This window comes from Piliocolobus tephrosceles, chromosome 2, assembly GCF_002776525.5.
Source record: "Piliocolobus tephrosceles isolate RC106 chromosome 2, ASM277652v3, whole genome shotgun sequence".
Classification (NCBI taxonomy): domain Eukaryota; kingdom Metazoa; phylum Chordata; class Mammalia; order Primates; family Cercopithecidae; genus Piliocolobus; species Piliocolobus tephrosceles.
The window spans coordinates 33,351,857-33,423,945 of record NC_045435.1 but is presented as its reverse complement, the minus strand read 5'-3'; positions in this window follow the sequence as shown (position 1 = coordinate 33,423,945).

Here is a 72,089-nt window from a genome sequence, read left to right as displayed (position 1 = left end):
GGGAGGAGAGGGGAATTAAAACTTAAGAGGACAACTTAGTAATGCTTATGGAGAACATTGAAAAATCATACTCTCTTAATCTTTGAACGGATGAGGACATATCCCAGAAATAATGGGGAGACATCTGGAGACAGGAGACTAAAAACAGGAAAAGACTGCACATTTTTAGTGTGATGTGACACCCAAAAGACTAATGTTATTTTTGAATGCAGTCTATTTAGAGCATTTCGTCAAGGAATAGAGGGTGACAGTTCCACTCTCAATGACATTCATGAGACCTATTGTAGAATGCCCTTTTCCGTTTGGTTTGTCTGACTACCAAAAATAAGTAGACAGATTGGAAGGAGTCCAAAGAAGAGTTTCACAATTGATTAGGGAAAAGAAGCTGACTTATGGGAAAAGTTTGAAAGAATTATGTCTGTACAGGAGGGTATGTGTATATATGTTACAAAGCCATAAATGCCTATTGGAGGAAGAAATAATTTACTGACATTAAAAGGCTACAGGTTGAACTGTACAGTGAAATGGGTTTTGAAAAGAGAATTTGGATTACGTATTGGATGGAAATTACTTGGTGGTTAACGGCATCTAGATGGCATTTATTTGGAAATAGTGCGTGCCCTGATGTGAAATGCTGAAACATGTCTTCCACGCACATTCAAGAGAGGAATGGAGGCAAAACAGGAGGTGAAGGGATTTGATGTCATTTTAGACACTTTCCATCTCAAATCCATCACATTGCACATTGTAGCTGTGTGTAGTGTATGCATGTATTACATTTACTTCAAATGTAAGCCGTTTTAATCCTGTATGTATTAAGATACTTAATCCTTTCCCCCTCTTTTGAATACCCTTTATGGGAAGCTAAGGTGATTGTAAAACAGTGTTTACCACACTATCTAGAAATACTCCCCATTCTTAAAATGGTTGTGAAAATAACTCAAATATCTAACAAATTAAAAATAATATTAGCTAAGAAGTTATTAAGACATTATGATTGCATTTATGGTAAATGTGTGTACAGAGTGTTGTATAGATACTTTACAAAGAGCCGTTGCATGTATTTCTCCATGAACTTGAAGCACCTCATTCCTTTTGTTAGATTGTCCTCTCCATTTGCTTATAATAGGCCACCACCTCACAATATTGAGACTTTTAAGAAAAGTAATTTTAAATTTAGCAAGGGAGGTAGATGGCCTAAAGGTTAAGGAAAAAGAAAAAAGAAAAAATGAGCACAAATAGTAATATGATACGAGAGTCAGGGTTTAGTAATGAAGTTCACAATCAATTTTACAAGTTAAGGACAGTAATGCTCTTATTTACCTTTACACACTCATCATTGACACTTATAGACCACACAGACATAATAGCTTGTATTCTAAGAAAGTTCTTTTGTATCTTTTTACACTATCCAGTTTAAAAAACTCTTAATCTTATCAGAGAATTAACAATTGAAATAAAAATGTTCCGTTGCTTTGTTTCCTCTTCTGGGCATATAATCAAAATGCCATCTTTTCCCACCCTTTTCATTGCCCTTTGCTGAACTATTCTTTCTGTGTATATTAAAATTATTAACCCCCACATAAAAATAAAAAAGCCAAAAAGGAATAGGGTTCCTCCAGCAAAGCCATATAGTGCTCATACTGATTGAAAACGAGGCATGGAGGTTGAGTTTTCTGTTTTGCTATAGATCCCTATGGAAATTTCAATGGTTTAGGAAAAAGCCCAAAAGGTGGCTCAGAGTTTAACAGCTGCAATCTTAATTTGAATTTCTGGCAAAGATACAACTATGTATGATATATTACAGTTTTAGTAATCTTGAAGGAATTCGGGGCAAACATTTGTTTTGCCAATTTCTGTTCAGTTATCATCTATTCAATCAGTTTATATGTTTCCTTTGTGTACTAGCACTGAATCAAGTTTTGTGGGGATACCATGAGGTAGACTTGTTCTCTATCCTTCACTAATCGCAATATGTTTGGAGAAAAGAAACTAGAACAATTAAAGTAATTCAAGGGTAATATATTGCAGCAGAAATTGCTAATGGAAGATGCAGTATTAAGGAAAAATGGACACATTCAAGTTTCTTACAGAAAGTCCCCAAGGAAAAATGGTGAACTACCGTGATTTAAGGTGGGAAAGTAGCCATAGGAGTAAAAACATGATGGTGAAAACACATGGGGGAATATGGAAGAGACCATGATGGCCAGTGAGAAGGGTCATCTTGAGGAGCGATAGCATAGGTTCTAAGTACATAGAAGAACCCCATTATTATGTATTCTTTACTAAATCGTCCTTGTCTCTTTGTTGACAACAAATATTGTCATCCACTCCTGTTTCTTTTTTCCCACTTTGAAGCAGCTTGTCCCTGGGCATATGTGAAACTGCCTCATAGCTTTAATACTGTAATAGTATAACAAATATTTCATTCTTTTTTGGAAAGGGTTCTCATTATAATAAAAGCCAATCTGTACCCCATAAAGCTCAAAATCTTCCAAAGAGTAGATGTTAAAAGCACCCAGTGGATGAGAGAGTACTATAATCTTACTTTGACTTTTACCCACACCCCCAAAGATAGAGCCTCCCTCTCAAAGCCAATAGCACTAAACTCCTTTCAACATTGAGTAGGTACCTACTTGTTTTGGTTTGCCATTTAATTGATCTTTGAGTTTTTCTTCTCAATTGGATATAAAGTTTTGAAGACTGGAATAGGTTTTACACAAGTTAAATACACAGCAGATATCATAAAACATATATTTAATTAATAGATTTATGAGACTGTGTTTTGTTTCCTTTTTTGTGGATGAGGCAGGCATAATTGTCACCTCTAGAGGCAATATGGATGGGCAAACTTCATCCCATTTCACACAAATGCACAGGAATCAACCATATATTGACTTACTTCACTTAAATATTTCCTATGATGACTTTGACTTTGTCCTGACAACCCTACTAAAGCTAGTCTGTGAAAGCCGGGAAAAAGGTGTCTTATTTCCTTTGTAGAGAGTGATAAATGGTGTTCACTAGCACACTGCTTTGCATATAAGAAGTGTTCAAGAAATGGCAAGCATGATGATGATCTTTTCCTATCTCAGGGAAAAAAATCAAAGGAAGTAAATCTTTTGGTTGATTATGCTATCTTTAATGCTTTTATAGATTTTATTTCTTTCAATCCCTCTGTCATCTTCTGATGCATGGTTTAGATACACTCTTTGAAGCAGCTCGTTCATGGGCATATGTGAAATTACCTTGTGCCTTCAATATTGTTATGATAAATATTTCACTTTTCTCTAGCTTTGAGTTCCTTTTTGCATATAGATTTTTCCTTTTCCTGAGTCATAATATTGTTATAGAGTCAACAAACATTTGTACACACTCTTCTTCATTTCTTCACATATGTGTAATAAAGCGCGGTTTTAATCTCAGCTACGAGAAGCCCGAGTGACCCTGAATCAGCTTCATACAATATAAAGTTCATCAGGTTTAAAATGGAAGCTTTTCCTCTTTCCTTTACTACAAACATTCCTTCTGTCACATCACCCAGAGATAGTTAAAAAGTTGTTGCACTTGCTCACTGCATGTGATACAAACTGTCATCTTTAACTGCAGTACTTTTCTTTTGAATTAGGAAAGAGCTTGTCAATGAATCATGGAAGATTTGGATATTTATTGTGACCTGGGAGTAACTAGGAAAATGTACAATTATATCCCTAGGAAGGTATCTATATAAGAAAATAATTTAAGAAAAATAAAATATTTATGTTCTTGGAGCAAAGGAATATAATTTCAGTGACATTGTTGCTATTTCACTGTTCACCTCATACCTTGACTGACAGATGAAACAGTCTCATGTCAATTTGAAGTGGCTCCTCATCTTGAAAATTTCCCTTTGCAGTGAAATCTCTGGCAGGTTTCTTCAGTTGCCTTGGTGGGAAGGAAGCAAGCAAGATTATAGAGAGACAGAAATACCTCCCATTCCTTCAGCTCTTCACTTGAGTTATTTTTCTTGTATTTTCTGTTTTTCTCTTTGGTAGAATTGATACTGTATTTTTTTCTTACTACTAAGTGATACTCAGTTTCTGAAAAGCAGTTAAAATGAGCCCACTACACATTCATACGTTATATAAAGAGAAGAAGGTTGTAAAGAGGGTTAGACACTGAAGAAATCTTTTTCTTTAGCATAAATAACACCTTTGTAGCAAGTAAAATTTATTTCATGTATTTGTCTTCATTTGTGTGACCATAAAATTCTCTATGATTTTATCACCACAAAATGTATTCCTGGAGCAGGAGGTTCTGAACAGAATTTTAACTTGTCATTCCTAATGTTACTTAACCAAATGGTGTCTCACAAATTTCTACATAAGAGGCATTTGTGAGTGGCAGTCTCATTAGGAGAAGGGAGTGGAATGCTAAGACACTGGCCTTGAAGCTGAAATGTGCATGGGGTACAAACCCTTTTCACTTAGATTCTGTGTTTCAGAGAAATGGGATGGATGTGGCCATGATAGAGAAGCAAAATAAAGTCACTGGGAGGAGTTTAAAAATACCTTATTTCTTCCAGCAAATAAGGCTACATGTGTTTCAAAAGATCCACAGGGACAGGGCAACACCCACCTCTTAAAGTAGGGACCTTAAGCTTAAGTATCATTTAGGGCAAGTTAATTACTTTTCAATTAAGAATTTGGCTTAGATTATGGAATCAGTAGCAGCTACATAGTTTATTATAAGGACTTAGTTGGAAATAAATGAGAAAAAAAATCTAATTATCTTAAACATATCCAAGAGGAACTGTATATTGCTTAATACATCCCCAAAACAGATTTTTGTAGCCTAGCTACATTGCTCTTGATGGATAGTTTTCTGACTGTAGCAGTGGCTTCAAAAATATAGTCATTAAAATGGTTCAAACACTTTTTCTAGCCAGGAAAATGTTACAAAAAGTGTGTCTTTTCTAGAATGTCATTAACAGATACTGACAAATAGTGGAATGCCAGTACAAACTGTACCTGGTGAGCTCAATTCGATACTGGGAGACTGAATGCACTTTTTAAATTCCTCTATCACCACTGCAATACGCACAGCTCATATTTTTCTCCAGAGGACTGCTTGCCAGGCTCATTTGCTTGTACTGCTATACTGCTTTTTTGATCTCTAACATAAGAATTACTTAATGTACTTATAAAACTATAAGATCTTCCCGACTTTATCTCATTAATCTTTTTAACTAAACAAAACCAATTTGCTTTCTTGATTCACCTTTATCCCTCAATCAAGAGCTTGTTTTCTTACCTTCAGCTCTTTTCCCTTAGTTCAACCTTAGTAGACTCGACTGTCACTCCTCATTCCCCTATGCTGTCTTTGTGCCACTGCCGCCAGTAGCATAGTTGAGAACAGAGTTCTTACATGTTTACTGACACACAAAAGGCCAGATCTTTTTGTTTTTAATTTAGCAGATGTTGAGATTAGATTAGATGATTAGATGTTGAGATTTGCCATGCTACTTTTTTTTTTTTTTAAACGGAGTCACCCTCTGTTGCCCAGGCTGGAGTGCAGTGGCGTGATCTCGGCTCACTGCAAGCTGCGCCTCCCGAGTTCACGCCATTCTCCTGCCTCAGCCTCCCGAGTAGCTGGGACTGCAGGCGCCCGCCACCACGCCCGGCTAATTTTTTTTTTTTTCCTTGTTTTTCTTTCAGTAGAGACGGGGTTTCACCATGTTAGCCAGGATGGTCTCCATCTCCTGACTTCATGATCCGCCTGCCTCAACCTCCCAAAGTGCTGGGATTGCCATGCTACATTATTGTTATTAGTCTTTGTTTTAAAATACCAGTATTCCTTGATTCTGCTCTCACAAGGGGAATGTTACCGTATAGGACTCACCAGTTCTCCTTATGAGCCTTCCTTGCCTCCAGGTAATATCCAATCATGGAAACAAAAACATAAAATTATAAAAGAGCCAGAAGTCTTGGCGGCAGATTTCCCAGAGAAAACCTGAGAGTGAATAAAGGTAGTCCTCGTTTCAATTCTTTCCAATAGAAAAGCACAGCCCTACGACTTTTCATGATAATCGCTTGTGCTCTCTGCTCACATTTGTTTTCAGGGGGAAACGTGGAAATCCGGCCCAGTTGCTGAAGCCCTCATTTTATGTACTCCGTATTTTCTTACCTGTACTTTTTCCTAGCCAACTGTGCTGTTTTAACCTAAAAAGATCACTAACACAGGAATGAAGACGTCCTTAGAGAAATCACAATCATTATCTTCTCGATTCATTTTCTTCTCCCTGTGATGGGCTACTTTGGTCAGAGTTCGGGGGTTGGAAGTGCCATTTACCCTGGAAAATGGAGAAATGCAAAATCCATGTTGAAGAAGAAGCAATATCCCATAAAGGTACAAATGAAATTTTGTTGAGAGAGCTTATAAACCCAAGCTCTGTGTGAAAAATAAAGAGAAGTGCGAAGAAAACTTGTGCAGGTCTACTCAGCAAGAATATGTAAGGATTTATCGGAGCTCATATGGATTCTTTCTGCAATTCAATAATACTGTCCACTTCCATTCTGAGCACATCTGAACTCTTGGGTGCAATGAAAACAGGGGAATCATTCTTACCCTTCGTTGATAGAATTTTCATGTACTCTCAGTCTGCCTACTAACGTGAATATTCCATTTACGATATTTATCCCTTTTTCTCTGTCTCTAAATTCTTCACTGCATACACAAAAGTAACTTAAGGATTTTATTTTTATTACTAATTAGGTGTAAATCACTGACTATCGTAACTTAGGTAAAACTTCTCTTCAGAGTCTCTTCCGCCAGTTAGTAATATATCTGCCATATTTTGTCTCTTTAATCATAGTGAAACGAATTTGAATTTTTCTCATGAATTATTTATTTGTTTTCCTTAGTAGAATGTAAGCTTCATAAAGACATGACATTTGCTCACGGCTCTGCTTTGGACTCCCACTCTTTGCCAAAACAGTGCTGGCACCTAATAGGCACTTCATGATGGAATGACAAGGGATGCATCCATTAATCAATTAATTAGGTACTGTTAGATCTTCCTAGTCAAAGGAAAATCATACTTTACATAATTTTCTGAAATTTTCAGTGTACTAGTTCTGCAACTTTTAATTTATTTTGTTTTTATGCCTTTAAGTATGTTTCCAATTAAGACCTAATTGAATTTGGGTGTATCTAGTTTATTCACTTAATTTCAAATAAAGTCTTATCCCTATTTGTCCAATTCCTGTAATTAATCTTGACTTTCTCCTCTGCTATAATTGTGTACAAGTAATTTATTTACATCTTACCGCTTGAAATGACAACATTGTTGATTATAACTCAGAACCCAGTGGCTTGAGTCCCTTCTGTCTTGATGCTTGAGTAAGTTTCACTCAAGCTCATAAAAGGTTTATCTCATTACATTGTATTTCACTGGAAAACAGTATTTGAAGGATGCTACATAGAAATGAATTAAATTTAAACCTTTGATTGAAATGCTCCATGACTGTGTTCACATAATTTCCCTATCTACAGTACTATAAAGAGATTCATTTGACATAGCATTTCCTTTGCTTTCAATTTAATAAAAAATTCTCTAAACTTTGCATATATTAAAAAATTAAGGCTGTTTAAGATTCCAAATGTTATTTTGATGTGTGTTGGCTTTCAAACAGTAAATAATTACTTTTAAAGTGAAGCCTAGTGGTCTATGTATTTTTTGACCAAACCAATTCACTTCAATATAGTAATGTCTTCGAAGTATGCAAATATCTAATTCCTGATTACACTATCCTGACCTTAACTAATCATGTTTTGTATTTGTATCCACTATTGATAATGGCTATAGGTATCCACCTCCTTTTCTCAACCCAGTAGGAAGGACTAATATAAAATGTTTCATTTCTCTTTAAATCAATTTTATTTTTATATTGCAATAGTGAACAGAGATAATTTGGTAAGTGTAATTTACAGAAAGTGAAATGTAAGCATCATATTGGTAATGGCTACTGTTCTTTTCAAACAAATTTTTTTATCAGAATAAAGAGATTTTATTCTGAGTTTTGTTTTCTTTTAGTGCTCCTGTCCAAATATATGAAGACTGAAATACATAGTAAAATATGTTTGATTGAAAAATTAGAGGAATAAACTACAAAATCAAGTGGTTAAGATAATACATTAAAACCAGCCACTTCATAATCGAAAGTTTCAAACCTTTAAATAAGATAATAATCATAAACATAAATCAATGAAAAGGCTATAAATTATATACAATGCAAAGTTTGGACCTTGATGGATGTTTTGAAACTGTCTGCAAGGAACGTATCCTTTAAAGTAGACGCACTGATAAGGTCAAACCACTGCCAGATAAGAAGTGTTGCATTTAATCCGAGGATGCCAGCTACTGAAAGAGAACTTCCTACCCTCTCTATTTAAAAGTATTGTTGACCTCTGCCACTGTCACACCCTATTATATGTGCAGCATATGAAATACACGCTGGAATAAAAGGGCCATCCTCAACCTTCAAACAGTTCAAAAGAATTTGGAATAACTTGTTCTTAGGTCTTTAATAAATTGCTTTTCCTTTTTGCATATAACTCTCCTCAAATATGAAAAAAGGGTAGACCACATGGCCTCTAAGTTTCTTTTCTTTTCTTGATTTCTAAGTTAGAAGCAAAATGAGATCATGAAGGAATAACTTGAATGCAGTATTGCCAGGAAGTTTGCTTAGGTCATCATTTTACCCCCATATTTCTAAAAATGGTTGTGAATCAAATAAGGCAAATCCAGGCTTACTTAGCATTCTATTAACTGGACATTTCTATTAACTAGCATAGAAGACAAAAATCTCTTAGTTTCGTGTTTTAACTCCATGTTTAAAAAACAGGAGTGGAATAAATATACTAATATTAGAAAATATTAAAAGCAACATCCAACCTTTGACAAAAAACAGATTCAACTTGACTTGTTATTCCTTCTACTGAGATAATATTGAGATATTACCGAGGGATAGAAGGCATTGTATGTCACATAAACTTAAAATATATTGAGTTTGCTTGTTGTAGTAAGCATATTAAATTCTGAGTTATTGAAAAACTTACAAGTAGAATATATGAAATATTATAGCTACTAATCTAACTCTGGATAATCAGCCCCTACCAGGGAAAACTTTATTTTTATTTTGGGTTTTAAGATGCAGAACTAGAAGCAGTAGGCAAGGGGGTGGTACTCCAAAATCTGGAATTCTCTTCACAGGCACCAGACCAGGTTTTCATTCCTGACTCTCTTGTTTAAATAATTGTTATAAATGTGATTTGTTGGCAAATATTATGGCTTTATCTCTAAGCAGCAGCCCGCCCATCAATAAAATGAGGGTAAATGTACTTGCTTTACAGGGAATTCATGATGACTAAATGTAAAAATTGATGTAAAAAATTATGTAAATGAGTAAACTACTTAAGTGTCATTGAAAATGTAAGGCGGCATTATTTCTAAATGGCTCATAATATTTGAGCCCTAATTACTGAAGTCATGTGTTTGCAGTTCTTTTCTTTGAAAGTGTAATTAAGTTGCTTCTTCATCAAAACATATAAAATGAATTTATGTATCAAATCTTCATCCCATATTTGTGGAGAGGAAGCTTTCTATTTAAAGCTTTGTGAATTGTGAGTAAAGATAACTTTATTGAAAAAACGAGTGCTTTTTTTTTTTTTTTAAGTCAAAGATGTGTTTCTAATAGATGGTAGGATTTCGGTAGGAATATTCTCCTTTTTTGTGTGTGCCTAAAGCTCTGAACACAGTGCAGATACTCAAGAAGTGATTGTTGATATGGAATTTGCCGGGTGAGTCAGAAGGAAAGGCAATTGACAACTGAGCCCAATCAGTACAATTCTATGTTTTATTCTCTGACATAACTGGTGAACAAGTCAAATTATCTTCCTGTTATGTTGCTTGAAAAGTCTATTCTTAATAGTCATATGTGTGTTTTTATGTATTTCCTCTTTTTAAGTCTCTTAACTATTCAGACTTGAATCCACTGTTTCTTATGCACTAGAATTTCTGTTCTTCCTCCACGTGTAGAGTTGATAAATTTGTTTTATTTAAAAGTACTTAGGTCAAACTTACCACGGATAAAGTAAAATCATATGTTTCCAGTCATTATACTTTTTTGAAATGAAGATGCATTCAGGATTTAAAAGCCTTAAAAATTTACTGAGATTGGCGTGATCATTCTCAGATCAAAACAAAAACAAAAATAAAAACACTAACTATTGAATAAATGACAACTCTTATTCTGTGTCAAGCCCTATGGAAAGCAATTTATGCATATAGTATTTTACCATAATTCCTAAAGTAAGTAGTATTGTCCACAGAGAGAGGTTGAGCAACATGCCAAATGTCACAAAGGTAGGAAGGGATGACTGCAGGCTTTAAACTCAGGTCAGGCCCCAGAGCCCATGTTCTTAACCTCTGCACGATTTACTGCCATCATCCCCAAAAGACTGCTCACGTGGCATGAGCATGGACCCTGGAATAGGTTCCCACAGCCCTTAAGAGTCCATCATCTTTAGTGAAAGCCTGAATGTTCGTCTTAGGAAGATTTTCATTTCACTTAAATTTTTTATCCCATATTAAATATTGATGATCCCAACTTGAAGGAAATTTTACCTCCATGAAGATATGTGATCCTTATGTCCAATTGCATTTAGTTTTTGTGAAATAAACTTATATGTAAATTTTATCTTGCTAACTAATTATCTGGTCTTTTACCTACTATTCAATGGGAATATTACATGAAAAACATTGTAGATATACTGACAAGAATAAGGTAAGAACCTTATTCCAAGAAACTTTAAATTAGTTACATTGATTCACATACAATGACAAACAACAATACAATGAAGAATGGAAAAGTGCTGCAACCCAGATGTAAGTCATCGTGTTCTTAAGAGGCATGCAAAGAGCGTTTAATTCCAGCTGTTGGCATGAGGAAGGCTTCAAAGATAGAAGAGTGATGGAGGGATGCTTTGGCTATTTGATGGAAGAAGAAGGGAATTCCTAAATGAAGGATTGACACCATCACGGCAGAGTATTTTCAATGTGCATTTTGGAGAATGGTAAATGACTCAGTGTATTTAAAACATGGCAGTCATGGAGAGCTGTTGGGAAAGGCATGCTAAAGGGAAACCAGTCATTGGAGTCTTGACTGCAATAGTGAAGTAATTTGCACTTGTTTCCATAAACAGAGTGGAGGCATTGAGGTATTTGATGGTGGCTGTAGCTATCTAACCTTCATTTTAGGACAATAACAAAGGTAACATTGTGGAAGAAGATTTGAGGACTGGAAAAGTGAGATGATTTTGCCCCAATTCAAAAAGGACAGCAAGGCCTGGCACAGTGGCTTACACCTATAATCCCAGCTCCTCGGGAGGCTGAAGCAAGAAGACCACTTAAGCCTTGGAGGTCAAGGCTGCAGTGAGCTATGATCATGCCACTACATTCTAGCCAAGGCAATAGAGCAAGACACAGCCTGTTTTGTTTTGTTTAAAGAAGGACAGGGAAAAAAAAAAAAAAAGGCCGGGCGCGGTGGCTCAAGCCTGTAATCCCAGCACTTTGGGAGGCCGAGACGGGCGGATCACGAGGTCAGGAGATCGAGACCATCCTGGCTAACACGGTGAAACCCCAGCTCTACTGAAAAATACAAAAATCTCGCTGGGCGAGGTGGCGGGCACCTGTAGTCCCAGCTACTGGGGAGGCTAAGGCAGGAGAATGGCGTGAACCTGGAAGGCAGAGTTTGCAGTGAGCCGAGATCCTGCCACTGCACTCCAGCCTGCTGGGTGACAGAGCGAGACTCTGTCTAAAAAAAAAAAAAAAAAAATGCAATGACAGAGGGAATAAAATAGAAGAGACAGAAGGGAACTTGCAGAAATAAAACGGAATGAAGGTAGTATGATCATTGTGCCTTCAGAAGCTTGTTCATAATCACAAGGTGGAGTGGATACATGTAGTGTTTCTATGTCTTTCCACTATTTCTCTCCCACCCCAGCACTATCACTGTAACTTCCCCAAAATAGACATTAAGCAGTGGGGCTTTAAATTTACCGGAAGAAACGTTTTCTTAGCATCATAACAGCATTTAATTGTAATTAGAATAAATGGCCCTACCAAGGAAAGTGTTTACGAATTTCACTAAGAGTGATCTGGATAGGGTGGGACTCTATTGATTTTTAGCTTGGATTTTCCTCCCTTTTTCCCTTAGGTCACACAATATGTGTACCCCTAGTTCAGCATGTTCTTTCATCAAGCCAAAGACAAAAGAGAAAAGAAGATGCTACTGTCTCTGGACTCCTCACCAAATCTGTTTGCTCTCCTTGGCTCTTGATAAATAGAATGGTGAAGACCCCAAGGGAAATCCCCTTGTCTGCAGTTTCTGCATTGCACAACTTCGGGGGCACAGTTCACAGAACAATATGATAGAATACAATGTAAGAGCTTCTCCTGCACTCTCCCAATCTTGTTCTTGAGCTTTCACCCTCCCAGGCTTACTCACTATTTCTGCTCTTCTCCCTCAAGTTTTCATCTTGCAGTGTTTACTGTTTCACAACGCAAACCCTAGTAAATCATAAAATCACTCACAGGCCAAAAACAGTAGCTATTTTTGATTAAGCACTGGGCAAGGTATGATCTGCTTTAGAAGGCCTGCTTCTGTCTGCCTCCCAATCTTTTGTTTGTATGTTTCAATCAAGACATCTGCTGTCTAGTGTTATTTCAGATAATAATCTTAATATTAAGAAATGATTCAGAGTAGCCAGCTATACCAAAGCAAAAAGGCAGCATACAATCTCTTAAGAGAAGACATAATTAAGTTAAAGGAAACAGTTGCCATTTTTTAAGAGTGAATATGTGTGTCCATATTACTTCAATTATCATAACCACATCTTTCCAGAACAGTTGGCTGATATCATGGCCTTCCTCATTAGGATTCAACCTCACAGTTGTTAATAACAACTACAAAGAGAAAACAAAAACAAAGAAAACTGAAGGAGAATCCTATATTTTATTGTTAATCAAGTGTAACCTTCTTTACTTTTTTTCTTCTTTGTCCCTCCCTTCAATATTCCAAGACTAGGAAGATAAATAACAGCAGGTTTAATACTATTGACAGAAGCCTTTCTGCTATGTAAACCTGATTTTTCTACAAATGCATTATGGCCATTGGGGACAGTGAGAGCAAGATTGAAGATTCATTAATATATCCCCATAAGCAAAGAGCAAATGAATCTCAGGCTGTTTCTCAGAATGTTTGGAATGACTCACTCAACCAGCTGTCTAGATCCCTTCTGGCTGGAAATATCAGAACTAGAATTGAATAATCTCATATTAAAAATGAAGAAAAAAAGTACAAATTTACTCTGTGTTTATATTGTAAATTGGCATTATATCTAATTGCAAATATACTGCAAATACTTACCTTATTTTGATTATTATATAATTAAGTATTGATTCTGTGTGGGAATACTTTATTTTGTTTTTGGACTGAATTTTGTGGTTATGAAAGTTATAGAAGGTTTTGATACGAGATGACATTTCTATTGGGTCTTTATTTCCAAATGCAATAGTGGTACAAGATGGCAGCCTCAGAAATTGACTTATTTATTTTTTCCCCAGCCACTTGCAATTAAACTAAACCCAGACACGTTTTTGTGCTTCATCTCTATTTTGGAGAGGAAAATGGTACATATGACAGGACATAAGAACTGCCATCTGGTCCCAGTAATTCTTCCACGTCTTGTTTATCTGTTAGGTATAGAACATCTTGTACAATAACCACGATTTGATCTAATAGTTCTCATCTGTTTCTCTTGTCTGTTTCCAAAGACATTTAGCAAATGAGAATCTACTTAACATTTTCTTTAAAAGTGGGCAAACAAAAATCATTTAATATCTCAGCCTGCTATCTTCCCCCATAATGACCAAACAAGAATTTATGTTCTTCCGCTCTCTCTTTTGACTCTGCAGCATACCTTCTGTCTCACGTTTGTCACCTGGGTCCACAGTCCTATCTGCTTGTTCCTTCCATTTTTTTCCTGCCTCATGTTGCCAGTGAAGAATTAACAAATATTTTTGTGGCTAAGAAATTGCATTTTAGTAAATGCAAAAAAACTAAATAGACGATAGAGGGATTGAATTGTAGATGTTATTCTTTTTATTTCTAAATTTTTAAAATTATCATGTATTATTTTTGTACCTATGGTAAGTGTTGTGAAGGATAAAATGTTATGCAAAGTGAGTGTAACAGTGTACTGAGAGGAGCAAGAACTAACTTAAAGCAAAGTGGTCTTTTTTTGGAGTGAATATATATATATTAAGAACTCTTATATTGCTATAAACAAATTTTTCTGCAACTATTAGTTAATATAATGAGTCTTTCCCATCACGAATCTTTCCCATCAGGATTCAATTTAAAATTAGAAATAAGAGCTATAAAGGACAAATTTAAAAAGACTCCTGTTTTAGTTTGGTTGATTTGGGCTTTCTTTTTTTTTTTTACATTTTGTTGCCAAACGACATAAGGTATATAACAGGACAGCCATACTAATCTGGAAAATCTGGGAGGACTTATTTGAAAAAGTGGCTTCTGGTCTTAGGTCAGAAGGCTGAGTGGGAGAGAATGTTCCAGCATAGGGAACAGCAGTTTGAAAGTTTTGGGGCAGAAAGAATTGCATTTCTGAAAACTAAAAGCCAGTTGAAACACAGTGAACAAGTGGTGCAAAGTGAGCCTGCAACAAGAGGTCAGAGCCAGGTCATGGTGGGCCTTGCAGGCCATGGTAAGTATCTTGGTGCATATCTTAAGAGTGACGTGGTGCCACTAAAGAGTTTTAAGCTGCTAGCTGCAGTGTGAACAAGGACACCAAACCTGCTGGAACAGCATTTTTAAGGTTAAAGTTTAACCCCAAGTTTAACTAATGGAGACAATATCATGAGCAGGTGCATTTGTATTCTAGAACAGCCAACAGAGATTTAGCTAGGCCAGATACCAGACTTCAGGAGAAGCCCCTACCTTTGATCTGCGGGGCTTGGAAGCTGCATGATTAGGGGAGCAGTGTGTAAGCAGGAGCAGGAAAACAACAGTAATATTATGAGGCAGAAACTGGGCCTCAGTCCTAGTCAGTATTTTGTGGTGATAGGTAGGATCAACCTCTCCTGTCATTTGGCACTGAGGTTCACAAATATATGATGTCTCAAGTAAGTAGTAGTAGAATTCTCCACTTTAAAACATTCATGTCTGGGGAAGCACAGGCCCCTCTTTTGGAAGGACAAGGGCCTGAAAATCAAGCCTTGTGATGGTAGTTGGTCAGGAAGGAGTACCTTAACTTTAGGCCTTTAAACTCAAGGCCTTAGCCCACTTTCAGGGAGCTTTTCAGAAGACCCTGGGGAATCTATTTTGGATACATTAACTCTTACCTCTCAGCAACAGCACGCTTGATGTTGTGTATCAAAAAAAATTAGCCGGGCATGGTGTTTCATGCCTGTAATCCCAGCGCTTTGGGAAGCCGAGGTGAGACGACTGCTTGAGTCAAGATGTTTGAGAGCAGCGTGGGCAACATAGCAAGACCTGTCTCAAAAAATAAAAAATAAAAAATAAAAAAGTAAAATTGGCCAGATTTTATAATAAGCTGGTTATGGGATGTTGGGAAAAGAGAAGTTATAAGGTCAATTCCCAGATTTCTAGCTTGAACTTTGTGGGTGGAGCTTCCTTTCCGTGTAAGAAAGAATATTTGGGAAGATCCAAATTAGGGAAGCAAGATCATGAATTCAACTTTGGATATGTGGAGGAGGCAGTCAATTAAATGGGATAAAGGTCAGACACAAGGTATCTTGCTTTTAGTGCAGGCAAAATGAAAAAAGCCTCTTATCAGGAAAAAAACAACCTTACACGTTTACTAACCATAGTCAGGAAAAGATTGAGGTGTAAAAACAAAGGCATCCTCTCTCTTATTCAGAGCACCATTGTCATCAGAGTGTTGATAGCTTCCCTTCAGCCTCTTAGAATTCTCTCAAGTAATTTCCTTCAGGGTTGTCATTTATCTTCTGAGTCTCAGCCTTGAAATGTGTCAGTAGAGAAAGCATCCTAGAGATCTGTTGTTACTCTTGCATTATGCAAGCATAGATTTGAAGACCAGATATTACAACTTAGTAGCTTTATTGAAAATGTTGTCATTTGTATCCAAGCTCCAGGTCACTCTCCTCTGTCCACCAACAGGGTTTCATGAGTTTGAGGCTGCGAGAGCACTAAAAGCTGCTGACTGCTCCCTTTATCCCTGGTCTCTCTTGACCTGCTGCACCCTCATCACTTACTCACTTGCCCCAAGCATAGAAGTTCATCTGCCGATAGGAAATGAGCTATCATGTACAATGTGTTCCCCAAACATGTCTTCAGGGTCTTTCGGGTGCTTTACTATAGTTTTGATATGTCCTCTGGATGAACTATGGGGGACGTGTGTGCATGTGCGTGTGTGTGTCTGTGCTAAACTATAGTGCATACGCATTGATATGATTTGTTATCTGAATGAAAAGATTACTCTTCTGTAATGCAGTTTTCAGATTTTTAATATATTGTTTCATTCTTTGACACTAATCCTAAGTTTCTTAGCTTTAAGAGCACTTGAGGAGACAATTCGAGATATTTATTTTCTCTATGCAATGTTGAAAGACTTGATTGATTGTGGTAAGGCAGGTTTTGAAATGGATATTTCAGTAACTCAGTGGTAGATGTCAAAGCACTTATGTATATGTATATTGTTCAAGTGTCTGCTGCATTTAATAAAAATTAAAGTTTTTAGTGAATAAATATTCAAATTATATGAAAACATTATGTATAAACCTATTATTTAAAAAATGTGGCATATAATTATTTAAACAGTAGTTGATTTAGGAATCTATTAAAAATATTTATGAAAAAATGAGGTCATCAATTCAAAACTTTTATATATCTGAAAACTATTATATATTTCTACATGAAAAAAAGGAGCTGAAAAGACTGTAGCAAGCAAAATAATTTAAATATTTTATCTTCTCTATTTTTAGTGTCTTTTCTTTGTGGAGCATAAAATAGTCCCAGAATAAGTTGCCAATCAAACATCATCTACTTACCTTAACTAATGCATAGAAAGACAGGTAGGATCAGGAAGACCATTTATTCTTATAAGACGTGTAGTCATGTGCTTGGTTCAAGTGAACAGGTCTTAATTAGCAGAAACTCTCCAAGTGCCTTCAATAACTATGCTCTTGCCCTTCCAAAATTCAACAGGGAGCTTGTGAAGTTCAAAGTAAAGGCAGTTTTAACAACCTCAAGTCTTCAATTTTTGAAAGATGATTCAGTGGTAACTTTAGTTAACTGGCTAAACTTCAGTCTTAAGAAATACAGAGTAGGCAGGAAGAAAGTATAAGTGTCTTTTGCATATAAGCATTTTTTTCTTTTCCATGATTGCTTCCAAAGAGAATTAATTTTATCCTTGAAACCCAGTCTCAACTAAAAATACAAAAAAATTAGCTAGGTGTGGTGGTGGGCGTCTGTAATCCCAGCTACTTCACAAGGTGGAGACAAGAGAATCGCTTGAACCCAGGAGGCAGAGGTTGCAGAGAGCCAAGATCGCGCCCTTGCACTCTAGCTTGGGCAACAAGAGCAAATCTCTGTCTTAAAAATAAATAAATAAATAAAAGTTGTGTAAGTATATCTTGTTAATTGAGAGAGCATATATAAAAACTTGTTATTGATTTGCTATGTGGAAGGACAGATGCCTATTGATCCTAAATACATTGAATTGAAGAGTTGACTTGCAGGTATGTTTCTCTTTAATGGCTGACTATTAAAACTTGTGTGAGAAAAGGCATTCGGAAATGGGCCAATGTTCTTAACTCCACACAATGATAGCAGAGCATCAGATTAGCATTATCTCTATTCTTAGAAAAGAAATAAACTAACAATTTTCTAATATCACTGTATTTGAAAGAACAATTTAGACTATGAATGGTGAATCTACTTGAAATTCACAAACTACTTTGCTGTATCAAGGTTTTAGTTTTCAGGCAGGTCACATTATATTCCACACATGCATCTTGATACATGGTGTGTCTTTGTTATTGTAATGTGGATGACATTATTCTGACTAAACCAGCACTATAATGGGGGCCTATGATATATATGATGAAACTGTAAATTCTCTTCATAGGTTTTGAAAGGGTAATATTTGGCTTTACTTTATACCGATTGTGTGGTCAGGATCAGATTAAGACCTTTGAGAACGATAAATGTTAAAGGCATTATGATACCTCCTTTCCTACCCCAATATGTACTTTACTTTGCATCTTTTCTTGTCAATTAAATAGGAAATTTCTGCAAGTGTGAAAGAAAGCCAGCCACACAGCTGCAACATCAAGCCTCCCCTAATCTTCTTCCTTCATTCCTGCCTTCATGACTGACTCAGAGTAAAGTCTTAATATTATCTTGCAGCACATTTCTTCCATAAGTGGGTCTTCATGCTGGTTTTCTTTTTATTTTATTTTGATTTTAACTTTCTATCAATAATAATAAATCTAGTTGTTTTATTAGCAGTCAAAATTTAAAGCATACTGTTAATCAGCAACTCACAACAGTTTACAAAACTTATTTGACCAAAAATAAATAGTGATAGAAAAAAACAAGTGCCACAGAAATTTGCCCCAATGCGTGACCTGCAATTTTTTAAACACAAAATCATCCTAAGTGTTATGTTTTTGGAATAAGAATTTGGGATGATCAACGCAGGATCGGAAAACCAAATACCACATGTTCTCACTTCTAAGTGAGAGCTACACAATGAGAACACATGGACACAAAGAAGGGAACAATACACACTGGGGCCTATCAGAGGGTGGAAGGTAAGAGGAGGGAGAGGATCCAGGAAAATAACTTACTGGCACTAGGCTTAATATCTCGGTGATGAAATAATCTGCACACCACACCTCCACAACACAAGTTTACCTGTGTAACAAACCTGCACCTGTACCCTTGAACTTAAAATAAAAGTTAAAAAAAATAAATTTGGGATAATCTGTGAAAGTTCTACTTCATTCCAAGGATGAATAACAGAAAGATCCTGAAGAATCTTGCTACTTGGAAATCTTAATTTGATTTTTTTAAAAAATATGTTTTTTAAAGACATTTTTGACATTTGATCACTTCTCTAACTCTAGGAGGTAGAGTATGGTGCAAACAGTAGGAGAGGGATCTACTCTAAGACCTGAAGAGCCTAAACAAGGATCGGAGTGGAAGGCTGGATTGCTGAGCCACATGGCTCCAATTCTCTTCTGGTGATTCCATCCCACACTAAATTTCCCCTCCTCCCCTTTCCGCTCTTTTCACTTAACTCCTTACCTTTCTCCTCCTCTTCCCCCTTCTCTTGTTTTCTTCTCCTTCCTCTCTCACTAATTGTTCTTTCATTTTATTCTCTGCTTACTCCCTTTCAAGTAGAAAACCAAGTTAGTACCATTTTTAGAAAAGTTTCCACTTTTCTGACTCTTGCCTTTAAACATTCTCCTGAGCTTTTTTGTCATGCTTCTGTTTAGCTGAAGCTTTGAAAGTATCTCTTGGCAAGGCCCTCCATAACCTATCTCAGGTTTTATTGTTTTCTCTCCTTTTTGTCTGAGAATAGTAAATATTGCTTGATATATTTCAAGTGAGACGGGTTCCCTAAACTCCTAGAGTTTTATTTTACCCTTGCAGATCTGATTGTTTTAACATATCTTAATAGAACAGAGTAACATTGGCTAATGAGTGTTATACATGCACAGTAATTGAGGGCTAACTTGGTTTCAATCTCATTAATAGGATCAGATACTGACCCAGCTTTTTACAGTTTGTGAATAAAAAGCAACTTATGAAGCTTCTCTCCTAGTTTATTGTTGCCATAAAATGAAACCCTAGCCAGACTATGTGGACTGGCTTTGTTGAATATTCAAAAGGAAAGTGGTGACCCAAACCATTTCTCTCTCAAAAAGGAATAGGGAATTTATTTAATGTTACAGAATGATAAACAGTAATATAGCAATTATTTAGTAATGTTCTCAAATATCCCAGTCTATACAGTAGTGTAACATCTGTGAAGACCTGAGAAACTGTCCCAGAGTTTTCTCCTGTTCTCTGGAAAGTGACTAGGAAATGTGCTCTACTGGGATCTGGCAATTTGCAAGCCCTCATTTCAACAAAGAAAATCTAAATTTTCTTTATGTATCTCAGATTTTGTCAGTGTTTGAGGCATGAACCATGCCTGATTTATTGGTTCTAAGTGTAACATTGAGCAACAATGCAACAAGGAACAGAGGATAGAAGTGAGCTGAGGCAGATCTTGAGAGCAAATGAAATTTCTTATTGGTTGAGTCAATTTTCATTAAAGAAAAATTACAGGAGAAAAATTATTAAGGAAGTTTCCAGAAGGAAGCATCTCAGAATAAGCTCTTGACATTTAAAAAAAAAAAAATCTTTTTTAAATTTTTGGTACAAAGGCCTGAAATCAATTATTTTGGATGTAAGAAGACTTCCAATAGCAATGATAAAATCAAAAAGCAAAACCGTATATGGAGAAAAAAGGAAAAAAGTAGCTTCTCCAGTTACAAGTTAGTACAAAATATTCATAGAGTCATTCAATATATATCTCAGTTAGCTGATATTCCATTGTAAATATATTAGTAGGAAATACAAGAGACCATAATAAATAATTCTTAAATTGTCATAATTAAGAAATAATTCTGAAATTACTATAATACCATCCCTGTAAGTATGCTATGACCATCTTTATTTTACAAATGGAAAAGCAAATTCTATGAGGTGCTTATCTGCCTATATAAAATAATCTGCTTACTAAATGGCAGAATCAAGATTTGAACTAAAATCTCAATTCTAAATTCCTGTATTTGTCATCAGAATCACATTGTCTAAACAAACAGAGCTAGAGATCAAGTCAGTACAAAAGAAATGTAGTGCAACAGAATATTTCTTTGTTTTCTCTGCACTAAAGAAAAACTAAAATATTTTTAGTGCAAAAATATTCTTTTGCACTGGTTTCTAGCTTCCTCACAAACATAATGTATAATTATCCTTCTGTTGTTATTGTTTCTGTTTTCAATATCTGCCACTTTGGAAACCAACTGTGTAAAACTCTCTTCACTTACTTCCAAATACATAATTAATTCTAAACCTTTATTGATTTTGGTTTTGTGTATTTACTTAGAACAATTCAAGTGGTCCCACAAAGTATACAATCATCTGATATTTTATTCAGAGAAAAAACAGAGTAACCATGAAAAGCACCTATTTGGGTCTTTAGGTCTTATGGTTTAGATTCACCTTTTTGCTGAGTAAAATGAATACTGAATGAGAATGGAGGCAGAAAATAAAAAATTAAGGAAGATAAGTGGAAAGGAAGAGAAATGCTCAGGATCCACACCCTTGGCTAGAGCTGAGTTAAAAAACTCACAAAAAAAACGAGATTTTGCTTCCTTTTCTCCTCCTCTCTGGTCTGCCCCTCATGCTAATGAGAAACCCCCAGCTCCAGAACTGATATCCTCACTCTCCTCACTGACTCAGTGAGGCTCCCACTCCTATCCTGTATCCAGTGTGGCATTGCTATCTGCCCTCTGGGAGACTTGAGTCAATTCCCACTTTCTGCCTTTGCTTCTGGTCAACAAGACTGGGGAAGATACTAAGGATGGGAAAGAGATAATGATGGAAGATGAAAGATCTGTGAGAAAAGCATTCATGGAGAAACCTGTGCCCTGCAAAGAGAGAGAGTGAGGGAGACATAGAGACTGTTGGGGCTTCAGGTTTGGTCAGGTGGTAAAGGCCTAGAGTTCTGTGGAAATACGATGGAAACTTCATTTTCATAGCATTTGTTAAGCATGTGTATTTTCCAGAGCATGATTAATGTGTCCTTGGTAGGGAAAGCTGATATCAGCACAATCTCAGCATTACCACAGGGACATGAATAAAGCGTGAATCAGGGATTAAATGCGGGACTTGCTAATAAATTTGAGGGAGATATACACTCTGACTAGAATGGGTCATCCTCTAGATTTAAGCAAAGCAAGTCAACAAAAAACACTTCAAATAACGTCTCAAGCGAAATGGTGGCATGATTCACGGCAACAGGGGATTTGTTTATGTGAAATTGTGTGTGAGAGTGAATACCCAGATAGCCTGGTGAAGAGCGACTGCCCTGCACACAGTTCAAAGTGGCAAGAAGCATGGTGTCCGGTCAGAGGACCTCATGGAGATAACTCCAGGCCTGCCCTTATGTAGGATTCAGCTATTCTTCTCTCCACTCTCCTCCTCATCCATTTTCCCTGGTCCTTTCTCTAGAGTAATTTATTTCTTAACAGTCTTCTACCCCGTATCTCTTCATTGTTTCCCCTTATTGCTGCCAATAATTCCCTGTCCATCCTAACTCCAAGCCAGTCTCACCTTTCTAGAAAGTAAGGGATTTTTCACAACTGCTTCGGTCTATCAGTGTTGCTCCTTACAGTATCTTTTGTAAGACTTTCCTCACGCCACTGAAAACCACCTAGCAGCATCCCGAGGAGCAGATGTTCCCAGTCAAATCTGTAAGAAATGGCCCTTTCTGTACCGATAAAGAGTGTGACAACAGGTTTGGCATGAAAGGATTAAGGATTGGAGTAATTTTAGCTCTTCCACTTAAGTCCTTTCACAATTAGATAAAATAACAATTTCAGAACCTTGAGTTAAGATGGAATTAGGAGAGAGAGAAAAAAGAAAAAAAAAAGTGAAGGATGGAAAAGAAAAGGAAGGAAAAGAAGGAGCAAGACCAAAAGGGCAGACAGAACAGCAGTGACAGACACAGGGAGAGCAGGAGAAAGGAAAATGGAATTAACATGTTTGGAGGGATCTGAGTGGTCAATATGTCTTTTTTTCAGAAAAGCAAGAGCAATGTGTCTTTTCTCTCTTCTCAACTATTGCAGAATTCAAAATAATACTATAAAGTAAATGTGACTCTTACAATAGAAACACTGACTTACATAACTTCTCCAGCCAAAATCTCTTTTATGAGAATGCACTCTACGTGAGGCAGGGGAATCCTGATATCTCTTCACCACTCCTTGTCATTGGCAGGGCACTACAATCCAAATAGACTGGAAGAAGTCTATTGGAGATGTCTTACTCCAGTGAATACCATTAACTTCTGTTTCAGGCAACTCCCAAGCCTGGGGTGCGAGGAGAGGGCTAGCACAGTTGAGGCTTTTATTGGATATGGTAGGCTTTTAGCCAGGCCCTGCTGCTTTAAAAGCAAACAGCATCTTCCTGCTTGCAGAAGTAATGAAGCTATTAGAGCACTCTTCAAGAATAGAGAAGACTCATCACACCCCCACGCAATGGGTTAACACAGTTACAAGGTAAGATAAGCCTCCTCCCTCCAGCCCTGGCTCTTCCTTACTGTTTTCCCTTGATGTGACAGTGAGCTTATGAAGTCAAGCTACATAAATCTCAGGAGAAGTAAACGAGGGAGAGACAGAGAAAGAGGGAAAGAAACGGAACTGCAATAAAATAGAAAGAAGAATGGTCAAGAGTGAGTTTGAAAAAACAAAGAAAAGAGAAGACACAGTAAAATAAAGGGGCCAAATAGCACTCAGATGAGAGGGGAATAAAGACAGAAAGTGGGATTCAAAGGAAAGGAGAGGGGAAAACAAATTGGTCTGAATCCTCTCTGCTGAGAACTGATGGCCCTGGCTCAGCCTCACTATTTATTGCCTGAACTGCATAACTTTTTGTTCTTTGTAACAAGGAAAGACCAGAGCTTTTATTTTTTATTTTTATTTTTTTTATTTTTTTTGTCACCAAATCTAACTGCCACACATGGGGATACTTCATAGACCTGAGCTGGATGATTCCCTTTGGAAAGTGTTGAGGGGATGAAGGATGTTTCCATCCAATGAACAATGGTTTTTAAGTGTTGGAAGGAAAACGGGATCTTGGAGTTAGGGAGAAAAGGGATTAACGAGCTTATTAGGAGTGCCTTTAATAAGTCAGGATGCATTCCTTCACTCTTCACCATCCTCAAGGGGCTTCAGAGAAGGACAAGATATTAGAATGGATAACGCAAGACAGAGAGAAGTCTAGCTAGGATCAGTGGCCATGACCTGAGTTTGGGTTTTGAGTACTGCACAGCTGCTCTCCAGTCTCCCTCAGGACTTCACACACCATCCCTGTTGGCTGTTAGCAAGCCTAGCCTGTCCAGGTGACACCTAACTTGCAGTGTGGCTGTTCTGTTGAGCTGCTGTCCATGGTTATGCTTTCTTTTGGGGTTACATATAGAGAAACTGAGAAAGGGAGGACAACAAGGATATAAATAGGGAACAAAAAGGAAGAAGAACTAAAGGAAGACGTCTTACACTAAATGGTGTTCTATAGGGACCCTCAACCCCAATGACTCTGTCGGGTCTTTCTTCTCTCCTGGTACATTTGCCCAGATTGCTTTTTTCTCTTTTGGGTCTCACACTCTCCTTGGCCTACAATTTCTTGTATCTTTCATAGTTTTTTTCTTTTTTTCTGTTGTTCCACTTTTGTGAAATGTCAATGTTTATTTAATCTCTGTGCAGCCTGCTATGAAGGACACAACAAAATGTCTGGCGGGGCTCTGACTTCTGGGAGCTTACAGTCATACGGATGAAACAAAACTAATAAACGCGACTTATTTAGTAAGCAATAGTCTGATGCTAAGATGTATCTGAGAAATATAAAGTGAAAAGTATAGTTTTATTGTTCTTCACACTTCAGGCGTGAATGCAACTACCCATGATCCCAAACTCCAGGTCTTGATTGAAGTTCATTTCACACAGCCTCTGAAGGACCACTCAGAGTTTAGTTTGTCAGCAAGAAAAGAGAGCTTGGCACATATTCTCCCAAACACATCATGAGGGTCGGGCAGAGCTTTGGAGCTCACTTTGGGTCAGGAAGCCCACAGATCTGACTAATAAATGATCCTATATTATCAGGAAAAAAAAAAAAAAAGAAGTTTCTCCCACCCCTACTCTTTTCTATAAATTAAGAGGAAGGAGGAAAGGGGAAAGGGAAAACAGAGGAGGAGGAAACCTGTTACCATGAGCAGATAAAGAGGAAACATCAACATATGTGCACACCCACAAAATAAGATGCTCTTGTTTTTCACCTATGTGTTTAGCAGGTTACTCACCAGAACAAATGCAGGAAATCTATATTTTCCATGGGAAGAAAGAAAGTCCGTTAGGCCAAAGGAGAGAAGAGCTCATTCGGATTCTCACCTTCTGTGACCATGGTTCTAAAGTGTGAAGAGGGGAGCCAGAGATACATGTTAGGTATCTAATCTATGTCCTATCCTCACCCTATTTATTTTTGCCCTATTTCTTCTCTAAACATACAGGGAAACTTGAATAACAAAATGAAACCTGAATAGATGGCAAAGACAGGAATCACGGCAGATTTTGCTGGTTACTACCAGCTTGAGAGATAGATCTGGGGCTGGGGGTGTTGTTTTCCAGCCTCATCCTAAATGTTCAAGGACCCCCTAATATTGCCTCTACTTTTAATCATGAAAACATTTTTAGATTAATAACTTTCAGTAAAACAGCCCAAATCTTTAGCCTGTAATACAATATATAACTAAAAAGCAAACACCTCATAAGTATTCTGTCATCCCAACTCTGCAAGCATGGATGTTGTTATTTTTTGGTGTAACTTTATAATTGTTTCACTTCAATGGATATTCATCAGCTGATGCCGTAACTCCTCCATGCTACATATTGTATCTCTAGACTTCAGAATTAGAAGTGGGTTGAAATGGTTCAAAGTTCAGTGTTGCTTAATCCCAAAACAGAACACCAAATCATTTTTGAAAGTTTAAAACATTTGAGTGGCTATGTATTCCTGTTTTATTAACTACACATACAGCCTTATATCACTTATCAATTTGACTATTTCAAGGATGAGGGCTCATAAACTCTCTTAAATAAGAACCAACGTTTTCTCTTTCTAATATGTTTAAAACCTGGAATATCCCTAAAAGGTTTAGTTTCCTTAGGCCTATAGCACTTTTCCAAAGCCAATGAAGAACTTTGATAAAGAGACGGGATGTTTGTTCTCAATAGCTATACTTATCCCTGCATTTTTCAGTTCATTTGTCAAATCCAGCACAACAGTCCTAACGTAGGAAACTAAGCTCATCACTGCTGCTACTCTAAGAAGGAGCCTTGCAATGTTCTGCACAGGGTCTATGGGTCAAGCAACTAAGAAAGATCAGAATCATCAAAATTGGACCCCAAAAGATGTGAGAAAACAAATAATTTGCTTGCCCAGGAGTAAAACAAACAAAAGAAAAGAAATAATAATAAAGCAAAAATAGAGGTTGTGAAAACTGAACAAAAGTCAAAGTATGTTAGTAAAATTTACTCTTCCCTCCTTATAGAAAAATATCCACCTTTATCAAAGCCCATGAAATTTTGTCTCTGGATAATAGATGTACCTTCCAAGCTAATCTCCCTCCCTCTCATCCAGTTGAAAGATTTTAGATCAAGACGTGTGAAATTGCCATTTTTAAAGACAAAAAGATCAAATATTGGCAATTTCAGATGGTTCAATCGACGACTTCACTTATTTCATGACGTTTCTTCCACGTGCAAAACTCTATAATGTCTCCCGAATACTTTCTTTATTAAAACAGAAACTATGAAATGTGCAACTCATGAGTTCCTCCTTACCTAACAGATGTTATGCCTTCCTACTTGTTACCCAATAAAGACCATCTCCATAGCACCCTCTCTAGGTGCTGCAAACCCTGCCTCTAACTTTTTTAAAAATTCATTTCTATTCTTTTATAATTCTACATCCCCTCTATCTACTATACAAATTCTAAGCTTTATTTAAGTACTTTCACACAATCCATAGTAAGCAAGAAGACTCCATGACAAAATTCATACTTCACTGAAACTTCCCTACCTGGAATATTTCCTCAAATATATGATTGGCTCAATAATATCATATTGGCTCATATATAAGCCAATGTAATTAGAATGTGATAAACTCAATAACATCACAAGTAAAGATACCTAATTTTTAGTAAAACATCATTATTTCAATTGTGAATGCATTTTGTATACCTGACTAAACCTTAAGCACTTTAAAACATTTTACCTTTTCATCTATTTACATATTTATTAATTTTATTGGATCTATCCGTAGTATAACCTGGTATAGTTTGGAGACAGCAAAACCAACTATACTAGGTAAATCAATCCTTCTCCAACAGTTGATTTCTGTGTAGTAACCACAAAATGCCAATCAAGACATTGTGAAAAGCCTTTCAATAGCAACTTTCCTTCCAACTCTCTGGGACTACAATTTGTGAATATATATTGCTCCAGTAAGTACTGGTTATAGGTCATAAAAGAAAGAAAAATAACACAACAGCAATCAGCCAGACTCTCCTTCCCAAACCTGCCTCCAGTGCTGATTGTTCCAAATCATTACTTATCCAATCAGTCTGTTAGTAAAGTGGCTGGCTAAAGACACCCACTAGGCACAAAGGAAATTACTACTATTGGAGATGATGAAGCATCATTGTAACTAAGAGCACAAAGCCATTGTGTGCTTATTAAACACCAGGTGCCCTTTTAAGCGCTTCAGAAACCTTATCTCATTTTATCTTCACAAACTCCATGAGGGTTATATACTTTTTCAGTTGAGGAAATTGAGGCAGAGAGTGACTGAGCCACTTGCCTAGTTCAATTACTGCTAAGTAGTAGAATGCAGATCACATACTAGAGCTGCTTTCTTCTAAAACATGGTCTTCTAGAAACTGGAGGATCCTTGTAAATCACCAAGTCCTAATCCAAGCTGAATGACTTGCCCAAGGTCACAAAATGACTCACTGGCTGAGGTAAAACTGAAATACAGGCCTTCACTATTAATTGACTTCTAATTCAGCACTGTTCCAATGTGGTACACAGGCAAGTTGAGCAGAGTGAAGTTCAGGAAGAAGAGTTCTGTTTTCACCTGGTGGGTAAAGTGTTTATTGTTTTAAAAATTCCACTCTTAAGCTAATGCCTTCCTTAGATGATAGGGGAAATCTTTCCCTAACACTAGGAAATACTGGAAAAAAATGGGAAACATGAGGCTTTATTCTGTACCTGGCCCTGTCTTTCTTTTGGAGCCATTTCAGATTATAAATATGCGTTATTCATATGTAATTTTTTTCCATTGGTGTAGGGCTCCAGTGACCTTTCAGAGAGCGGAGAAAACTGTCCACAATTGGTATTTCTCCAAGTTTAAGAGGAATTTGGCCTACAAATGATTCCAACGCAGTTCATGTTTTCAAAGAACTGGGACAAGTAGACGCATTCTTAAAACAGATGCTAATGCACAGGCACCAAAATTGAGTAGTCCTGTTTTATATCTCACTGAGATTTTACTAATTAAAACGTACACACAAATTCTTTACAACTAAGAACAGAAAGTCATCATGAGGCTGGTTTTGGCTGCTGTTGTTGGTCTTTCTTGATGGCTTGCAGGCTACTTTAATTTGGACTCATTTATTTAACTGTTCTTGGACCTCAGAGTTTAACAGACTGTGTGGCTTTCCCTTTGTCTGGATCTTAAGAGAAGGGATGTGGCTCCCATGCCAGCTCCCTCTCCCACACCCCATCATGCTCTGCTCAATGCTTCCTGGCTTTGAGCTATCAGAATAAGCATCAATGGTCTGTTCCATTCTCTCACTTGCTGTGCCCTTTCTTCCTCATTTAATGGTCTGTTCTTTTCTCTTCTAACCTCTCTGAATTCAAGCTCCAGGCAAGAAAAAAAAAAAAAAAAAAAACTACAGAAATACAAGCACAGAGTTAGCAAATTATTTAGAGTATTAACATTGTTTTCTGAGCTTTGTGTCCTATTCCTGATGTTTGCAATAGGTCCTATGGAAAATCAGTTGATGTACTTCATTTTATTCCTATCCAAAGTGGAGACCACAATGGTGCCCTTTGTCTTAAAAGATCACAGTGATGTGTTACAACCCCATGTTCCCAAAGAGCTGTATTACTTACACTTGATGCGTGATCTGAGCTGGTACATACTGAACTAAGGAGCAGCACAGGGTAATGAAGCCATGCCTGACTGTGGTGACCAGTGCCATAATGAGATTTCCCACAATGTACACACATCCTACATTTCATTTTATTTAACTTTAATTGAAAGCTTAGGAAACGCTTCATGCTTCATAAACGTTCTGTTATTTTCAGATCAATTTACTATACTGGAAAACTTAATAAACAAATAGATAATCGTCCTGCTGAGTTGTTCAACATTTCCTGTTCACATCTCACCAGCTTCGTGCCCTATTCACAGATCCTCATCTCTTGTTTTGTTGTGGTTTTTCATTTTTTTTAAACTTGAATTTTCAGAAAAGATATGCTCTGTGGCAAAAAGGGTGATAAAGACCAGAGCAACCCCTTTCTGAACCACTTTGCATTTGACTGGTTTTTGAGTTATATGTTAATATCCCTGTTAACACATATTTTTGCAAAATAAATAATCAGGACAGTATTATTTTCTTCTTCATTCAGTTTTCTTTTTTAGGACAGCAAAAAAGTATTCTTGGAAAGATCTGCCTCCAGCCGTGTATGTGATGTGTCATTCTGGTTTGTTATATTCAACTCCTAATGGCCCCATGTAGGTGGCCTGTGAGCTGTGACTAATAAAACGCAAACTTCTAGGTATCTCAGGATTTTGCCATGGTGCTGTATTTGCCTTGATGCTTCCACATAGCCTGCTTAGCAAAGTTTAAAACTTGATAAAAGGAAATAAATACAGTCACGTATCACATAATGATGCTTTAGTAAAGACTAGACCACATGTATGATGGTGGTCCCATAAGATTAGAATACCGTATTGTTACCATATATTTTCTATGTTTAAATATGTTTAGATTCACAAACATTTACCACTGTGTTAATTGCCTAATGTGTTCCCTAATACAATTGCCTACTGTGTTCAGTACAGTCACATGCTGTGCAGGTTTGTAGCCTAGGAGCCATAGGCTATACCATACAGCCTAGGTGTGGAGTAGACTACACTGTCTAGGTTTGTATAAGTACACTCTGATGTTCGCACAATGATGAAATCTTCTAAAGACATATTTCTCCTACCCCATTTGTTAAGTGACACATTACCGTGCACAAAATAGACCAACCAGTGATAAGAGTGACTGCAGGGTTAGAGAGCCCAGATAAATTCTGTTTTTTTCCAACTTGAATAATGAGAAAACCCAGCTATTTTCTTGATCTCAAAGTCCCTGGATGGGAAAATTCGTGGGCAGGATAAAGAGAGAAATAATTATTCCTTTGGCATGAGTATTATATTTTATTTAGTATTTATTAAATATGAAGGACACAAAACAGTGCCTGGCACCTAATAAACACTAAAAAGTAATGATAATAAAGTATATATCCCATGTGTCTAGGACAGAAGTGGCCCATCACAGCTATTTGTTAAATAATACTTCATTTTCTAAGATGAATAAATGGATAGTTTTATGAGTCCCAGAAAAGTGGTAGATAATTTTCAGTGTTGTGCCTACTCCTGTACATCAATTGTCTTGAGCTCCATTCTTCAGAGGTTCACTAATATAGTGCTGGCCAGTCAGAACCATGTACAAGTCACTGAAAGAGGCTAGGGATTCAGGATGAGGAGATCCATGCCTCAGTGGCCTACTGCAAATATAAGGGCTTCCAAGTCTTTTGTATAAACCAGAACCAGGATCACATTCCTCAGAGCTCCTTGTCTGAGGTCCATACTTACCCTAAATGGCTATACTTTGACATTTTCAACATGACATGTGTAAGAAACATTTCAAGGGCAGAAAAAGGAGAAATAAATGGGAAACGCAGAGACCAATAGAGAATACTCATTTCTTGTGTTGGTTAAGGACCGAAGTCATTTCTGTGCACCTGGTGTTTGTCTTATTGTTGCTTATTTAATCCATTCTGTACTTCTCACGCTGCTAATAAAGACATACCCAAGATTGGGTAATTTATAAAAGAAAGAGGTTTAAATGCGTCACAGTTTAGCATGGCTGGGAGGCCTCAGGAAACTTATAATCATGTCAGAAGAGGAAGCAAACACATCCTCCTTCACATGGTGACAGGAAAAAGTGCAGAATGAAGGTGGGGAAAGAGCCCCTTATAAAACCATCAGATCTTATGAGAAGTCACTCACTATCACGGTAACAGCGTGGAGGCAACTGTCCCCATGATTCAATTACCTCCCACCTGGTCCTCCCACCCCACAACATGTGGGGATAATAATAACTACATTTCAAGATGAAATTTGGGTGGGGATATAGCCAAACCATATTACATACGATTTTGAGAACTGAGATCATGAACTATTTCAGAGAATCCAGAGTATGTAGCATGCTGTCTAAATTGATAGGTGGGAAAACTTAGGTCAGAGGATTCTAAATATCAAAGAAACAGTAGATGCAATTTTTAAAAGCAAAATTAGAAGTGATTAGGCCACAAAACATGCCGACAACACAGACTGTCTTAGTCCCCTTTGATAGTTATCAATGAATGTCAGAACTTTCACTCCCCCATTTTATACAGAAAATGTTAGTATGATAACTCAAACTGGGGAAACCTTATATAACAATATGAAGTCTGTGGCCATGTATACCATTAGCACCTTCAGCACTACGACTTCCCTTACTAAATGGCCCTCTATTTAGGCTATCATGGAAAAATACAAAAAAAAAAAAAAAAAAAAAAAGAGATCATTTTTGCATGTTCTAGGGTGATCAGGGCTCTTATGAAGAAGGGTACTTCTTACAAGAAGTATCAAGTGGGCTAGGATACAGACTCACAGTTAGACAATTCCATAGTTTTTGACTTACATCTATTATCTGTTTCTGTGAATAAATAAAACCCCGCCAAACCCCATGAAAATATATGGGGTTAGACACAAGAACGGAAAACCAAACACTGCATTCTCTCATAAGTGGGAGTTGAAAAACGAGAACACATGGACACAGGGAGGGGAACATCACACACTGGGTCCTGTTGGGGGGTGGGGAGCAAGGGGAAGGAGAGTATTAGTACAAATACCTAATGCATGCGGGGTTTAAACCTAGGTGACGGGTTGATGGGAACAGCAAACCAACACGCCACATGTATACCTATGTAACAAACCTGCACGTTCTGCACATGTATCCCAGAACTTAAAATATAATTTTTTAAAAAACAAGAAAATATATGGGGTTAGGTTATACTTGTCTCTGCTGTATAATGCTGTCTCTATTATCCTTTTATATAAAACTGAGTAAATAGAGCAAAAATAAACAAAAGAAATGAATGTGCTTATGCTTTTATTTGTAAGTGTACTTTATATGTGACTTTGTTTATTTCCTCCTTAATAAAACTCCATTAGCCCATCTGAGATGTTTTCGGCAACAGGGTGCTAGATACACTTATTTTTACCAAAGTTTAAAATAACTGCAGAACCTATGGAAAAATGGAAAAGGAATTTTTGCTAGAGCCATAGGTAAGTGTGCCTGCCTTTCTGAGAAACATAGTTCAAGCAAGTCTGACCAAGGGGAATGAGAAAGGATGGAAGAACACAAGATGGAGAAGGGCATGTTGGAGAACCTGTAAATGTGCTTGACCTTAAATTAATGTTTAAGGTATGCATGAGGAAGGAGGAAGGTCAAAGATTGCCTAAACCTTGAGCATGTATGTTTGTTAGACACATGGCTATGTGTAGATGTTGTATCAGTATGTGACATCACAGAAAAGGAATGGAGAGGAAATGAAGGAGGAGGTGAACACAGCTCTGCCTTTACTTGTATTTCTGCACCAATTAAGTACAAAAGTGCTCTCGACCATGTATCAGCAGTCATGGTATGGCTCTCACCAGGGAAAGATTTGCAATTTCTCACAAAAGCCAAGTAAGAAAGGTAGGCTGTGAGAAACTTACAGCAAATCTCCTCATTAATGAAAATCTGCTTTTAAGGTGATTTGCTTTGGTTCACAGCTTATTTTCAAGATCAGGATTAATATTAATTGTAAATTTATGGAAAGTGGAAATACTTAAGAAACAGCAGGTTTTCTGTGCATAGCTTTGTCTGTCCTCTGGGGATACATGCCTTCGGAGGATGTGGCTTGCACGGCAGGTTACATAACTGGTATGATTATGAACTGTGCATGCATTATTGATGCTGGAACAGCTGCATGCTTGTAAAGGTTTGCATCTTGAAGTTGAGATAGAGTCCCCTGGGCATTGTGAAGATTTGCATAGGGACTTCAGTATGGTTCACGTCTTCATGTTCTCTGTATTCATAGTAACAACTGTATTCATAGTAAATACTTAGACCCTTAATATATACAAGACACAGTTTTATTCATTTAATCATCACAATAGCCCTAGGAATTGTATACTATTAATAATAATAATAATTTAGAAAAGAGGAATGTGATCCACTGAAATGTTAAGAAATTTTCCAAGGTCATATGACTAGGAAGTGCTGGAAGCACATCTTGAATTCAAACAGAGTGGTTCCAGAGTCTATTGATCAACCATGGGGCTAACCTGCCTGTGCACACATTCTAGAAATGGAATTACATAAATATTGGATGAATGGTGAGTTGTGTGTGTAAGTTACATCCATTAAAATCATACTTATCCAATATAGCATGTATGAGAGCTACGTAACAGATACCATATTTCCTCGATTTTAAGGCACACACTTTATTCATGAATTAATATTTCTGAAATTAAATTGCATCTTACTGATGACAAGACAGTATCAGGTTGTAATTTATTTGCTTCTATGTTTTTCTTTCTAAGTGACTCAAAATTATGATATGTCTTACAATCAGTGGCATCTTGTTGTCAATATAATAGAGAAAGTAATTTTTATTGCCTAAATACAGTAAATTAAAAAGCGGTATATGGATTCAGATAAAAGAATGTTGCTAGATGTGTATATGTTTGTTTTTTGCCTGAAGGTTGATATAACTGCCCTGACTCAAAAACACAGGATGCACTTTTCCTCCAGGACAGGGTCCACTGATAGGAGGAGTAACACATAACGAATGTGGAGTAATATCATTAAGAAAATCGGAGTACAAAATGAGGAAGAAAGGCAAAATTAAAATAGAATATGTGAAGAACAGAGAATTACATATGAAGTACAGAGAAGTAAATGAGCATCAAAGGGATGACTATTTAATGAAGTGAAACAATGACTGAGAGAGCTTGGGAGTTAGAGTCAAGCTCACCTTTGCTATAATTCCATCTGTACCCATATTAAATACAAGTGTATATGTTGCTATGCTATACATAGGCCCTATCCCAGAGGGAACATGCATCCTATTTTCTATAATTCATGGGAGATGCATCAAAGCTCTGGAAGAAAGCAGACGTATATACATCTCGCAGTAATCATTTCATTCATATGCACATGTTTCCTGACGTTTAGAAGCTTCACTTTCCTAACCTGAGATAAAGGAAAAATAAGTCCACCTTGTAAGCATTTTTCTAAGAACAAATGAGAACTATTTGTGAAGTTCTTTGGCAGTGTAAGAACTCATTAAATTATGTTGGTTATTATTTTTTGACAAATGGGCTGAATCAGAAATGTTGTATTCTGTACCCTGTGCCTTTAGGTTCAATTACTGTTTAATGGTATCTAACGTTTCATGGTATCCTGTTACTGGCAGCATTCCTGCAGCATTAATTATATACCATCCTGAAGAGCATTTCTATGAGCAACAAAAGCTCTTGACGAGAGGGCACTGTCTCCCTTTATGGGCATTTAATTTTAAATGTTTATATATATATATTATTTATATGAATCAGAATTCATGAAATCTTTCGTAGTAATTAAAATATAGATACATTCTCTTTAAAAACTTCAGTTTATCAATCATATTTCTAGTCAGTAAATTCTGTGCAAAATAGTGTTCAGATATTATCCTTATTTAAGGTTCAGCATCCATGTAATACTACCTACCATTGTCTAGAAACAAATCTGAAACAGGAACTTGTCCAAAAATTTCAAAACTTTGTATCCCCAGTGGGCTTCGATGAGGTTCTCTGCACACTGATACCAAACCATTCCTATTATTGGCGTGACAGGAGTGGGCTGTGGAGTTTAAGCATGTTTCAAATGTTAAGGGTGAATCTGTATTTTAATCAGAGCAGAGTATGCATGATTCATATTTTTTTAACTGAATAAATCAAAGCTTGGGGTGATTAAATGATTTACTCAGTGGCTACCTCTTCTGTGAGTGTTCTCTGTCGCTTGTTAGATCCAGTTGCCTGATTTGGATAAGAAGGTGAGACGGAGAAGGGTCTAAGTCACAGTCTCATGAGACTGACTTCTAGTTCCTTCTTCATGTCTGCTCCGTCTCCCCAAAGGAAGAATAGGTGGGTTCATCAAATTCAGACAATATCATGAAGTAAAGACCATAACATTTGCTTTTTCAGGACTTACACTAGAATAAAAAACTGATGCCTTGATTTTATTAATTATTTCTATTAGTATTCAGATTTAAACAAGATCTTAGTGATATAATGTCCAACTTTTATCTTCTGAGTTTTGATGGCAGATGCTTTGATCTGGGAATATTTAAGCCTGAATGACTACTGCCAGGAATATTATAGACAGATCATATCCTTGCTAGAGTTGAAAATGAAATTACTAGCCCTTTACCTGCTATGCAAAAGGTATGTGAAAAAATATATATTTAATGAAAATAAGTTTCTAATTGAGTCAAATGTGTTCTACTGCATATAAAGTTTATTCAAAATCTAGTGTTCTTTATTAGATCAAAATCTAATCTTTATATACATAGGTTCTATCACAATTTTAAAATTCTGTATCTTTATCAAATTATTTTCTTACCATCCCCTAAGAAACTGAGTGGTATTAGTGAAAGAGATCATGATTTGGGGATATCGTACCTGAATTCAAATCCCAACCACACTGCTTTTGTGCTGTGCAATTGTGGGGAGATTGTTAAGTTGACTGAGCTTTGAATCTAAGTTTGTAAAATGGAAATGATAATACCTATTTCCCACAGCTATTATGAAGATTAAATAAATTTATAATATGGCTTATAATAGGAACTCAGCATATGCTACTTCCTATATGCTTCTCTCTAATCAGAAAATTTTAGGTTATCAGCCTTCTGCTTAAGTATAAGCTGGGCAAAGCTAGTTGGTAAAGAATAATTTAAAAAGAAAGAAAAGCAAAATTATGTGTGACCATTCAATTAACTCTACTATATTATACTCTGAAATTGATTCTTAAATCTTGTGTTACAGTACAATTTATGAAATACATATTAGCAGTATGGTATATGCACTATATTATGCTGTTCATCATTTTTAATTTTTTTAATTTTTTATTTTTGTGGGTACATAGTTGGTGTATATATCTATGGAGTTGAGATATTCTGATACAGGTATACAATCCATAATAATCACATCAGAGTAAATGAGGTATCCATCACTTCAATACTTGATCCTGTCTTTGTGTTAAATCAATCCAATTAAACTCTTCTAGTTATTTTTAAATGTACAATAAATTATTGCTGACTGTAGTGACCATGTTGTGCTATCGAACATAGATCTTATTCATTCTATGTAAGTATGTTTTTGTACCCATTGACCATCCCCATGCCCCTACCTACCTCCCACTACCTTACCCAGCCTCTGGTAACCATCATTCTCCTTTCTATCTCCCTCAGTATAATTGTTTTAAATTTTAGCTCCCATAAATAAGTAAGAACATGCAAAGGTTTTCTTTCCCTGGCTTATCTAACTTAACATCATGGCCTCTAGTTTCATTATTATTGTTGCAAATGACTGTATATTTTCAAATAACCTGTCTTCAAGCTCACTAATTCTTTCTTCTGCTTGATCAAATCTGCTGGGAAGAAACTGATGCATTCTTCGTTATGTCAGTTCCATTTCTCAGTTCCAGAATTTCTGCTTGATTCTTTTTAATTATTTTCATCTTTTTGTTAACTTTATCTGATAGGATTCTGGATTCCTTCTCTGTGTTATTTTGAATTTCGTTGAGTTCCTCAAAATGTCTAGTTTGAATTCTCTGTCTGAAAGGTTGCATAACTCTTTCTCTCTCTCTCTCTCTCTCTCTCTCTGAGATTGGTCACTGGTGTCTTATTTATTTGTCTGGTGAGGTCATGTTTTACTGGATGGTCTTGATGCTTGTGGATGTCCATTGGTGTCTGGATATTGAAGAGTTAGGTATTTATTGTAGTCTTTGCAATCTGGACTTGTTTATACCCATCCAACTTGAGAAAGCTTTCCAGGTTTTAGGGTCTTGGGTGTTGTGATCTAAGTTTCTGGTCACTGCAGCCCTATCTGCATTAGTGGGCATCTTAAGCCCAGTATCAGCTGTGGCTTTTGGGTATCACCTTAGTTGTCATTGATTAGATCTGGAAGAACTCTCTCGATTACCAGGCAGAGACTCTTGTTCTCTTCCCTTACTTTCTCCCTAATAAATGGAGTCTCGTCTGTGCTGAGTTTCTTGAAGCCGGAAGAAGGGTGACACCAGAACCCCTATGGCCACTACCACTGGGACTGCACTAGGTCAGATCTGAAGCCAGCACAGCACTGGGTTTCACCAAAGGCCTGCAATAACCACTGCCTGACTCCCACCTGTGTTTGTTGAAGGCCCCAGGGCTCTACAATCAGCAGGTGGCAAAGCCAGCCAGCCCTGTGTCCTTCTCTTCAGGTTGGCAAGTTTTCTTAGGCCCCAGGTAGGTCTAGGGATGCCATCCAAGAGCAAGGGCCTGGAGTCAGAAACCTCTGGAATCGACATAGCGCTCTGTTCTACATTGTCTGAGCAGGTACACAGTGTCACAAGACGAAATCCTTCCCACTCTTCCTTTCCCATTCCACAATAGGAGGAGCCAGTCCCCATGACTACTACCACCCCAGGCCTGCAGCCAATACTGCCTGGCTGCTGCTGATGTTTACTCAAGGGCCAAGGGCTCTTCAGTCAGACTGTGGTAAATGCTGCGAGGCCTGGGACTGTCCTTTCAGGGCAGTGAGCTCGCCTTGGCCCAAAGCGAGTCCAGAAATGCTGCCCAGGAGCCTAATCCTGAAATCAGGGACCCCAAGAACCTGCTTGGTGTTCTTATCTTACTGTGGCCAAGCAGGTATCCAGGCTGCAAGAAAAGTTCTCTTTACTCTGCCCTCTCCTTTTCTCAAGCATAAGGAGTCCCTCTTTATAGCTACTATAGCCGGGAACGTGCTGGGTCACACCTGAAGCCAGAGTCTCACCCAAGGCCCACAACAAGTACTGACTGGCTGTCACTGCTGACTATTCAGGACCAAGGGTTCTTTATTTAGTAGGTAATAAATCCTGCCAAGACTGGGTCCTTCTCTTCAAGAGAGTGGGTTCCCTTGTGGCCCAGGGTGTGTCTAGAAATACTGTCTGGGAGTTAGAGCCTGGAATGTGTGCCCCAGGATTCTGCCTGGTGCCCTATTTGTTATCCAAGTTGCAAAACAAGTCCTCTTTACTATTCTCTCTCCTTTCCTTGAGTGCAAGGAAGGAGTCTCTATCAAAGCTGCAAGCTGCACTGCCTGGGGCTGAGGGAGAAGTGGCACAAGAACTTACTTGGCTGGCCTGGCTCGTGTTTCCCTAGGTCGCATGCCTCTCAAGCCCACTGACTCTGAGCCCAGCACAGCACCAGGCCTTGCCTAGGAATTGCAGCCCTTATGGCCTAGACTGTCTTTCAAGTTTATGTAGAACCTCAGAGCACTTTAGCCCTCAGTAAGTGAGGCTTGCTGGGACTCAGGTTACAACTGCTGGGGTTGATGATTCCCTTTTAGCTAGGGCTGGTCTAAATGCTCCTCCTGCCAGCTGAGTTCTGACTTGTGCTGCTGTAGCAGAGCATCCCTGAGATCCAATGTAAAGTCCCACAATCAGTGTCCCAAGCACACAAATTCTTTCCCTGTGCCAAGCACTTGCTGATGGGGAATGTGGGAGGGGATCAGCAATTCAAGCCGGTCGGTCTTTCTTACCCTCTTAAGTGCCTCTTTCAGTGACATGGAGTTAAAACCAGATACTGTGATTCCTCACCTGATTTTTGGTTCCTCTGAAGGTGCTTTTTGTGTGGATAGTTGTTCAATTTACTGTTCCTTCAGGGAAGATGATCAGTAGAAGCTTCTACTGATTGGCCATCTTGCTCTCAGTTTTCCCTATATTATTCATCTTTACAGCACTTTGACAGAGTTTAACTCTTTTTCTGAATGCAGAAGGTCAGTCACACAACCAATCAACAGCGAGGTCAACAGATACTCCCATGAAATAGCTGGTTAAGAAACAGGTCTTTTAAAAGCTGGTCTTGTAAAATAAATAAACAAATAAATTAATGAACAAACAACTCCCCCCCCCCCAAAAAAAAATAATAAAACTTTTGCTTGGAATTACAGATGCTAGTAAAAGAATAATTTTTGTTAAAGAGCAGAAGTATTTAATTAAATAATTTGATTGTTATTAAAATTCTTTCTATAAAGTAAGTGGTTAGAGAGCTGCATTGTAGCTAAGATAAACATTCCTGACTGGGGATAATATCAGGAGATAAAACCATATTTAATATCTTCAAATGGAATGAATTTGAACAAAGAAAATACTGAATAGGAAAGAAAAAAACCCAGTAAAAGTATTCTCTTCTATTTGGGATTCCTGAGAGAATATGTGCTCTAGAGATCAAAAGAACACAGTTACTACCAAAGATACTTGTTGGCACATTTAGGGCAGTACACAGTTTTTATGGAATAGCTTGCTACCTTCATTTAACAAAAAATAAAAATGAGACCTACCATCAAACAAGACCCTAGAGTTGCCTATAGTTGGCCTCAACCCAGGCCTTCGGATTCCAGGTCTACAGCACTTTGCTATACAACCCAGACCCTTATGTAAAATAATTTTTTTTTTTTTTTTAAAAAAGAAGCCAACATTCATTCATTCAGTAGATTTGTCAACAAATATTTAGGCAGTTCCTGTGATATACCCTGTTAAGGTTGAGCAACAAATGAGAAACATTTATAGGGGGTCCCATTATGAAGGCCAGATTTACTATGCATCCATAATGATTACTTGCTGGCAAGATCATTGGCTCAAAAGATACAGAGTAAATTAGAAACAAAAAATTCTGTGTGGTAATTACTAATAAGCAAAATTAAAATTTAGAAGAATTACCTTTTTGCCTCTTTAAATCTTGATATCTGTTGAATCTTTGTATTTGTTTATATCTTATGTTAAGTAGTTCAACCATTCATGTATGTATGACTTCCATTATATAACATATATTTATACATACTTTCTATGTATCTGCATGTATAAATAAATCATACAGGGAAATTTTATTTGGAGTCAAAATTGAATTTTAAATTTTAAGATATTGCTAAGCAGTCCATGGGATTCATGAAACATAAGTCGCCAAATGCTTGCAGAAGACGAATTCCTGGAATAATGGAAGAAATTAGATTCTAGTAGTGTATTCCAAAGCCTTGAGGCTCTCTGAAGGACCTCAGAGTTTACTGATGGGTGTTGGGAGAGGGTAGAAGACTGGAATTGATTTTCGACATGAGTTTTCTGAGTATCATCTCCTGCAGAATAATATTTTATTTGACAAAAGAGTCACTACTTATTAGAAAACTTGAAGACAAAAAAAAAAAAAAGTTTTAAGAGATTTCCTAAGAAATGAAATCCAATTTGAGTGTCAAAAGCATCACTATCGCAAACTAACAAGCATTACCCTGATTTCTGTAATAAATAATCATCCTGAGTGTTCAAGGCACAAGGCAAGTTTTATTTTAGGAGCCATTTGAATCTCTTCTCTTCCTTTCCTGCCTGTTCTTTCGGACATAGAATATTTCACAAATGTGCCCTTAATTGTCACATGGGCTCCATAAAAAAATAAAAAATAAAAAATAAAATAAAAAAAAGTTATTGTTCTGTAAGCTATTATAAGCCTGTTCTCAAGTCTCAAAGATTTAAGCAATGAGATGCCTCCTAAATCCACACTGTCAGCATTCTCATGCCTCCCAGTGCAGTGATCCTCTGCTTCCACAAGGATTTGCGGAAAATAGTTGATTCCAGTCTCTGCTCACCTTGACCTTCCCTCTGTTACTACTTCAGACTTTCTGTCTGGTAGTATGTTACATTATTTTGTCTAAATAGCCTCAGGAAAACCATAATTAGATCTGTAAGTTTTGTCTTCAACATTCTTCATCACACCTTTGAAATTTCCTCATTTCTGCTTTCCAGTTGGGAAATTCCATTGTCCATTATGCATATTTCAGATTTTGGGCCTTCTCTTCTAGAAAATTGCCTCTGGCTCTCCAAGCCCTATTAGGTTACTCCCCACCTCAAAAGTGTTCTGCTGTCTCTGGACTATGTCCTACACCATCCATCACCCCCTCTCTCTTCTAGGGATTGCAACTGTTACTTGCTTATTTTTTATGTTATAGTTATTAACTATTTGCCTAAAGAGGGCCTAGCTAGGAAAATAAACTAAAATAATAAGGAAAATGGACATGATCTCTGTCCTCGGGGAGATGCGAATACAGTGGGAGAAAGTTTCATTTAAAAGGACCAAGGCAATATGATGTTTTTTGATAGGGTAAAACAAAGGTGCTGTAGGTTCATATAGTAGAGGCTCTTATACCTCACTGTGGATATCAAAGAAGGCTTCCCCAGGGAAAGAAAAAGAAATAGTCAAGAAAAGTAGAGAATTGCAGTGGGGAAGACAAAGAGTATTTCAGGAAGAAGGAAAAGTATTGTGAAAATCTGGGAGTGGATAAAACATTGTACTTGAAGGACTAGTAGATGTATATTGTGTTTAAAGCTTAGATAATGAAGAGGACAGTGATCAGATATGAGGTAGCAGTCACATCTAGTAGAAGTTTGTGAACGACTTTAAGAGTTTGAACATTGTCTATACAACAAAAGAAGCTACTAAAAGATTTTTTTAAAGAGAGAGAAATAATGATTTGGAGTTTTTAAAAGATTATTCTGGCTGCAGTGTGGAAAGTAAAAGACTGGGGGTAATTCTGAAATACATTCACACATCCATTCTTTTTAGTACCAAAATATATTGGTTTTGAGCCACGAGTTCTTAAAGTCTCTTTAATCTATGGTAATTTGTATGTCTTGTTAGAAATAGATCAAAAATAGAGAAAGGGACTTGGTTTGTTTAAGTAATGGAGCTTTTCAGCTCCTCCCCTTTCCTTCCACTCTTCTAAAACCCTTATTACTCGAAACATAGTCCATGGACCAGAACAATCAGTATCTCCTGGGAATTGTTTAGACATGTGAATAGCTATTCCCACCCCAGACCTATTAAATCCCAATCTGCATTTTAACAAGTTCCCCAGTTGATTTGTATGCACATTAGAGTTTGAGAAGTCTGTTCTAGAAATCTACTATAGGCTGCCTCAACCCTTAATTCTACCTTTATGTCTTAGAGACTAATGTAAGATTCTTAGTGACATTACACATAAGCACATGTATACACATTAAAGTAACTTTTAATTTTATATCTGCAAATACAATTAATAATGCCCCAAATCATATATCACAACAGTCCTGACCTCAAGGTGGATTGACTACAGATTTTGTGACTTACGGTGGCGAAGGCCTAAACAAATAAAGAATTATCCCCAAATTTTTCTCCAGCATATTGTGTACTTGTACCTTTCAGTATGTCTACTACGTGTCAGGTCACCCTGTACTCTGAGAGCCTTGCAACAACAAATTCAGCCTGTGAGCAGCTGCTTCCATTACATGAGATGACCTCCCTTTAATCATATTATAAAATGTTTTCTTAGGCAACTAGTTTATTTTTTAAAAATTTAACAAAAAATACTCTTTCTGCAACACCCACAAAGCCCAATCACTTTCTTCTGTATATTTTGCTCACTGACAGTTTATGAGAAATGATACGTGAACAAGTGACTATCATTAATAGTTTAATTTTAAAAAGGAAGTTTTGGGGTACTGTATTTTGCGAGAAGAGATTTAACCCAAGCTCCTATGTCTACCCTCCTATGTCTACTTCCTATGCCAACCTTCTACTTCTACCCTTTAGCCTGGTATGGGGAGAACTGACATCAGTAATGATAACCTCCAAAGTACTTAAAAATTTTAGTCACCAAAAAATATCTAAGAATGGTAAGAGTGACACAATTATGTGGGATAGTGGAAATAAATATTGACCTAGAGGTGAGGAAATCTGGATTCTGATCTTGACTACAACACTAATTAGCTATGACTTCATACACATGGTTCCTTACTGGGCCTACACGTACTAATCTATAAGGGGAAGCCATAGACTAGACAATCTGAATATTTTAAGATTCCACAGGCATTTCATTTATCTGAAAATTGGTGATCCATATGTGCTGCATAATGATGGGAACACCTGGGAAAGCATAATATCCAATTACCAGGCATTGCCTGGTATTTGAACTGCCATTTCCCAGGCATCCTGAATTAGTGGCAATGTACACTCTTGCATGCAAGCCGCCTCTCTCAGTCACCCCCCTCTAAGTGGCAACTTTTGCCAAGTCTAACCAGCACTTCCTTTGACTTGTTGCTATTTATTTTTTTCCTCCAAGCTAACTAAAAGATTATACCTTTCCTAAAACTTATGACAGATGCTTTCATCCCTGCCTTAAAAATCTGGATGAAAATGTATCTTGAAGTCAAAGTCATTGAGTCTGTCAGCAACATTTCCACAATACCATCTTTACACGAACACTTGCTAATGTCTATCTCCTTTGAAAATAGTGCTGAAAATGAAGCAAACTCAAAATGTTTCAGCTCACTTGTCCTCTTCTCAAGGATTCTGCAGAAGCTCTTCCTTCTCTTCTCTTCCTGCTTCCTCCCCAGAGACTGCACACATGCGGTGCCAAAGACCCCTTTAGGCTTTCCTTCCCTGTCATTGCATTTCTTAAATATTTCTTTTTGTTTACAATAATCTCACTTTAAATAGCACTATTAAGATATAGTTAAAGCCAAATTTGTTACAGATTTGAAGTCAAATAATTTAACATAGCATTTAAGCAGGAGGAACTCATTTTGACTGCTTTTTTGCCCAATCTGAAAACAACTATGGATTTTCTCTTCAGGTCCAGTGATCTTCCCATGGCCTTCTAACAACAGCAATAAGCACAATGACATTTATCATCAGTGAAAATTCACTTTATAGTAGGGACTTTACATAAATCATCGTATATTATCTTAATAATGAGCAAGAGAGTATTTTTATCCCCCACATTATGAGTAAGGAAACTGAGACTAGAGAAAGTATACTGTTTGCCTAGGGTTGCTCAGCTGGAAAGTGGAAGAGCAGAGATTTGAATCTGGGTTATTCTTACTTCAAGTCCCTAGTTCTTCTACACTGTCAAATGTTGCTGCTTCTCTCCTAACACAGGTTATGTTATTGGGATTCGAAGTCTAATGATGATTTAGTTGGTCATCCATGTAAAATAAGATTCACCAAAAAGGAGACTTAGTGTTTATGGTTAATCTGATGCTTCATTTTCCTTTTGGAGTTTCTCTCCTAATCGAATCCCAGGCCCTCTGCCTATCTGTGGGCTTTAGGAGTTGAGTATGTTTTATCACTGTACACATCTTCTAGAGCGGTGTTTCCCAAACTTTGATGTACTTAAGAATCTTCTGGGAAAATTGGAATAGAGTAGCCTTAGCCTAAGGTAGGGCTCAGTGATCTGCATTTTAAAGCACCCCCTATGCACACTCCTATGGAGAAACATGAAAAACATAAGAATATTGTGTTAGGCTGTTCTTGCATTGCTATAAAGAAATAATGGAGACTGGTTAATGTATTTAGAAAAGAGGTTTAATTGATTCATGGTTCTGTAGGCTTTAAGGGGAAGCATGGTGCTGGCATCTACTCAGCTTCTGGGAAAGCCTCAGGAAGTTTACAATCATGGTGGAAGGTGAAGAGGGAGCCAGAGTATGACATGGCAAGAGCTGGAGCATAGGGAGGGGAGGAGGCGCCACACACTTTTAAACAAATCTCGCATGAATTCACTCTTTACCAAGAGCATGGCACTAAGCCATTCATGAGAGATATGCTTCCATGTTCAATCACCTCCCGCCAGGCCCCACCTCCAACATTGGGGATTATAATTCAACACAAGATTTAGACGGGACAACATCCCAACTCTATCAGTCTGTTTGTCTTCTCTATCCTAAGTAAAGGGTAGAATAATCCCAGGCCTAGAAAATGGTGACGGATGAGTCCTAACATCTATTTCTTACTAAAGTGTTCCGCTAAGAAGAATATTTTATGATAAGGATATTAATTGATGTTACTGACGAGATCCGTGCTTTTTCGTTCTGTCTTTCTTTCTGGACTCTTTTAGTCACCTCCTGTGATCCTGCATCATCTTTATTTTTCCCATAGACTTTCCTGAATGTAATGAAAATATTTTCTTTTTGGTCTCAGAGAGTTTCCTTATATGTACAGCAGGATGGTATATAGTAGTGATTATGTCATATAACTGATGAAAAGATTAACTAGTCAATGACCCTATGTGGCACATTTCCATAATAGCATAAGTAAAAGGCTCCATCTAAAATTTTGCAGTGTACTACCTGTACAACTGTATGAAGAGGCCTTCAAATGAACTAATGTTATTAAAGAGGTTAGCACAATTCTTGGTATTGCCATCCCGAAATGGTACCTATTATCTAATATTTATCCTTACCTTTGATTAATTCTGTCTGATTTGTTATTATATTCTTGAAACACCTTTACTAGGCACTTTTCAAGTTAATACTATAATACTTGCTGGCTTAGCTTACCTTCTTCACTATGTGTCAAAAATGACTGGACTGATTTATAGAGTGGCCTTAATCCTACCTTAATTGTGGATTTGCTTATACCCATTCCCTTTCTCTCAACCTAGTCTGCTTGTAACCAATGCTGTGCCTTTGCAAGATGGCTGGCTGAGGTTAAGGGTGCAGTCCATAGGCAGAAAACCATTTTCCCCCTCTGTGAATACCAGCTGGCTGACCCAGAGACTGAACCAACTACCTTGACCTCATAAGCACTGCACTGCAAGCAGCTGAGCATTTTGTTTTAATTATTATTATTATTTATTTTTATTTTTACTTTATTTTATTTTTGAGACCGAGTCTCCCACTGTCGCCCAGGCTGAAGGGCAGAGGCGCCATCTCAGCTCACTGCAAGCTCTGCCCCTGGTTCATGCCACTCTCCTGCCTTAGCCTCCCTATAGCTGGGACTACAGGTGCCCGCCACCACTTCTGGCTAATTTTTCATATTTTTAGTAGAGATGGGGTTTCACTGTTTTCGCCAGAATGCTCTCGATTTCCTGACATCGTGATCTGCCTGCCTCGGCCTCCCAAAGTGCTAGGATTATAGGCGTGAGCAACGGCGTCCGGCCTTGTTTTAATTATTTTAATAATGTGATGATGATTATAAATATACAGCCAGAACAGTACTGAATTTAGAAATTTCATTATTCCAATTAATGTTGCAAATCAGAGGAAGTGTGTACATGAGAGGGTAAATTAGAGTACTCACATGGAAATCATAGGTCTGGCAAATAGATTTAAGAAGGAATATGTGGTATACGAGTGTGTGTGCATGAGATGGGGTAAGGAAAACAGAAGTGGGGGGTGGTGGAGACAGAAAGAAAGAGGATTAACTATATTTCCTTTAGGCAAAAAAAGTAAGAGGTACTAAAACAGAAATAATTACAGGTGTGATGAGACAATGGGATAAACCACACAATTTACTTCCTTACTATTTTGCATTTTTATATCGGTTAAATACTGCTAAAGCAAACAACTCGGCAGAAAAGAAGGAATGTTATCTGGTATTGGACTGACTTTGTTTTTTATCCTTTTGTACAAAAAAAGTTTAACAGAAAATTCTGTGTGCATGAGTGTGTCTGTGTATTCAACTTCTCTTTTGAAACACAGATCATAGGACTGGGAAAATAAAACTAAACAAACGGGACAAGATTTCTGACCACGTGAAGCTTACATTCTAATAGAAAGGTTTAGACAAAAGAAAAATAGCTATATCATTGAGTGAATGCATAATGAAAAATAGTATATCAGAAAAATTTTGACACAAATTGAAAATGTAAATGTTTAGAAAGTGGTGGGAATGAGGGAACAGGTGGGTTACTGTTATCTAAATAGAGACTAACTTTTCCCAGGATATCATAATTGGGGAAATTACCTCCAGCTTTGAGGCACCTCACAGAGCTGTCTCTGGACTGTGGGAAAAAAGTTTCTGCTCTCAGGTATTTAAAAGAGGTTTAGGTTGGGCGCAATGGCTCATGCATGTAATCCCAGCACTCTGGGAGGCCAAGGAAGGTGGATCACCTGAAGTCAGGAGTTTGAGACCAGCCTGGCCAACATGGTGAAACCCTGTCTCTACTAAAAATAACTAAAAATATTAATTAGCTGGGCATGGTGGCAGGTGCCTGTAATCCCAGCTACTTAGGAGACTAAGGCAGGAATATCGTTTGAACCTGGGAGGTGGAGGTTGCAGTGAGCCGAGATCGTGCCATTGCACTCCAGTCTGGGCCACAAGAGTGAAACTCTATCGCAAAAAGAAGAAGGAAAAAAAAGAGGTTTGACGCTCAAAACACAGAGCAATACACTATAAAGCAACCCACTCATCGACAGCCTTCCAGTACACCAGACAATCTTTGATTATCCTTTCCACATCTTCTGTCTGGCTAAGAATCTTGTGACCTGTCTGGCCAGGGCAGGCTCAGATGGTTCTGTTGGCGCAGTTTACAAATGTCAGTGAACAAAGCACACCACTCTGTAGAGGGCTCATCTCCGGGGATAATTCTGTTCATCTTCAGCTCACTCCAACTCCCTCCTCATTACAACTGGCTTTGTCTGTATGACTTCAAGACTTTACAGTTGCAAGTTCAAGATTCATCACAAACCTTGACCTTTTAGTGCCTCAGTCCCCTCAGCTCCAGTGACCTTCGGTCCTTCTCCATTTCAGTCGCCTAGCAACACAACCACACTTAAAGACCAGCCTCGGACTCATCCCCCTTCAGGGCTCACAATCACTTTAACTTCACTTTCTCCTATTCAGTCTGCTCTGATTTTTTCCCATAACCTCTACTCCCCTGACAATTTTCCCATTCCCACAGTCCGTGAGCTTGCTTCTGTCCTCATTTGTTTGGCTACCCAATTGTGGACCCTACTGTCAGGCACTTCAGTTCTTCATATGTTTATATTTCCATGTTTTCCAATGCTTCTATCTCTGGAATCTTATACTTTCCCATTTTCTGTTATGACTGAGAACTGCAGAGTGGCGTTCACTAAATAATTTTGTTTGTTTTGTCATTGGGTTTGCTAAAATTCATGTTACCTAACTTTGGGTAAAAATCTTCGTAATTCATTTTATATCATTCCAAGATACTGAAATCATTTTACTTATTTAGTAAATGTTTAATAAACACTTGTTGAAGTCCACACACTATTTTAGGTGCTCAGGTTACTTGACCATTACTGAACAATCATGTTATCCCTGTCCACAGTGGTTGATCCAAAGGCTCTAAAACACAAAATAATAAAGTGGAAGAGGGAAAAAGAGAGAAAGGAGAGAGAGTGAGAGAGAGACAGAAAGAGACAGAGATAGAGAGAAGTAATTATATCACATGAGCCCCTGAATTGAGCTGTGCCTCAAGATATATTCATGGCCTTTTCAGTTACATAAACCAATAAATTTATTTTCTGTTTAAGTGACTTCGCGTTTCGATTCTGTCATTTGCAACTGAAAGAGTACTGAATAAAATAATATAGTTATTTGCATATATATATTATCCTCCCCTATGCAATCATAAGCGGCTTGAGAGAAAAGACTATATTATGCATCTTCTATCTTCCAGAATGCTTTGCACATTGTGAGTGTCCAATAAATATTTATTGAAGGAATAAATCGGTTTTAAAAATACCTTAAATTTGGATTAATGCCATCTTTAGGCTTCTCTAGGGTGATCTGGATAATGAAAAGAACTACACCTGGCAAAAGTCTTAAAATTCCCTCCAAATGGGTATGTCGAGCCCTCATCCAACCTTCCACCTTTCCACCATTGTCACTTTATCTGCATCCCCTTTCAGCTCTTAGAGAGAGACTAAATGCACCTGGATGGATGTGTTCTTATTGTCAGCAATCAAAATCCCAGGCTCTGAATGTCATGTAACTGAGAGGGAAGAAAAATACTCCCACTTTTGAATTTTAGTCTTTCTTGATCTACTCACAAGCATTTTTTTGTAGGGATTGCAATGCTACTCTCCATCTATAGACATATCCTAATAAATGATGACAAGAGCAAGACAATGGAGGATTATGGTTTTCAGGATTTGTTTGTCTATCTGTGTCTCTCTCTGTCTCTGACACACACACACACACACACACACACACACACACACACACCTCAAAGACGAAGGATTAAGGACTAAACAGAAATCCAACCAATGCCGAGGGCACACATCTGTAAGGAAAGCTGGCTCTGTCTCACAGTTTCAGCTCTCTGTTTCTATACACACAGACAAATCTTTTCATTTATGGAAGGTCTCCTGTGCATGTCTGGTGTCAGGGAAGTCAAAAGGACCAAGAACTCTTCCCTGAAGCAGACAGAATATGGGTAGAGGTAAACGGAATGATATATTTAAACATTTGGCAGGAAGAAAATCTCAGACAGTCAAAACAACATCGTTATTAATTGCCAATTTTAGAGGCACTCGAGCATACAACCAGTTTCTCCGTCTTATTACTTGTTGAAAATACAAGAGGATTTGGGGCAGGGAAAACAAAAAATCTATTTTTCTCTGGGTGTGCATATGTGTTTTAATTATCCCTCTTGAGATGCATCTTTGCACGGTTGTGCCTTCAATCTGTTGCTTGCAGTTTTGTTTTTGACAGCAGAGCTTATATTATCAGTAGTAGTTGCCAGTTTTCTTTCATGTTTTGTATTTTGAGGGGGTTGGGGCAATTAGGATGGCCACCAAACCGTACTGTTTACTATTTAGAAGAGGCTAACTGCTTATCATTTAAAGAAACCTAAAGTACATGGGCTCTTCCTACACCCTGCTTCCTGGGGTCAAGAACTCATGCTGTTGAGGCAGGAATAGATTGCTGGGTTTCTATTTGAAGACTACTTGCTGGTTTGGTATTCATGGATTCCTTCTTTGAAAAAAATAACCAGGTTACTGCCAAGACAACTAAAACAATAACAATAACTAAGTCAGTGAAGTGGCAGAGTGCACACTAACAAGCAGTCAACTTCTTACATTATAAATATAAATAGCAATCCTCTCTCTAATAGCAAATGCTAAATATTCAACATTCTACATCTGCCTGTGGAGATGGAGATCTTTTTAAGATATGGATGCACAGAAATTCCCACAAACTCCTGCCGTGTTAAGAATGCAAATCATCCTTGATTCAAAACAGAGCATGTTCTTAGAAAAGCAGAGCTTTCATTCTAACAGATTTCCTCAGTAATATGGTAGAAGCAAAAAACAGAGTTTGTGGAATAATGTGTATTATTAAATGAAAGTATGAAAAACTTATTCAAACATAGACTGCCTCACAGTTGACGACACAAGTGCATTTGGTATGCAAGACACATGAGTTTACAATGTCACAAAACTACAAAGATGCAGAGAAGAAAGTAAACTCATGTCGCAGTAGAAGTTAGGGTGTAGAGATACTAGCTCGTAATATTAAAATTTTAAATATGCACATGTCATTTTTGTTTTGCCTATTTTCTGATTATGAAATAGTACAAGAAATAGTCCAGAACAAAGCAGATAGAAAACAACCTTTCAGCTGAACATCCTTAACTTACCTCAGTTAATGTGCTGGAAGATTTCCTTTTATTCTTTTTTCTGTGCACTTTTATATTGATAAATGCATCACTACTTTAGATATGATGTAAAGTTTGGATCTGTAGTGACATGACTCACATTATGACCACCTCCTTCTTACAATCTTACCTTTGACTCCTGCTCAACAGGAGTCCAACGCTAGTCCTCCCATTATCTGTCCCACTCTTTATCTCCAAGACAAAAGTGAGGAAATAATATGTGAATAATAACAGAGCCCCACCATATCAAGGCAAGGGGGACAAATATTTTCAGGGTAATGAACACAGCACCGTCAGACTCCTGCCCAGTGATTCCACTAGTCACTTGAGTCCAACCAGAGGTGATTAAGGTGCCCATTCTTTCCTAGATGAAGGCAAGGAATAAGCAGGGAATGTCTGGGCTGTCTTCAGTGTTTATGTTATATGGTGCCAGTTCTCATCAAGTGAAGTGTTCAAACCTTCCCTTTCGTCTTCTGCCAGTCATGGTATGGTTTAGAGACTTTTTCTTTAGCACCTTTATATACCTGTATCAGTCTTCTCAGGCTGCCATAACATGGTACTATAGACTGGGTGGCTTAAACAAAGATAATTTGTTTTTTTCACAGCTCTGGAGGCTTGAAGTCCGCAATCGAAGTGCAGAGTGATTTGGTTTCTGGTGAGGACTCTCTTCCTTGGTTGTAAACATCTACTTTCTCGCAATATCCTAACAAGGGCTTTTCTTATTGTGTGTGTGTATGTGGAGGGAGAGGGAAGGCGAGCTCTCTGGTGTCTCTTTTTACATAGGTCAGAGGCGCACCCTTTTGTCCTAATTTAACCTTAATGACTTCCTTAGAGGTTCCATCTCAAATAAAGCGTTTTAAGAAAATGAATTTCCGAGTATATGAACACTTTGGGTAAGTCGGCAGGGAAAATAAAGTAAGAACACAAATGTGGAGTTAATTCCATATTTGATGAAGGATGACTTGCCAGTGACCAAGGAGATAAGGGGCAATACATTGCAGAAAGTTTACTTGCTCATTGTATGCTGTGAGCTGAGTATTAATGGGATGAGTAATTGACATAGCAAGCAAAGACAGAGTTAAAGTTTTAAAAATCAGCTTTCAGTGATCTAGACCTATCCCAGCTATGGTCTGTGGCTCAGGTGTAGGTTAGAGGATGCAAATATTAACTGGAATACATTTAATGATTAGACAGTAGAGACCACCTATTGGAAAAACCACTCTTGATTTTCACAATGAAAATTTTGCCTTGATGAAGTTCAAGGCATTTGCTAGAGAGGTAATGGAAGGACCAATTAAACATAAAAGGTGGTATGAACAAAGGACAAGTTTATGGTGATTAAAACTGCGTTTTCTCAGAAAGACAGTGTGATATAAAGCTGAGTAATGTAAACTTGCTGGATGGTGAAATTATGAATCCGGGCTTGGAAAAGATTAGGAGCACAGGGGCCATTCTCAACACCCCGTGATCACATCTCACCTGTAATCTCCTCTTTCACTCAGACTTACAGCTGTTGCTGACTGTTCCACTTGAAAATATCGACAAGCATGGGCCATGCATATATTGCTGGTTTAAATAATTTTTTAGACACAATAAAACACTCTCAGATAAAGGGAATAGTATATTTCTCTGATGGATGCAAAAGGGTCTTTCTCATAGGCAAATCAGGATCTCAGTGTCACCAAACAGGTGTGATATTAAAAACTTTCCTACTTAAAATATGTAAGTATGGAGTGGTGTAAACATCCTCTAATATAATGTTATTAAAAGAGAAAATTGTTTGACATATTTAACGGATTAAAATGAGTGTCTATTTTGGTTTAAAATGAGGTCTGGTTACCAGCCATTGATTCAATGTCTCCCAATTATCTGCTCAAATGGTATGGAAATATGCCCTGAAAGGTAAAAAGCCACAAATGTGACAATCTGTCAGTTGTCCTCATCTCCATTTTTATTCGTTTATTTAGTATTAAAATCCTTGGTTTTAGGTAGGTATACTATCGCTTACAATGAGACTCTATTTCCCAGCTTAGCCCTCCTCTCAAAGTAGTCATGGCTCTGTAACTAAGCTCTAGTCTATCAAATGTAAGTAGGAATGCCATGGAAACTCATTGGAATCTCCCTTAAAATGCAGTTTGTGCATATCCTTTGCCCTTTTTTCTTAATTATTTCTTTTCTCCTGTTGACTAGAATTTGAGTATAATGGGTAACAGTGCCCACATTGGACTGTGATGAGACCTTGAGAATGAAAGCCACAACACAGCAATGAGATAGAAGGAAGCTGGACCCTGGGAGCTTGGGGATCAAAGCCATCCTAGCCTAGAGTGCTTCCAGACTCTTACTGACAGGGAAACGAGTTTCTATTCTGTTTACAGCTCTTTGACTCAAAGCTGAGAAAAATGCTAACTCAAAGTCTATGCTGCCATTCAAAAGCAGAACTACCCATCAATCTTCTCATCATCTTCTAAAACCTTAAGACTGATAAAATTGAACTGAGAAACCCCATCGGTGATGAGCCAGAAACAAAAGACAACAACTAACCTGCCCATGGATAGGAAAAAATAATTTATTTTCCATTGTTGTTATCTGTCTTCTGGATCAGAAACAAAAAGAATTTGTATCAATCTGACAGCCAAGGGGTCCCTATACTAAACATGTGCTGATTAGGGCAGCCAACCTTTTCTCCCACCACTTTATATCTGCACCTCTTTCTACACCCAGTTTGAGACTGTATCTTTCTGAAAATAAATAGATGAGATATACTGGAAGACAAACTGTGATTCATTGTATACTGGAATGTGTATTTGCAACAGGTAAATAACTCAATTTGGGAGGGATAGAGAGAGGCAAGAAAAAAATTGTATCAGCAGATACTTGTTCTGCTATGTGTTTCAGACAATCAAACACTTGACATACAACACTACCTTGTTTCAACCCAAGAGGCCCACACAGAACAAAAGAGTAAAAGATATCAAAAACTGGGGTAAAACTGTGCAAATGAATGTCTAAATATTTGACCAGCACCCATGTGAACAAAGAGTAAGGAAAGAAGCAGTCTACACATCATATTAGTTAATAAACACAAAGTCTGAATCAGTTTGTTCTCTATCCAAGGTTGACTAAACAGAAATACAAAGAGAGTAAAGAAAGGAAGACACAGCCTAGAAAACGATACAAACTTGGGAAAAAAGCCATTAAATTGAAATAGAAGAAGAACAGACCTCTAATAACCATTAATGATAAGTAACAAAGTAAACTCTAGAGAATTCTTTGTACTTTCAATAGCACTTAAGATCACATTGTCTCTACATATGAAAAAAAGAAGAGAAGTAATAGAAGAGAATGACTTGAGATGAAAGACAGTAGAATATCTGACAAAACTGATGGATGAGTTGAGGACTGATTGCAAAGAAACCTAAGAAAATGATAACTGAAAACAGAACTGGATAGTTTGAAATAACAAGTCAAAAAAATTCTAATTAATAATATGGTAAACAAACTTGAGAAATTTATAAAATGTACATTAAAAAAATAGAACAACCATAAATTTAGAGAAAAAAGAAAAATGTGTGAAAGAAACCAAGAGATAAAGAAGGCTGAGAGTGCTCTCCCTTACCTAGGCTAGTAACTACATGTGTTCATCAGGAAGAAACTGAAAATTTGGAACAGAAGCAATGATTATAGACATAATTGGAGCTTAAAGTTGACATGAGGAAACAGATCAAAAGGGAGTTCTATAATACAGAAGAATCAATAGAAAGATATTCTTGTCTAGAAATACACTGAACATATTTGAAAGTTGCAAAACTAAGAAAAAATAAATTACAGAAATGGGCAGAGAGGAGGGATGCTGACTGCTGATTGCCTTCTCTGCAATAATAAGGACCAATGGCCAATGGAACAATGTCTGCAATATATCTAGCTGGGAATAATATTCTGAGATATGTTTATTAACTCTTTTTTCTCTTCTGAAGATTTTTAAAAGCCTTTCTCAGCTATTCCACAGTGTAGACATATAATATCTATATGTCATTTTTAAATTACTTTAAAATGTACAACAACTGATTAAGAGATGAAATAAAATTAAGAAATAGAGTAGTGCAGTACAAAAATGCTAAACTCCTAATTTTACAATAGGGTGTTTCAAGAACACTATTTAATTATTAACTTGATAATTAGAGGAATACAGATTCTTATAATGAAAAGTTGAAAACGTGCATGGGACAAATTCCCACCAACTTCGGGATAGTGTTTCTCTCTGGAGATCCTGGAGCTGGCCTTTGGCTCTATATGTAATGGTTTGTTTGTTTAAGAGAAAGATACGAAACAAGTAGAGCAAAATGTTAACATCTGTTAAATCTGACTGCAGTGTTGGTGTCTGTTGTCAGTTATAGTACTTTCTGTAGTTTTCCATATGTTACTAATATTTTACATTTTAAATGACTAGTTAGTTGTAATGATAACCACTAAGTAGAATTAAAAACAAAATATGTACTGATTCATCACAGAAAAAGAACATCAAGTCACACAATGTGCAAGAAATTATAGTATAGCAAAATACAGAAAATGCGAAAAAATACTGAAAATAAGATGACAAAAATAAGACCATAGATTCATTATGATAGTCACCATAAATTATTTAAATTCATATTAAATAAGTAGTGATAATAATAATATTAAATATTTAGTACTACTTAATGTATGTCTGAAATTATGCTATATGCTAACCTACATAATGTAAATGTTTTATCCCTTAATCCTCATGACAACTCTGAATCAAATAGTAGTATTATCTAAAATTCTCATGATTTGAGTTGATAAAAAAGTCAACTAAGAGATATATCTTTTTAAGACTTTTTAAGAGATACATCTTTTTAACTTCTTATAAGAAGAGTTAAAAGATTCCTAACTCCCAGGGTGATGAGTTAGGCAGTCCCTTTGAGAGGTGATTAGATCATGAGGGAGTAGTAGCCTTTATAATGGCAGAGAGCTAGCTTAGCCCATTCTACCATATGAGGACACAGTGAAAAAGGCATCATCTATGAATCAGAAAATAAATCCTCATCAAACACTGAATCTCTGGGCATCTTGATCGTGGACTTTCAGCTTCCAGAACTATGAGAAATAAATTTCTATTGTTCATAAGCTGCCTTAGCAATGGCATTTGTTAGCACAGCCCAAATGGAAGAAGAAAAAAATTTTTTTTAAAAATGTGCACATTAAATGTTTTTGGATATTTCTAGATCAAGGAAACAAAAACAAAATAGTGGCATAAAAAAATTTTGTTGAACCTAAAATGATGCGTGGGTTTTTTTGAGTGTTGATAAATCTTTGATCTCTATGCAAATTATTATTTCTGTGTGTGTGACTGTGAACTTTTCTGGGAACATGGTACGTCCATTAGTTCCTCAGAAAAGGTGTGTAACTCCCCCTAGAACGTGTATAAAGTACACACACATACACGTGTTTATGCCGTTATTATTTTTTTAAATCCATGAAATACTTACCAAAAAAAAAAATATAAAAAGTGCCAAGAAAAAATACTTTGAGTCATTCTTGAGATGACTTATTTAATATTTGGCTGTCTGACTAGGTTTCAAATTCCCCGATCATGGAGACCATAAATGTCTGGCTTTCTGATTCCCCATTCAGCACTATACACTGTATATAGATGAGACTCAACACATATCAATTGAATAAATCAATTAACCAATCTTTGGAGAAGCCAGTATTTTGTCAAAGAATTAGCTAGCTAAATAACTCTTGATCCATACAGTTTTACAGGTGAATTCTAGCAAATATTAAACTTATCCATAGTGTAGAAAGTCAACAACAACGAATGAAACTTCCTTACTTCAAAAGTATTAAATCTCAGAAACTAAAGGTTGAACAACATAACTATAAAAATACTGCATGCTAAAATCACATAGGTGCCCACACATAATACACATACATATATGATAGACATAAATCAGATGTTATTAAACAGATTCAACAATGTACAAAAAATATACCATAACAATATAACAAGTAAGGTTTAATTCAGAAAAAATGTTTTAAAAAGAAATATGAGGAAAATGTTTAATTCAGTAATATCAATACATCAAATGAAAAAATATGACATCTTGATAGATACCAAAAAAGTAATTTGATTAAAATTTTACATGTAAAATGCTAAATGTTTTAGTGTACTAGCAAAAGAAAGATGTTCTTTTAACCTGATAAAAAATAAGCATCTGAAAAGTTGAGTCTATTTAGCTTCTTTCATATTTAATAGAGAAACACTTGAAGTATAGTCATTAAGAGCAAGGCAAGAACTTCAGATATTTCTACATCAAGGAGACAAAAAGAAAATAGTGACATTATAAATATATTATTTAACCTAAAATGTATGGGTGGGTGTTTTGAGTATTAAGAAATCTTTGAGCTCTATGCAAGAACAATATTTGCATTTATTGAAAGAAAGAACCATTTGATGTTGACATGTATATATGACAGGATAATTGAAACAAGACAAATATAATATGATATAGCTAGAAATAAAATATTTTTAAAAGAAAATTATAGGACACAGCAAAATTAAAATTTAACTTCATATAATATTTCTGTAGTAAGCATATAACAATGTGCCTTCAGGTACTAAATAGCAAAAGCCCTAAGAAGGAAAGTCAATAAGGCAACAGGTACAAAATGAATATACAAAAATTAACTGATTTCCTATAATCCTATTAAAGATTATAAGACAGAAAGAAATTCAATTAAGGAAAATAAAAATATAAGCTATCTTTATTAAGAACCGTTTGAGACATGACAACAAGGAAAATGAATAGAACTTTAGGGTATAAATTTCTTCCCATATTATTTTATAGGCTTAGTATAATTTCAATTAAATGCATAATTACCGTTGAGTGTGATACTCTTTAAACTTCTAATTCTCTGTGAGAAATATAGTGTAATAAAAAAATCAGAAGTTTAATAGATTTCAGAAAGGGTGATCTTTGACTAATTTTTTAAAAAGGTTGTAAACAACAAAATTGCTCACAATAGCAGTATAGTTGTATAAGTTGTGGCACAGATAGCAAAATATAATACAAAGTCATGCTTAGGAAGAGCAGGATAAAAGCAAGAAAATGCTCAAGATATAATAGCAATTTAAATAAAAAGCAGCTATTAAATTAAACCTTACATATGCTAGTATTCTACAATTTTTAAAAACATATTGGTTTTTGCGTATTTACATAACTATAGAAAAAATAAGCAGAGGGAGATTCAACACTAGATAGGAGATGTATATTTAAGAGATTAAAATAATGTATTAATTGTATTTTCTGTATCCACACTTTCCTTTTTTTGTGTACAGTACACATACATTTTACAATTGTAAAAAGCAATGGATTTGTGTATCATAGTTATTTATTTGATAACTTTGTTACATTTGTACTAGGCTTAAATGTAGACCTATAATATATTTTTTAAATATTTTAGGAACCACAGCTGAAAATTCAAGATTTTGAGGAGTCACTTATAAGATGGTCAAATTGACATGGTCTTTTATAAACAAAGAATAAGAACTAGAAACCAAAATGAATACTAGCTCCAACAAAGGAAAAGAACAGTGTCATTTAAAAAAGCAGAAATTTAGAAGTATAATTATCTCCATAAGAGTTCAAAATGCTGATATTATACATTAAGCATTTTAGAAATGTTTATACCAATATTTGCAAGGCTTATAAACCAATTTAGCATTGTCTCACACTCAGATTGCATAAAAAATAAGTTTTCTATCTTTGAAATATAAAAACTAGGATGAGTAATAGATTGAAAGTTTTATGCTTATGAGCATAAACTGTGATTGTTTACTGTGCCTTAACAATGATGAAATCACTAAACGCTTCATAGCAAGACACAAAACCCTAGGGAAGCTATTAAGAATTCAGTATTAACAGTTCATGGAGGAAAATGGATTCCACTTACTAAAATGATTTTAAAATGTTTTCTATAAAATGCAAATATCTCAGCACTGTGAAGTTGGACATTTTAGATAGGTTTTATTTGCATCTTTGTTCTTACACAGTGTGATGCATTATTTTCAGTGGAATCAGAAGATTATAATATGTAGTTAATAGTGGGAATGTAATAAATTTCAGATAAGTACAGAAGAAAAGATATTCTTTAGGGTGAAAGGGTATGCACCCTGAAAACCACTTCCAGATATCCTAGACTTCTCTAATAGCATCCCAGCCCTAAAACTATGCAATAGATGCTACTTTGATACAAAGTGGAATGCCTCCAACACTTCACCCACACTCATATCTTCGATGTCTTATTTTATCCAAACATTTCAATGTCCCTGGGTAAACGGCAGAAATTCCTGTAACCCTGACTGAGCCTAACTTTTGCATAATGCTCTGAAATTTTCTTTTTATACCTTTAGTAAAAAGTTAAAACACACACACACACAATACACACACAAGAAGGGTCGAAACTAACAACTGACAAAAGGAAAAGCAAACAAATTCCTTTGGCAAGAATTAGTCCATGCTTAGAGAAGATGGGCAAAACTTGCTTTGCTTCATTTGACTTTTAGTCATTTCAAAATAACAGTTAAAGGAGGAGAGTGCCAGGTCCTGAAATTGCTCTCGTTTCACTTCTGAAGAGCATCACTTTTTTGCAAACAGTTTGTTAGAGCATAATTAAAATGGAGAGCTTGTGTTTCTGGAATGGGAGAAAAACTGCATTCAGCGATAGACTAGTGATTTCTGTGCTGGGGTTTATTAATATCTTTCCAATCGTATCAATTCCTCTTAAAGCTAAATAGATGTCTTTCATAAAAATGTCATCCTATTTTTGGTTTTGAATTTTGTTCATTATACAGAATTTCCTAGTTCTTACTTAGAGTAAACATAAGTGTTGAGTATACTGAAAAATCTCTATTGGATAGAGATTTACTGAGGGTTCAGAAAAAGGAAATAAACAAGAAATCAGGAATAGTTTTTTTTTTTTTTTTTTTTTTTTTCTCTGTCAATGTCTCTCTCAAATTGTCTATATGTCTGTCCTGGTCTCTCTGGGCATCTGATTGTGTTATGTCTCTATCCATCTTTATTTCTGTCTCTGTTCAGCTTGGTCCCTTTTTTCCCTGCAGCCTACCCTTCCCAGCATTTTTCCCACCTTCCACCCACCATGAGACTAGATTGGTGAATTTATACTGAATTCAAAATTCACTACCAGAAGCACCACCTTGAGCCCAGTTCAGAGAGTGCATCTGCCCTGGAAGTCTCTCTCATACTCAGTGTATTAGACCCACACAGACTTGCTGTAACCTGACATTCCAACTCCATAGATTCCCTCAGGTCCCTCATTTCTTGTTGCAGAGCTTAGTGTTCCAGACCATTACATTCCATAGAATGTGCCAAGGACAAGAGCATTGATTTTCAATGGTAACACATGTCAGTGCAGTCAACTCTCTGTGTCATCCTGTGTCCTGTTTTCTCTCAGGGCCAGAAAAGAAATAGAAAAGTTTTTGACTTGACAGTGTGGAAAAAAAATTAAAAAGAGACCTTTTCTTAACACCCGAGAAGGGAAAATAAATTATGTAGAATTATGTCACATCAAGAAAAACATGATTAAAATAACCTGATATAAATATTCATCCATGCTTGACAGAAGGGTGGTAGCAAGAAGAGTGCTTGCAGCTTATTGCTATCAGAGATCTCTTTCAGTAAAGAGCATTTTAAAAGAATTTATGATTAGGGCTGTTGGCCAAAACGGAAGGAGCTTTTTTTTTTTTTTTTTTGGTTGTTTTTCATTGTCTTTAATCTTGGCATTTTGGATGCCCAGCTTCCTGCTGAAGTGAATTTCTCTCTAATCACAACACTCCCAGGTGGTTTGCCTCACTCGCACCAGGACCTATCAGGCTGACTCATTGCAGATGGGAAGAAGCACGTTATCGTGGCAACTTATTACCTTTTGTACAGTAGTCTCTTTGTCCGCAGAATGAAAATGATACTTTACTTGTTAATAATTATTCCTCTATCTCCAATGTTTAAACAACAACCATGCCATTCTGTCAGCCACATTATTTTTCACTATTCTGAGAGACCTTTTCTTCCCTCAAACCCTCTCCCATTCCTACCTCAACCAGCACTGTCCACTTGAACCCTATCATGAGAAAAACATTCTGTATCTGCACTGCCCGATACAATAGCCACTGTCCACATGAGGCTTTTTAGCACTTGAAACAACTGAGGAATGGAAATTTAATGTTATTACAATTTAATCAGTTAAAATTAAACAGCCACATAGGGCTAGGGGCTACTATATTGGACAGCACAGCTTGAGACCCTTGAAAATGTCAGCAGAGAATTCCAGTGCACAAACCTGTTCTAGAATCCAAACCTGTCAAGCAATGTGAATGCATAAGTCTACACACACACATGCCTTTATTCTCCAAGAACACTTTCTTTTAACTTTTATAATCATTCCAAATCATTCATCATCATTTGTCATTAAATCTCAGCCTTGCTAGTCAGCTGTTACAGTTGCAGAGGACTCAAGAAGATAAAATGTGACATTATTTTTAACTTCACTCTACTGTTCTTCAAATAGCTAACATACAGGTACCGGGAAGGACAATTACACCTCACATCAGAATGATGTGCATTGAACAGGAGCAATTATTTCGGATGTGAATTTTTCATGAGAATTTTCAATAAAATTTGGATAACCACGCTTTCCATTCTTTAACCTAGTATTACCAATGTTTAAAATGAATTAATGTCAGTAACATTGCCGTTGTTGTTTATATATAAATCAATCCATGCCTGATAAAGAGTTTTTAGTTATTCCTAGGTTCTGTCTATGTAATACTTAAATAAGTAATTCAATTTGATCTGATCAGTAGAATGAAATCACTTAAAGCTGATGAAGATAATAATAGCAATTATTATTATAAATTATTGAGTGTTTATTATGGCACTATCTTAAAATGCTTTACTTTATTGTATGTATTACTTAATTTGTTTCTCACAACAAGCCTACAATTTTCATACCCATTGTACATATAAATGAGACACAGAGATGTTAAGTGACTTCCTCAAGGTCAGCCTAAATTGACATTCAAATGAAGGCAGTCTAACCACAGAGCCTGACCTCTTAATTACTATCTAATCCACCTCATGCATGAGGGAAGCTACAAATCAGATAACCAAAATGTTTTGTTTTCAACAGATAAACACCAGCCTCAGCGGAAAAATTATGTGTACGTTGTCAAATTAGTTGTCACTGCATTTCTGGCTTAAAACAATTAGGCTTTACGCTTTCACCTAGAACAGAACAGAAAAGAACACTTAACCAGAGCAATGAGATGCTAAAAGTGATGATGAACAGGTTACCAAAAAAAAAAAAAAAATGTTAGACATGTTAGACAAGGTAGTCTATTGATAGCAGTTATACATCGTATGTGTCCAAGATTTTAAAAGTATATATTGAAATAAAATTACATTGTATTCCTACCTTTCGCTAACTTTCCTATTTTTAATACATCACATTCTTACATTTTTTGGAGCTGATATTCCATGGATTTGGGAAGTCTTTCTGAAAAGATAACACGTATCCTTCTCCGAATATTCTCTCTTTTCCTTTCTAATTGGTTCTCCGTTCCTGTAACATTTCCCACAACTGCATAACATTTTATATTTTCTGCTGAAAACAGCTGTCTCTTACTCCAAGGTCAGAGGCTGACTTTTTTGAGCTTAGACGATGAATGCTTTTTCCACTCTGGTTCATCTCTTCTCTACCCACTGTCTATGCCACATATTCAGGGTCGGCGTTTGAAGGGAGGCTGCCCAGGAAGAACTTATTTTCAGAAAACTTAGATTTTATCTGATTACAGGTAATTGAGCTAAAAGTAATTAAGAAAAGAGGATCCCAACTCTTTGTTTTTCTAAATCGACAGGGTAATATCAAACTTAGAAATGACCTCAAAGATCACCCTGAATGTCTTATGCCAGGACTGCTCAGCCCTGTTTGAATACCTTTAATGATATAGTTAACTCACTAGTGTATCAGGCAGGTATGCTTTGTTTTTTTAACAGCTCTAATTATTACATATTTTCTTTCAATAAAATTTTCCTTTCTCTAACTTTTCCAAGTTGAATTTAATTCTGCTCTTTAGGCCAAAAGTAAGATATCTTTTTTTAAATGTGATGGTCCCTCAAGTATTTACAAGCAGTTCTGATATGTTCCCTAACTCTCCCCTGCTCCAGGCTAATGATGCTCTTCTTTTTTTACCAACTGTTCCTCATTTTCAGGGGGTCCTTCATTTCACTTTCCTAAATGGTCCCCCCTAACTCAGTTGGTCAATGTCTCATTTCCTGCCTAGTATCAAACTTATATATAGCAACATTTGATCACCAAGGTAGACTGGGAAAATCTCTTTCTTTGTCCTGGATGCCATCTCTCAAATAATGAATCTTCAGGTCAACCAAAGGAGCACTCACGTGATTTAAAAACAAATCTTGTTGAGTCTCTTATCAGTTCCCTAGTCATTGGAAACCTGGTGGCAGCTAGGATGTCAGAAAACTAAAAATCCCAATAACGGCAGTGTTTTGCTTGTTCTCGCTAATGCTACTAAAGGTTCTAAGCCTGTCATCATTTGTTTCTATTTAGAGGCTAAATATTTTGCTGACATGGCTTTTAGTTTTGTACCTGGCTAAGAGTAGGGGTTCTAGAAACAGATTTGCCCAATTTGATCACTTACTAGCTGTATAAACAAGCATGCTACTTTAAGCTTAGTTTCTGTTTTTCCCTCTTCAAAACGGAATAATAATTGTACCTTCTTTATAAAGTTGTTAGAGTCAAATGAAATAATGTATACAGTACTTAGTGTAGAGCTCAGCATGTAGCAAGTGTTCATTAAATGTTAGCAATTATTATTAAGATATGAACTTATTTGACACTCTCATAGAAGAAGCTCATGATTTAGTCATTTCTAAGTGTCGCACCTTTGATCATGACCTCATCCTTTGCACAAAATGAAGTCCAAAGAATTCAGAAACCAAAGCTGAGGAGTTCTTCAAGGCCCCTGTTATAACTTAACGTGGTGAGTGGCAGACCAAAAAAAAAAAAAAAAAAAAAAAATCTTTCCCAGGACCAGTGGAAGGACTCAGACCACAATATCCTTCTCTTTAGGTCGATCTCATGGCCCATTAGCTGGTGCCTCAGTTACTTACTTTCCTGGTTCTAGTATTCAGCGTGAGAAAATTGGTCATACAAGTCAAATGCCATCTACAATATTTGGGGCCCACACTTGTTGCAAGGATCTACGATTAGCGGTGACCCTAGGAAAGTAACCCAGTATAGGATATGGCCATAATAAATACGAGCTGTGCAAGAGGGGATTAGTGAGAAGAAGATTGATTTGTCTAGTATTAAGGTTTCCGTTTCCACTTTTTGGAGCATAATTCTGAAGCTTATATTGCTTAGGTGACTTAGACAGTAATCAGTAGTGTGCTAGTAAGTGTTTATCAACCAGCTCTCTGGGTTAGGCAGAGAACCCTGATTTCTACCACAGGCATATCTTAGAGATATTGCAGGTTCAGTTCCAGATAACTGTAACACGTGAATATCACAATAAAGCAAATCACACAACGATTTTGGTTTCCTAGTGCATCTAAAATCTATGGTTATACTGTACCATAGTCTATTAAGTGCAACAATAGTATTACGTCTAAAAAAATACATATCTGAATTAAAACTTACTGATAAAATACTGCTAAGGATCATTTGAGTCTTCAGCGAGTCATGATTGCCTGGTGGAGGATATTGCCTCAATTATGATGCCTGCTGATTGACCAGGGCAGTGGTTGCTGAGGGTTGCAGTGACTAGTAATTTCTTAAAATATGATAGCAATGAAGTTTGCATCATCAATTGACTCTTCCTTTCATAAAATATTTCTCTGTAGCAAGTGATTTCTTTATCCATAGTAGAATTTGTGTCAAAATTGGAGGCAGTCCTCTTAAATTCTGCCACTCCTTTATCAACTAAATTTTTGTAATATTCTAAATTATTTGTTGACATTTCAATAATATTCACAGTATCTTCAGCAGGAATAGGTTTCATCTCAAGAAACTACTTCCTTTGTTCATTGATAAAAAAGCAACTCCTCATCCAACATAAGCTAGGTTTGTCAGAATCCAATGCTCATAATTACCTTGATAATATTCTCTTCCTATAAGCTTTTTATTGTGTTAAAAACTCATAACATGAAATTTACCATCTTAACCATTCTTAAGTGTGATATAATAGTGTTAACTATATGCACGTTGTTGTGTAACAGATCACTGGAAATTTTTCACCTTGCAAAACTGAAACTCTATAGACATTAAACAATTTCTCACATTCCCCTCCCCCTCCATTTCCTGGTGACCATATTCTACTTTCTGTTACTCTAAGTTTGGCCACTTTAGATACCTGATAGTGTAGTCATGAAATATTTCTCTTTTTGTGATGAGTTTATTTCACTTAACATAATATCTTCAAATTTCCTTCATGTCGTAGCATAGAATAGAAATTTTATCTTTTATAAGGCTGAATAATATTCCATTGTATGTGTTTATGGCGTTTTCTTTATTCATTTATTGATGAACATTTAGGTTGCTTCCATTTCTTGGCTGCTTTGATTAATGCTGCAATAAACAAACGTGTGCAAATGTATGTCCAATATTCTGCTTTCAGTTCTTCTGGATATATACTAAAAAGCAACTATGTGTCTGTATTTATGCAAGTACCATACTGTTTTGATTATGGCAGCTTTACAATATGTTTTGTCATCAGCAACTGGGAGACCTCCACCTTTGTTCTTCTTTCTTAGGATGATTTTTGCTATTCAAGGAGTTATTCAGAACCTCACTTGAAATTCTGTGTGATTTTAGAATGTATTCTATTTCAGCAAAAAATGCCAGAGACTTTTATAGGAATTGCACTGAATCTGTAGATTGCTTTGGGCAGTTTGAACATTTTAACAATGTTAGGTCTTCCAGTCCATGAACACAGAAGGTATTTTCATTTATTTCTATCTTCCTCAATTTATTTCAGCAACGTCTTATAGTTTTCAGGGAATCAGTCTTTGGCCTACTTGGTTAAGTTTATTCCTAAATATTCCAATTTTGATGCTATTGTAAATGGGATTGTTTTCTTGCTTTCTTTTATAGATTGTTCACCGTTGGAATATAAAAACAATCATGTCATCTGCAAACAGAAATAGCTTTACTACTTGCTTTGCAATTTCCTTTTATTTCTTTATCTTGCATAATTGGCCTGACTAGGACTTTTAGTACTATGTTGAAGAAATGGTGAGAGTGGTCATCCTTGCCTTGTTCCTGATCTTAGAGAAAAAGCTTTCAGTTTTTCACTGTGGAATATGATGTTATCTGTAGCCTTTTCATATATTCCTTTTATCACGCTGAGTTACTTTTCTTGTATTCCTAGTTTTTTAAATGTGTTTTATCATGAAAGTATGTTGAATTATTTTCAAATTCTTTTTTCCGTATCAACTGAGATGATCATGTATTTCTTATCCTCCATGTTCTTAATGTTATGTATTACATTGTTTGATTTTTGTATGTTAAGTTACCCTACATCTCAGAGATATTGCCCACTTAAGTCATGGTGTATAATATTTTTAACATGCTATTGAATTGTTTTGCTACTCTTTTGTTGAAGTTTTTTTTTGTATTAATATTGATCAAGTATATTGGTCTATAGTTTTGTTTGAGTATCTTTGTCTATTTTTGATATTGAAGTAATGCTGACCTCATAAAATAAGTTTGGAAGTGTTCCCTTCGCCTCAATTTTCGTGAAGAATTGATGTTAATCTACTCTGTGTTTAAAAAAAAAAAAAAAATGGTAGAACTCTCCAGTGAAGCCATCTGGTGCTGGGTTTTTCTTTGTTGGGGAGTTTTTGATTACTGATTCAATCTTCTTATTCATTATAGGTCTGTTCAGATTTTTTATTTCTTTACATTTCAGGCTTGGTAATTTGTATTTTTCTGGAAATTTCTCTATTTCTTCTAGGTTATTCAAGTTGTTGGCATATAATTATTCATAGGAGTCTCTTAAAATCTTTTTATTTCTTTGGTACTAATAGTGATGTTTCCTCTGGCATTTTTTTATTTTTATTACTTGAGTGTTCTCTCTCTCTTTTTTTAGTTAGAGTCTGTCAATTTTGTTGATCTCTCAAAAAACTAACTCTTAATTTCATTAACTCTTCATAATTCTTAGTTCAACATAAAATCTTTTCCATTATTCTTCTATTTTTCATTTTATTTCTGCTCTAATATTTATTATTTCTTTCTTCTACTAAGTTTAGTTTATTTTGTCCATCTTTTTCTTCTTTCTGGTGGTATAAAATTAAGTTGTAGATTTGTGATCTTTCTTCTTTTTTAAGGTAGTATTTTACTGCTCTAAACTTCTCTCAGTACTGCTTTTGCTGCACCCTGTAATTTTTGGCATGCTATATTTGTGATTTCATTTGTCTTAAGATATTTTCTAATTTCCCTTGTGATTTTATCTTTCACCCATTAGTTGTTCAAGAGTATGTTGTTTAATTTCCACATACTTAGAGAATTTTCGGTTTTCCTTCTGCTAATGATTTATTATTTCATTCCACTGTGGCCAGAAAAGATACTTGGGATGATTTTAACTTTCTTACATTTGTTAAGACTTGTTTTGTGGCCTAAATGATCTATCCTTGATAATGTTCTATATGCTTTTAAGAAGAATGTGTATTCTGCTGTTGGTGGTTGGAGTGTTCTGTATTTTAGTTGGGTCCAATTTGTCTACAGTATTGTTCAATTTTTTTGTTTCTTTATGGATCAATTGTCTGATTGGTTTATCCATTATTGAAAGTGAAGTACTGAAATATCTTACAATTGCTGTGTTACTGTCTACTTCTCCCTTCAATTTCATCAATTTTTCCTTCACATATATGGGTATCTGTTGTTGATTTTGGTGTGTATATATATAACTGTTAGCTTTTCTTTGTGAATTTATCTTTTTATCATTATATAATGTTCTTCTTTGTCTCTGTGACATCTTCATCAAGAGTAGTTTCCATCTCAAGAAACAGTTCTCTTTGCTCACCCATTAGAAGCAACTCCTCATTTATTAAAGTTTCATCATGAGATTGCAGCGATTCAGTCACATCTTCAGGTTCAACTTCTAATTCTAGTTCTTTTGCTGTTTCCAGCACATCTGTAGTTTCTTCCTCCTGTGAAGTCTTGAACCCCTCCAAATCATCTATGAGGGTTGGAATCAACTTCATCCAAACTCTTGTTAATATTGATATTTGTTCTCTTCCCATGAATCACAAATGTTCTTAACGATATCTAGAATAGGGAATCATTTCTAGAAGACTTTTAGTTTTCTTTTCCCAGATCTATCGGAGGAATCACTATCTATAGCAGTGATAGCCTTACAAAACATATTTCTTAAATATTATTGGAAGTCAAAATTACTTCTTTATTCATGGGCTGCAAAATGAATGTCATGTCAGCAGGCATAAAAATGACTGTAATCTCCCTGTACATCTCCATCAGAGCTCTTACATGACTAGGTGCATTGTCAGTGAGCAATAATATTTTGAAATAATTTTTTTTTTTCTGAGTAGTAGGCTCCAACAGTAGGCTTAAGATATTCAATAACTCATGCCATACTATATCAAAACATCTCATGTATCCCATAAGTATATATACCGACTATGTACCAGAAAAATTTAAAAACAAATGAACAAACAAAAACAAAAAAAAAAAAACATACTTGTGGGCTAGACAAGTGGATATCTTCCTCAACAAGGTTTAACCAAATATATAATTCTTTTTTCATTAAAAAAAAAAAAAAATTCTGTGAACATATGTGATGTCATCTAGGTTTTGTTTTTCTATGTATAAAGCACAGACAGGGTAGGTTTAGCATAATTATAAAGAGACTAGGAATTTCAGAATGGTAAATGAGCACTGACTTCAACTTAAGGTCACAGCTGCATTGCCCCTAGTAAGAGAGTCAGCCTATCCTTTGCATCTTGGAAGCCAGGAATTGACTTTTCTTTAGCTATGAAAACGCTAGACAGCATCTTCTTTCAATCTAATGCTATTTCATCTACATTGAAAACCTGTAGTTTAGGGTGGCCACCTTCATCAATTATTTTAGTTGGATTGTCTCTATAACTTGGTGTACCACTTACTGTTTCACCTTGCATTTTTTTGTCAAGGAGACAACTTCTTTCCTAAAACCTTACGATTCAACCTCTGCTAGCTTTAAATATTTCTTCTGCAGCTTCCTCACCTCTCTCAGAGTTCACAGAATTAAAGAGAATTAGGGCCGTGTTATGGGTTAGGCTTTAACTTAAGGGAATGTTTTAGTTAGTTTGATATTTTATCTAGACCTTAAAACTTTTTTCACATCAGCATTAAGGCTGTTTGACTTTCTTATCATTCACATGTTCACTGAATAGCATTTTTAACTACCTTCAAGAACTTTTGTTTTGCATTTACATCTTGGTTAACTTGATTGTTTGGAGCAAGAGGCCTAGCTTTCAGTCTACCTCAGCTGAGGAAGGCTCAAATTCCTTCCTCACTAAGTGTAATCATTTCTAGCTTTAAATTTAAAGTTAGAGACATCTGACTCCTCCTTTCTCTTGAGCACTTAGAGGCCAGTGTAGTGTTATTAATTATCTAATTTAAATATTTTTGTGACTCCAGCAAAATAAACTTTCAGCAGAGTAAACAGACAACCTACAGAATGGGAGAAAATATTTGTAAACTACACATCTGATAAAGATCCAATATTCAGAATCTATATGGAACCTAAAAAAATTTACCAAAAAACCCGAAAACAAACAAACAAAAAAACATTAAAAAGTGGGCAAAGGACATGAACAGATGCTTTTCAGAAGAAAATATACATGCAGCCAAAAAGCATATGAAAAAATTCTCAACATCACTAATCATTAGAGAAATGCAAATCAAACCACAATAAAATACCATCTCACACTCGTCAGAATGGCTATTTTATTAAAACATCAAAATTGACAGATACTGGAGAGGTTCAAGAAAATAGGGAACAGTTGTACGCTGCTGTGGGGATGGTAAATCAATTGAGCCATTGTGGAAAGCGGTTTAGTGACTTCTCAAAGAACTCAAAGCAAAAATATGATTCAACCCATGAACCCCATTATTGGGTATATAATCAAAGGAATAGAAATAATTCCACCATAAAGATGCATGCATGCATATATTCATTGAAGCATTACTCACAATAGCAAAGACGTGGAATCAACTTAAATGTCCATTAACTGTAGACTGGATAAAGAAAATATGGTATATAATATACCATGGAACACTATACAGCCAAAAAAAAAAATGAGATCATGTCCTTTGCAGCAACATCAATAGAGCTAAAGGTCATTATCCTAAGTGAACTAACACAGGAACAGAAACCAAATACTGCTTGTTCTGACTTCTAATGAGGGTTAAACATTGAGTACTTATGGAGACAAAAAGGTGAACAACAGAGATTGGGGCCTACTTGCAGATAGAGGGTGGGACGAGGATAAGGCTCAAAAAATAACCTTTCAAGTATTATTTCACCACCCAGATATGCTCATTACTTGGGTGCTGAAACAATCTGGACACCAAGCTCCTGTGACACACAATTTACCTCTGTAACAAACCTGCACATGTACCCCAAACTGAAAATAAAAGTCAAATAGATAAAGAAATATTGCGGTATCTCAAGGAATAAAGAGACTTGAGGAGAGAGAGAGATGTGGGAACAGTGAGTCAGGGGAGCGGTGAGAACACCCTCAACATTTATTGATTAAGTTCGCAGTCTAATATGCACATGGTCGTGGCACCCCAAAACAGTGACAACAGTCACATCAAAGATCACTGATCACAGATCACCGTAACACATATGACAATAATGAAAAAGGTTAAAATATTGTGAGAATTACCAAAATGGGACATAGAGACATGAATATTCCCACCATGGGTACTTTCCATCTATCATGATGAAGTCACTGAATGTGAAATCAGTGAAGATGAAGTTGTGAAAAGATGCACAGAAGCACATCATTACATGGTGTTTGCAACATAAAATATGATGGGTTTAAATAACCTCCAGACCACAGACAGTAGTAAATATAGGAAAATAAAGGATAATGAGTTTTGACCATTTATTCTTTTGCTTTTAGCATAATTTATCTAATTGTATGTCTATGTATTTTGATTTTTTATAATGGCTGTTAGAATTTCCTGAAAATTTTAAATTTGGCTCTCACAAGCTTGTACAAACCAGCTGCAGCAAACCATTGCTGGCAAGATGAGACCATTCAAGACTTGGCCTCTTCCCTTAAAAACTAATTGGGAAAATGGTGTTTTAACATGCGAACCAATTAGTGGATAATGCAAGTCATCACATGCTTAAATATAAAATGGGTAGGTGTAAACAAGAATGGTTTTTCTGAGAAGGGAGATGTCACACACACACCCCCCCACACACAAAGCAAGAATGTCTTCTGTTCTTTTGATATCAGTATGCTATCTATCTTGAACTTTTCAAAACATACTCTAAGCACTCAAACACAAATCTAGACGAATCAGTTTCCCATGAGATAAAATGAGATAATGTGCTTCATTGGTTATGGTGTCTTCTGATGATCTCTAATTGTGAGCTGCAAGAAAAGATTAGAAGACTGTTTGGGGAGAGCTGAGTTGGGAATTATGAGATCCCAGAGATCAGCTTAATAATTCATAAAGTCTGGGCTTACAGAGAATTATTTGCAGACTGGATTGATGAATTATTAGAAATTGTCGATGACTGCCCTTGGGAGACCTAGAGAAAAGTGATCGGGAAAAGTGACACTTGGGTTTAATAAACTTCAGGCTACTCAGATACATCTCTTAACTAATGGATTGTGACGTACATAGTCTGGGCCTTGGCCAGCAGTGATCCTCAGTGCTGTAATTGTCTTGCATACAGAATGTCGGTTTCCAAAGAAAGTTGTTGCTATGTTGAGAGAGTAA